General features: G+C 39.5%; 5 protein-coding genes across 9 annotated transcripts in view; 1 reads left to right on the plus strand and 4 right to left on the minus strand.

The window, feature by feature from the left end:
• Positions 1-8,878: 8,878 nt before the first annotated feature.
• On the minus strand, positions 8,879-10,777 carry LOC103702543 (protein SPEAR3). The gene is made up of 5 exons (XM_026802735.2): positions 10,489-10,777; positions 10,246-10,341; positions 9,754-9,821; positions 9,557-9,632; positions 8,879-9,435 (listed from the first exon to the last, which is right to left on the minus strand). Exons 1-5 carry the CDS (start codon positions 10,693-10,695, stop codon positions 9,319-9,321), a joined length of 564 nt encoding a protein of 187 aa, XP_026658536.2. The 5' UTR covers positions 10,696-10,777; the 3' UTR covers positions 8,879-9,318.
• Positions 10,778-29,106: 18,329 nt separating this feature from the next.
• LOC120111727 lies at positions 29,107-30,369 on the minus strand. The gene has a single exon (XM_039129598.1). The coding sequence runs from the start codon at positions 30,367-30,369 to the stop codon at positions 29,107-29,109; it is 1,263 nt and encodes a 420-aa protein (XP_038985526.1).
• Positions 30,370-32,785: 2,416 nt separating this feature from the next.
• On the plus strand, positions 32,786-41,465 carry LOC103702544. 2 transcript variants are annotated; one of them, XM_039129077.1, is made up of 4 exons: positions 32,786-33,146; positions 33,780-34,224; positions 34,635-34,750; positions 40,845-41,465. In XM_039129077.1, exons 1-4 carry the CDS (start codon positions 32,804-32,806, stop codon positions 41,270-41,272), a joined length of 1,332 nt encoding a protein of 443 aa, XP_038985005.1. In that variant the 5' UTR covers positions 32,786-32,803; the 3' UTR covers positions 41,273-41,465. The 2 variants fall into 2 exon arrangements, with proteins under 2 accessions (XP_038985005.1, XP_038985006.1); XM_039129078.1 differs by having other exon boundaries at positions 34,635-34,702.
• A 7,403-nt stretch (positions 41,466-48,868) lies between these two features.
• Positions 48,869-53,644, minus strand: LOC103702546 (auxin-responsive protein IAA17-like). Of its 3 annotated transcripts, none has more exons than XM_039129079.1 (6): positions 53,528-53,644; positions 52,850-53,405; positions 51,412-51,641; positions 50,492-50,633; positions 49,914-49,975; positions 48,869-49,230 (listed from the first exon to the last, which is right to left on the minus strand). In XM_039129079.1, exons 2-6 carry the CDS (start codon positions 53,356-53,358, stop codon positions 49,193-49,195), a joined length of 981 nt encoding a protein of 326 aa, XP_038985007.1. In that variant the 5' UTR covers positions 53,359-53,405; positions 53,528-53,644; the 3' UTR covers positions 48,869-49,192. The 3 variants fall into 3 exon arrangements, with proteins under 3 accessions (XP_038985007.1, XP_008783242.2, XP_008783241.2); XM_008785020.4 differs by lacking the exon at positions 53,528-53,644 and adding an exon at positions 49,685-49,734 and having other exon boundaries at positions 52,850-53,437; XM_008785019.4 differs by lacking the exon at positions 53,528-53,644 and having other exon boundaries at positions 52,850-53,436.
• An 11,147-nt stretch (positions 53,645-64,791) lies between these two features.
• LOC103702547 (NADPH:adrenodoxin oxidoreductase, mitochondrial) overlaps positions 64,792-71,417 on the minus strand; it is an 8,621-nt gene continuing 1,995 nt past the window's right edge. The window contains exons 4-14 of one of the 2 annotated variants that reach the window (XM_008785021.4): positions 70,650-70,763; positions 70,490-70,543; positions 69,680-69,796; positions 68,049-68,158; positions 67,858-67,931; positions 67,615-67,676; positions 66,870-67,065; positions 66,680-66,743; positions 66,472-66,539; positions 66,228-66,373; positions 64,792-65,434 (exon numbers count right to left, since the gene is read on the minus strand). In XM_008785021.4, the coding sequence (XP_008783243.2) occupies positions 65,201-65,434; positions 66,228-66,373; positions 66,472-66,539; positions 66,680-66,743; positions 66,870-67,065; positions 67,615-67,676; positions 67,858-67,931; positions 68,049-68,158; positions 69,680-69,796; positions 70,490-70,543; positions 70,650-70,763 (1,239 nt within the window). In that variant the 3' untranslated portion in view covers positions 64,792-65,200. Of the gene's footprint in view, positions 65,435-66,227; positions 66,374-66,471; positions 66,540-66,679; positions 66,744-66,869; positions 67,066-67,614; positions 67,677-67,857; positions 67,932-68,048; positions 68,159-69,679; positions 69,797-70,489; positions 70,544-70,649; positions 70,778-71,417 lie in introns of both variants that reach the window. The other variant, XM_026802799.2, reaches the window with a different exon arrangement.

Genomic DNA, 71,417 nt, shown 5'->3' on the forward strand with positions numbered 1-71,417 from the left:
TAGTAGGCAGATTACCTAGTCTATATCGGTTGCCCAATAATATAGAAAATTGTAAAAGAGAGAATGGTGGTAGAGAGAAACAATGAGAGGAAGAAGAAGGGTTTTGTATTGTATTTTTTTTTTTTAGATACAAGGAATGGCTCTTTTATAGGCCTTTTGTCATCCAACCATAACGGTTGAATACTTATGGCCTCATTAAGGCCATAATGAAAGATAATGGGAAGTTTTGAAACTTCCAAATGGAATTTGAAAAACTTAAAGATTATAACAACTCTTTTTTAAAAAATTTGGGGGTTACAAATCTTTTTTATTTACACCTCTTTAAAACTTTTCAAAATTTATTCAAATTCCAACAGTAAACCACAAGTTTCAAAACTTTATAAAATCATATACATATATATAGAGAGAAATTTGGGCAGCTTTATACTATGCAATGGGTGCAGGTGTCTTCCGGACTTGAACCTACACTTAGTGTTGACAGTTCTAACCTGAAGGATCATAGTGAACTAAGTCTTGAACTAGACCCTTTGGACCAGATTTTAACATGCCACACACATAGTATTGATATAGACTTGGTGCGGGTTAGCGCTATTTATGGCCATGCGCTGAATCTTGATTCTCATGAGAGTTATTAGAGAACAGCCCAATTCTCACGGTCGCGGCCTCACGACAACTCTCATTTAGGTGAGTCCTCCAAGAATACATGTGACCTGTATCCTGCAGAAGTATGCCTGCCTCGGGCTCATTCAGGGTAATACCCTTCCTTAACGTCACATATCAAAGCACTATTGCCATAGGGATGAGCAGGAGACTCTCTCCTTAAAATTAGTGCTGAAATGAGTCACGCAATATGGATTGTTTCTACCCATTGAACCTTCTTCATGGGATCTCCAATCATAAAGGTTGGGTTACCTCCCTAGGTGACTCCCTTATGGGCTTAAGCCCATCCCCCTCGACAAGTCAATGACAGCTCTCTTAGAAAGAGCTTTGGTCAGCTGATCAGCTATATTTTTCTCAGATTTTACAAATTCCAAAGATACAATATTCTTATTCAATAGGCTTTTAACTGATTTGTACCTCACTTGCAAATGTCTATTCATTTTCTTATTAGTATGTGCCTGCCTTACTAACTCTATTACTGCCTTACTATCACAATGTATGAAAATGGCAGGCATGGGTTTATTAACTAAAGGCATGTCAAGCATCAAGTTCTTAATCCACTCAGCCTCAGAGCAAGTTGTATCTAAAGCTATAAGTTCTGACTCCATAGTACTCCGAGAGATAATAGTTTGTTTCTTAGATCCCCAAGATATTGCTGCTCCACCCAAAAGAAATACATACCCTGAAGTGGACTTTACATCCATATTGTCTGTTATCCAATTCGCATCACTATACCCTTCAACTACATTCGGAAATCCCTTATAACACAATGAGTATTCCATGGTTCCTCTAAGATATTTAAAGACTCTCTCTAAAGCAATCCAATGATCTTTGTTAGGATTATGAGTATATCTACTAAGTCTCCCAACAGCATATGCTATATCAGGCCTAGTTTTATTTGCTATGTATAACAATGATCCAATCATTTGTGAGTACTTCAGTTGAGATACTGGTTCACCATTATTTTTCTTCAAATGCACATTTAGATCATATGGTATTGATATAGATTTACAATCAAAATAATTAAACTTTTTTAACATCCTTTCTATTGTACTGGTTTGATTAAGAGTAATTCCATTAGGTGTTCTTTCCAACTTCATTCCTAAAATTACATAGGCTTCTCCTAAATCCTTCATGTCAAACTTTCTAGAAAGATAAGACTTAACATCATTTACTATCTCCAAATTTGTCCCAAATATTAATATATCATCAACATAAAGACATAAGATCACATGTTCTCCATTACTCTCTTTGTAGTACACACATTTATCATATTCATTAATCTTAAAGTCATATTCTAAGATCACCTTATCAAACTTCTCATGCCATTGCTTAGGAGCTTGTTTTAAACCATACAAGGATTTAACTAACTTACAGACCTTATGTTCTTGACCTTTAACTACAATACCTTCAGGTTGCTCCATATATATCTCTTCATTTATGTCTCCATTTAGAAAGGCAGTCTTAACATCCATTTGATGAATCACTAGATTATGCACTGATGCTAAAGCAACTAAAATTCTAATCGTAGTTATCCTAGATACAGGTGAATATGTATCAAAGTAATCTATTCCTTCCTTTTGTGTAAAACCTTTAGCTACTAGTCTAGCTTTGTACTTGTCTATGGTTCCATCAGGTTTTAACTTCTTCTTGAACACCCATTTACACCCAATAGCTTTATTTCCAGGAGGTAAACTAGTTAACTCCCAAGTGTTATTTTGAATAATAGACTCTATCTCACTTTGTATAGCTTCCTTCCAAAATGGAGCATCTAAAGAAGACATAGCTTCCTTATAGGTAGTAGGATCTCCTTCTGTTAAAAAGGTATAAAATTCGTCTCCAAAATTTTTCTCTATTCTAGACCTTTTACTCCTTCTTAACTCTAATTGTGTTTCTGGTTCCTTAGATGCACTTGTACTAGTGGAAGGTTTATCATTAGTAGATGATTTATCTATTACTTGGTGTGAAATTTTATTTTTATAAGGAAATATATCTTCAAAATAGGTAGCATCTCTAGATTCTATAACTGTGTTGTTTGAAATTTCACTAATCTCAGAGTTTATAACTAAGAATCTATTGGCACTACTATTTTGAGCATACCCTATAAAGACAGCATCTATAGTTTTAGGCCCTATTTTCTTTCGCTTAGGCTCAGGGATTGCTACTTTAGCTAAACACCCCCACACTTTCAAGATTTTAAGATTAGGTGTTCTTTTCTTCCAAATTTCGTAAGGGGTCTTATCATTATCTTTCACAGTTACTCTATTCAATATGAAACATGCAGTAAGAATTGCTTCTCCCCACAAATTCTCAGGTAGCCCAGAACTTATCAACATCGCATTAACCATATCCATTAAAGTTCTATTCTTTCTTTCAGCTACTCCATTAGATTGAGGAGAGTATGGCGGAGTTATTTCATGTACTATTCCATATTCCTCACAGAAGATGCTAAAATTAGTAAGGGTATACTCACCTCCTCTGTCGGATCTGAGTTTCTTAATCTTTCTTTCTAATTGATTCTCTACTTCGGTCTTATAAATCTTGAATTTATTAAACACCTCATCTTTAGTTTTTATTAAGTACACATAGCAAAATTTCGAACAATCGTCTATAAAAGTCACAAAATACTTATTTCCTGCTCTAGTAGGTGGTCTGTTCGAATCACATACATCACTATGTATGAGCTCTAAGAGTTGAGTGTTTCTTTCTACAGACTTATAAGGCCTTTTAGGTTGTTTGGCTTGTACACACACTTCACATTTATGTTTAAAGTTTAGATTGGATTTAGGGACTAAATCTAGATCCATCATTCTTTTAATTTTCTTTAAGTGTACATGTCCCAATCGTTCATGCCATACATTAGAAGATTCAACATTGAAAACACTTGAAGAGATAACTTTAACTTCTGAAAGTACATTTAATTTAAACAACCCCTCACTAATAAATCCTTTCCCAACAAATACATTATTTTTTGAAATTACAACTTTATTGGATTCCATAACAACCTTGTATCCTTGTTGGACTAAGGATGACCCACTAACTAAATTTCTTCTGATTTCTGGAACATGTCGCACTCCTTTCAAAGTTAAGATCTTTCCAGATGTCATCTTCAAATCTATGTCTCCAACTCCAAGCACACGTGCAACAGAGTCATTACCTAATGTTACACTTCCTCCACTTGATTTCTGATAAGTTTTAAAATAACCATGATCAAAACAAATATGTACATTAGCTCCAGAATCTAACCACCAATCTTTATTTCCATAAGTAAAATTAATAGAAGAAGAACTAAAGTTATACCTAAAGGATGGCTCAGCTGAATTCTCTTGATCCATCAACATATAGACTTGAGCCTTTGGATCTCTTTGATAGTGATTTGACTTGGGCTTCGGCTTATACTCCCCAGTCTTCTTGAAGAAGCAATCTTTCGCCATGTGATTAGTTCTCCCACAAACAAAGCATAGCTTTTTCTCACTTCCTTTGCCCTTGAATGTTTTATTATTATTATTATTACGGTATTGGAAGTTTTGGTTTTGGTTAGAACGATTGTGGAACCTATTATTTTTCTTGAAGTTCTTACCCCTATGTTGGAAATTATTTCTCTTGTAAAAATTCTTAGTATTATTTTCAACTAGGTTCACCTTAGGAGTCTTTTCATCCTCTTTCTTAGTATTGGCTCTATGTTTTTCCTCAACTCTAAGAGAGTTTATGACTTGGGTTAAGGTTAACTCTCCTTGTTTATGCCTAAGGGTCCTAGCAAAATCATTCCAAGATGATGGCAGCTTATCTATAAGACAGGAGACTTTAAAATCTTCACTAAATTTGGTTCCCTTTTTCTCAACTCCTCTAAGAAGTTCTTGATACTCATGAATTTGATCTCCCACTAGTTTATTGTCTACCATTTTATAACTATTAAAATTTGAGACAGTAAACCGATCAATGCCAGCATCTATCATCCCATATTCAGCCTCTAAAGCATCCCAAAGTTCTTTTGCACTTGAGGTAGTGGCATGATACACATCATAAAGGTGGTCAGACAAAGCACTAAGTATTCTATTATAGCAGTGGTACTCTACTTGCTCATTAGTCATTTGTGAAGGTAACTCTTGATTAGACCGTGGTTCCTCTATTGCAGATACAAGTCCTAACACAGTCAACCAATATTTAAGTTGTCTTTGCCACCTACGAAAATTTTGTCCACTAAATTTTTCAGGCTTAATACTATTAGCTTCTTCCATATTTGCCATTCTAAATTTTAAACTCTAAGTTTTTAAAGTTTAAAAAAGGGCAGTAGAGTATTCAGCTGTGAGGAAAAATAATAACAATAATGTCACTAATGAATAAATTTAAACAAGATGTTCCTAAGAGTATCTCTTAATAATATACAATGTAACAATAACTTTACTAATAATTGTAAAGGAAAACAACCCTAATGTCACCAATTAAATTTAATACTTATATCTTCACCAAAACTATTTTTTTTAAAATCAGAACAGTAAACTTTTTTTTATATATATTAAATAGTAAACTGTTTTTTTTTTAAAGCAGTAAACTATTTTCTTAATTAAAAACAGTAAACTATTTTTTATATTAAAACAATAAACTGTTTTTTTTTAATTAAAACAGTAAACTGTTTTTTTTTTAACAGTAAATTGTTTTCTTTGATTAAACAGTAAACTGTTTTTTTTTATTAAACAGTAAACTGTTTTTTTTATTTAAAACAGTAAACTGTTTTTTTTTTAATTAAACAGTAAACTGTTTTTTGTTGAAACAGTAAACTGTTTTTTTTGTTGAAACAGTAAACTGTTTTTTTTTTTTTAACAGTAAATTGTTTCCTTTGATTAAACAGTAAACTGTTTTTTTTATTAAACAGTAAACTTTTTTTTTTAATTAAAACAGTAAACTGTTTTTTTTAATTAAACAGTAAACTGTTTTTTTTGTTGAAACAGTAAACTGTTTTTTTTTGTTGAAACAGTAAACTGTTTTTTTTTTTAACAGTAAATTGTTTCCTTTGATTAAACAGTAAACTGTTTTTTTATTAAATAGTAAACTGTTTTTTTTTATTAAAACAGTAAACTGTTTTTTTTTTTTTTGATTAAACAGTAAACTGTTTTTTTTTTTGTTAAAACAGTAAACTGTTTTTTTAATTAAAACAGTAAACTGTTTTTTTTTTTAAATTAAAACAGTAATATGTTTTCTTGATCAAAACAGTAAACTTTTTTTTTTATTAAAACAGTAAAACAGTAAACTGTTTTTTTTAATTAAAACAGTAATCTGTTTTCTTGATCAAAACAGTAAACTTTTTTTTATTAAAACAGTAAAACAGTAAACTGTTTTTTTTTTTTTAAAATTAAACAGTAAACTGTTTTTTTTTTTTATTAAGCAGTAAACTGTTTTTTTATTAAACAGTTTAATATTAAAATTGAGAATCTAAAGCTAAACTATATATATATTATTATTTAAAGTGTATTCAGCAATGATTTCTATCAAAGATGAACAAAAACAGTGTTCAACTATGCATCTTGCAGAATATATAAACATATAGATGAAACAATATAACAACGGTTTTAGAATGTTGATCTATCAAGATGCTTTGTAGATATTTAAATCACATAAAAAGAAAATCTAACAATTATAATAAAATAGTGGTAAGAAAATATCTGGCCTGTGAGGTGTGAGAGGCACGCCAAAAGACGCACTGTCCTAAAACCGTTGTTGCCTCCCCACGTGCAGGTATTGGCGGTCAGCGACGGCTCCAAGATACAACCCAAACGGCTCACAGCGGGCCTAATCTACAGTGCACGTCTGTAGTAGGCAGATTACCTAGTCTATATCGGTTGCCCAATAATATAGAAAATTGTAAAAGAGAGAATGGTGGTAGAGAGAAACAATGAGAGGAAGAAGAAGGGTTTTGTATTGTATTTTTTTTTTTTAGATACAAGGAATGGCTCTTTTATAGGCCTTTTGTCATCCAACCATAACGGTTGAATACTTATGGCCTCATTAAGGCCATAATGAAAGATAATGGGAAGTTTTGAAACTTCCAAATGGAATTTGAAAAACTTAAAGATTATAACAACTCTTTTTTAAAAAATTTGGGGGTTACAAATCTTTTTTATTTACACCTCTTTAAAACTTTTCAAAATTTATTCAAATTCCAACAAGTTCTACGTTATTTAAATTCATAAAATTTGATGAAATGGTCGCTATTTATTATGTTAGACTTGACAACTTTCATATACAAGTTCAAGAAGTATACATGCAGCGTTGATGTTATCATGATTTAATGATGTGAAGTCAAGGAGGGTTATGAAGTATAGCGGATGTCCAAGTGCACCGCATATCAAAACATCCAAATTTGAAGCGCAGAGAAAGAAAGAAAGAAAGGACATGCTAAACATCCAATGCCAAAATTGAGTTATTTTATATTTTGCAATAAACCTTGGTTGTCACGAGCAAAAGGAGCATACTGAAAGAAATCTATAAGATTTCAGGATTTCTACGTATGAGTTGGCAAACATTATTATCTTAAAATAATGCAGATTCTGAAATCTAAAATGAGTCCTATGCGATGATTCTGAGATTTCTCACTATCTTAACATCATCAAGAAGGTAGTACAGTTTAGTGGAGGCCTTGAACAAATTTCACCTTTATCAAGATTGGAAGAGTATATGGGAGAGGTTTACTGATAGTTATTGAAGGGTCAACACCATAAAGAAAACATAAAAAAAATATGTGTATGCATGCGCGTGTGCGCGTGCGCGCGCGCGCGTGTGAGAGAGAGACAGTGTGTGAGTTTCTTTGGAGAGGTTGATGTAATATATTTGTTGTGGGAATAAAGGGTCTCGGACTTAGTCCCATATCGACTGAATAGCGAAAAGATCTGTGCCTTAAATGGAGGGCTCGATTATCCTTTCCTCAGGAGGTGCCTTTTAAAGGATAAAACCATGAGGGGAGTAAGCTGCCCATGACACGCGTCGCGCGATACGTACGCACTTCCCCAAAGTGGACAATACTTTCTGTGGGGACGCAGTCTTCTTTTCCTGTTCTAGTTCGATGGGGGCTAAGGTCTGAGGTCGGGGTTCCCCGACCTCAACAATGGCGCGCCAGATAGGGGCCCTTGACCTCAGTACAGACCTTTCCGCTGAGGGGGCTGATATTGTGGGAATAAAGGTTTCAGATATAGTCCCACATCGACTGAATAACGAAAAGGTCTGTGCATTAAATGGAGGGCTTGATTACCCTTCCCTCAGGAGGCGCCTTTTAAAGGGCAAAACCGTGAGGGGAGTAAGCTGCCTACGACACGCGTCACGCGATACGTACGCACTTCCCCAAAGCGGACAATACCTTCTGTGGGGATGCAGTTTTCTTTTCCTCTTCCAGTTCGGTGGGGGCCAAGGTCTGAGGTCGGGGGAACCCCGACCTCAACAATATTCTAAAAGCGGTATGCAAGCAACATTCCAGCCTTGCTGTTGTCAATGCAAACTTTTCTTGTAGGAGTCACAATGTTCGAGCTAGCTGGGAGGGAAGCCCTAATGTGCATGAGTTCTTTGTATTCTTCACCAAGCCCAAAAAATAACTTGGAGAATTTGATCGTTTTCCATTTCATGCAAACATATATTCCATGTAGTCCTACAAAACTTAAGAACTATCGAGCTCCTTGTAACAAAATAATGCACAATCGAAAACAAACCTCTGCAACATTATCCATCATCGTCATCCAAACCTAGCTTTAATCAAGCTCCTTACCTATTTGCCCACCTTTTCCCCCGCAATTCAGCAATCATTGAACTGTTAACGAAAGGATACAAGTCTGTTCCTTCATTCATGGTGGTTTGCTCGTAAAGAGTCAACTACCATATGATCGTACTTCCCAGCTCACATTATTGAAGAAGATTTTTCTCCCAGCAGAAATTGTTTCCTTTGATCTTATACGATAATGCATATTAAATTGAACCCAATATCCTTCTGCCTCTCTTCATAAGGGTTATGTCCGTGGGAGAAAAAATGAAATTTTCTATATAGACAACATTTTTTTTCCCGAATGAAAGATGGTTTCTCGTCATCAATTCTCTAAGAGAATAAATAAGCATTTAAGCATACTAAAGCGTGTTCGGAAGAACAACTCCTCCAACAAACAGTGAAACAGCGAGTACTGAAATGCACAAATAAAAGGTTAGGAAAGACAGACAAGCTTCTTCTCAAGAGAACAATATATGTATGACGAGAGGCTCGGGTTCAAACTCCTTTATTATTTGGATCACTAAACAAAATGAACTTTGGCTAATTAACCTAGATTACAAGAAGAAGCATGCATCACGGACATGCTAGATTTATTTAAGAACATTTAAATGCTTAAGGAAGCTTCCAGTGCATATTTGCCAAAATGAGAGGCTAAGAAGTTATGCTGGTTGCTATTTTGAGTTCTACGTTACATGACCTGTCGGAAGACAGACTACTCACAAAATATGAGAAGCACTACTCCTTCTGTAATCGAAGAGTTGGAAGTGTAATTAATCATGAAACCTTTAATATTTTGCGAGCTCTCTCTTACATATATTCCTTCATCAGAATACCAGACTCCGAAAATTTAACACACCGCCAGTTTGATACTTACTCATGTCAAATAGGAAACAAACCCATCCGCTTGGAATCACTCATATGGACAATTTAAGCTCCAAATCTAGCTCTTGAGAGTCACCTGAATCAGAGTTCTGACAGATTGAACCCATTGAATGACATTGATCTTGTTGTATATTCTTTTGCACCGAATCCTACAAGCATAAGTTTTTAGCTACAATATCAGAGCTAGTTGATAATATAAATTTTCTAAACATAAAAATGAAAAGAAAAAAAAACAAGAGAGAGACACAGTAGGGTTCTAAATTAATAAACCTCCAATATGGTTTGCGTCAAAAGCGGTAGCGTCACAGCTGGTTTTACGAAATGATGGGGCGGCATCATGTTATTGCTGCTGGATATAAGGATATGATAGGATTCATAAAAACGTTGAAAGATGTATTCTTAATGGCAATATACTCATCGGAAACTATGCTGGGATTATAAGCAAAGAGAAAGCACTCGGTAAGTACCTAGCTGTTGCACCAGAATGGTAATCACCAAATCTAATATCTGTTATGTCACTGCCTCCAAATTTCATCTGTAATCGAATGAACTCGTATCATTAAAACAAGGAAGTGTATATGAAAGTTTCATTATGAGGCTATGGCAACGTTAGAATTTAATTTTGTTTCCTTATCATCTAGTATGCAGAATATTAAGCTTGATATGATATAGGGATTAAAGGTGATTGATGAATATGGAGAGTATAATTTATCTTATATTGAAGCAGAAAACTAGTATTCCACCTAAAGATTTAGGAGCAACATCCCTTGTCTATAGCAGTCCTGGTAGACATGAATTAAGACATGGAAACTATGACTAATTATGACATGGTAAGAAGGCTTCCCGAGCAAAAGGGTGTAAAACATGGAGGTGTCGCATGTCAGACATCCTTGGGTTGCACACACAACCTTTTAGCTTGTTCAGACCATGAATTTCTGTTGGAATCGAGTTTGACATACCATGGTGTTTGGATGAACACCGCAGAGGTAAGATGTAGTAGCAATTGAGGAAGCATGAGGAGATGATGGAGATCCCATGTGTACTCTTGCATCCTCCTGCTTGAAAAAAAAACGCAATAAAGAAATTTGCAACCATCAAGGGATATAAAAAACACAGGACTTCGATAAGAACAGCTTGTAAGTCTGGAAAATAATCATCAAATGTGACACACGCAGACGCATGGACACAGAGTAGAGAGACACCTCGCTGAGATTGGTATGAAATGGAGGATGAAGTGAGGCGCGATAGCCAGCCATCATTTGATTGTGTAATCTGATCTTCTCCAATTGAGCCACCCCAAGGCCTCTCCGCGGCAGCTTTGGCTGGTCTGAATTGCTTTTCTTTCCCCTTCTTGATGACCCTGACCTTCCATTACCCAAGCACATCTCGCCATAGAGGCTGCCGCCCATCTCCTATCCACTCGAAAAGAACGGCCTCCAAGCTGACTAGAGAGAGAGAGAGAGAGAGAGAGGAAGCCGATAAGAAGGAGACACATCCACGGCTCCTTTTTAAGGCGTTTCCTAAAAGTAATTAATGTTTCGCTGGACCGAATTTTGATGAAGATTTAGTGTGATATTCTATGATTTTCTCGTTTGTTCCATCATACATCTTTTTTGGAAAGTCACAAAAGCCATCTAGAATATCTAGATACAGAAGAAATTCATATTTATATTTACTTGGAACATATACAAATAAATATTAAATATTAAAAATATGAATATAAATATAAATAAATATCAGATAGTCAAATTTTGTGACCATAAAATCAAAGGTATCAATTATATAAAATATAAATTAAGTTTGTAATATATTTATATGATCATTGATCGCCACTAAAAGTTCATAAATGATATATAAGAATAAATAAGAGTGCAAATAATAGTTGTCTATTTATATTTATATCTGTTTCTTTAAAATATAGACATGAATATTAATCGGCATAATTTTCTTTTATAAAATAGGAGTTTACCCACCCAAATTATTATTAAAAAAAGCTTTATGTATTGTACAGATGTGTGTACTAGCCTATTGCTGAACGAAATAAGGCCAAAAGAGATGGATAGTCGGATACTCATATTGATATCTATATCCGTATAGATTTGGATACTCAAAAAAAAAAAATATTATGCAATCTACTTCCACCCGTAGAGCTGCCTTGTGTTAAAGACGGTCCAAAAATACTCAAAAGCTTAATTTACTAAGGATTCTAGGTACTAGATTCATGTCAAAAAACTAATGCCCGAATAACTTAGCAAATGGTTTATTATCAAAAAAAGATCCATCATTCTCTCACTAGTAGGGAAAAGAAATCTTAGAGAGATCCTAGCAAATATATCTGTCATCAAGACACTTAAAACGTGGGCTGAATGTATCAATATTTAGTAGTACAATGAAAGTTTCCTTGGAATCTCCACACGGCTTGTCACGTGGGGAATATTTAGGCATATCTTTTCGAGGGGTCAATACAATCTAATTCCTTTATTCATAATTGTAAGCTAGCCTGTGCATGCAAACACCAAGAATGGAAAGCCAAAAAAAAAAGGCAACTTGTAGTGGAACGACGAAGGATTGTTGCATTGGAGCAAGTTAGTCCAAGACTTACGAATCAACTTGGGCTCACGAGTCACGATAGAAATTTAATTGAGAAAACAATACAAGAAACGACAAACAAAATACTCAGCTTTAACCTGATGAACATGGTTTTGATTATTGAGCTTCAATCTGGTATATCAGCCAGGATTAGTTGAAGTTATTTCTCAATAATATTTTGATGATAACATTATACTATCTAATTAGGTTGGGTTAATCAGGAAAGCCATTGTAATATACAAGTTAATTCGTATTGGTTCTAGATCGGTGGCGTCGTCTAATCTTCAATATTTTATCAATGCTAATATGCTTTAAACCCATTTTCCTTGTAAAAAAGACGCTTAAAACCGATCCAGGTTTAATTCCATTTGACCTGGGCCAGCGAAAACTACGGGTCTGACAGAAACCCTGCCCTTTTTTTACTCCTCCTTTCTTTGAGAAAATAATCTCAATCCTAAGTCGCCCCTATAAAATAACTTCAAAAAGGTGGTGAAAGACGCCAGACGTGAGGCTTATTATTTCACCTCCCTTACGTCTCCGTTCAAGGGTCGGTTGTATCATTCTACATGCATGAAGTGCAGACCACTTGACATGATTTGGTTGTCTGTTGCTTGTTGCGAGCCAGTTGACGTTAAATAATAATAATAATAGCAATAATATTTCGGAAAAACAAATCTACTAGCCGTAATGTGAGGGACTGACAGAGCCCGGAAACCTAAAATGACCAGAAAGGTGACTTAGATTCACCGGATTGAAAGATTTGTCGTATCTGCAAAAGATCTACAAGAGATTAATTTGTCAGATTTTGTCCATATGCTGGCTACGTTACTGGGAAGGATGGTAGGATATCGATCCGTTTTCAGTCAATGGGGTGGATATTAACTTAAAGCAAGGGTAAAACTAGTGAGATTCCATTGTATTTTTTAAAAGGCACTGTGATCTAACCTCCCACCTTACCCCCAAAAACAAAGGGAAAACTGTAAGCAATGGTGAAAAAAATTGGAGAAGTTGTGAGGATCTACGTTTGTATTCTCTCAAGGAAGTCCAAATTATGCGTTTGTATTCTCTCAAGGAAGAAGAAGAGATAAGAATTAACTGCACCAAATATTTGAGAAAACATATCTCATAATTCAAATAAAGAACCTTTTCCTATTGAAGGTTGGGTGCAACTATTGTAGCCCAATTTGCTTATTCTTCATATACTGCAAGAAGCTATTTGTAAAACTCCCATTAAGGAAGCTAACTGTGATTGCATTGCCTTGATAATTTTGTGATGATAAGTTTCGATCTTGAAGACATATAGGATATACTAGACTAATATTATTTTCAGTTTTTTCTTTGTTATTCAATTTTTAATTGGTTGGTATCTAGTTTTAAGAATTTTATAGAATACACAAAAAGAAAATTAACAGGACTTGTGATATGGCTCGAATACCACAAATTTGGGTCCGCTGCAAAAAAAATATTTGACCTTTATTAATTGCCTTCTTGCTGAAGAAGGTGTTGTATTATATGAATATCAATAAAAATAAGTACCTAGGAAGAATCTTTGTTGATTTGCAATCTACAATATCGTAGCTAAGTAACAAGATGAAAGACTCAAATATTCATAAATAAAAGAAAATTATTGCTTTATGTTGAAGTTAAGGCTTCATAATATTTTAAATATGCATGATTTAAGGACAACCACCTTCTTTCCCACTTTCAAAGGGAAACATTTTGCAGAAATATTTTATTTTATCTAAGTATCCAAAACTTGCAAGCGTTAAAAAGTGATACAATTTTCAATATTGAAAATATTTAAATTATTATAACTTTTTGATTTACCAAATAGATGATTTTGATGACATGATGCACATTAAAACCTATAAAATTGCCAAATATGTATGTTTTAAGATGTGTAGATCACAATTAATGATGTCGATTTTAAAATATAATGTAATTTCACTCTCTTTTTCAACATCTAGATCTTAACCCAAGATATCATAGGTGTTATGAGAAAAGATCAAACGGTTAAGATAAATTATTGGTGCCTCCTTCAATAGCTAATTAGCTCGGGTTCTCACTACTTTTAAGACAAAGATGCCAAAACTATCGAGCTTTTTCAAATTGATATTCAGGTGATATAGATGTTACGAAAAAAAGATCAAATTTGGACCCATGCGCTTATTGCAAATCATAGCAGTCTCGATCATATGGCAACCAAAGCTATCCCAACATACCTAACTATCTATATTGACAACCATCGAATCTTCGCATATTAAAAAACACGAGAACAGATATTTTGGTAAAAATGTGTTATCTAAGCCATGTCGTGCGCAACTTTTGCACCTTTTACCATGGTTGTGCTTGATGAGTATTTACAACAAATACGCGGGCATGGGATTGTGTTATAATGTCCATACATGGTTGATATATAATATCCATCATGCAGAATACTTATGCTAGCTCGTTGGTGCACACGGTTTACCAATTAGTTTTCCTAAAAAGAATACATATAATATATATTTTTTACATGCATTTTACTCACAAATACTTATTATATAATTTTCTCTTCTAATTTTTATTGAGCACAAGTGTCCAAAAATTTGGGGATGTGGACAGGACAAATTTGATTAGGTCATATATGTACATTATCAAATATCGAGATCCGCACTCAAACCAACCCAACCACGCGAATGTGGTGTTTGATGTAAATTTAACCAACTCTTTATTTCTTAAGTCAGGCACAATCCAAATTAGCTTAAGTCAAGTCAAGCCAAGTTGCATCGCGAATGATGAATATAATTATCAAGCCACCAACATATATTATACAACTCATTTAAATGACAACATGTAATCGTATGCTTTGGGCAACTAAGTATCGAGTTTTGCATTAGCTTGGATTAGACCAGTTGGGTTGCACAAGTTGTAAACCCTAGACCAACTAAACTAGCAAAAATTGGGTTGGCATTTGGAAGCCCAAAACTTACGTTATGACATAAAATTCGATTGGGTTGGTTTAATTCCGAGTGACATATTTATGCACTTAGCACTAAAATATCACTTGGGAGTTCTGACTATTATTTGGACTGAGTTTCAAATATTGATATGATGATGACGACCGAGGTGGTAGCAATAGTAGTGGAGACAATGAAGATAGTGGCTAGTAACTGTGGGATGCTAGTGATGTAGCGGCAGCATGCAAATGATGGCGGTGGCAATAGTGATGATGGGGGCACAGACAACATGGTGCAGCGGTGGAGCCGGTGTCGGAGACTTTAGTGGCAGGAATGGTATGGTAGATATGGTGAGAGTAACAATGGTAATTATTATGGTAGTAGTGCTAGTTGGTGGTGGTGGAGACAATGGAGATGATGGTGATGAAAACAATAGTGGTGGTGGAGATAATGGCCATGATTGTGGTAGAACAGTGATGATAAGGTGGCGATTGATGGTTGTTGTGACAAAGATGAAGACAATGACACTTATGGTTGAGTTGATGGAGGTGGAGCTGATGGTGGTTACAACGATATAAGTTTTTTATTTTTAAAAATAAAAAAATAATAAATACTGTATTAGCATGAGACATGCATTTTATCTTGACTATTCTATTTTTAAAAATAAAAAGAAGGAAAAAAAGTGATGTCAAAGAAGCTCATTGGTTACGTCATTCTGCAAGCTTTATTGGTCGAGGTGGAAGGCATCAGCAAGAGCGGCGGAGGACAAAATCCATGCAAACATCTAACACTTTATTATTTAGCTCCAGCTCATGAAAGTGTACCTACTGTGCCATGACGTAGCCCTTTACGTCAACATGCCAAGTTGCCGCTGAAACCCAACAAACGCATCTTCGCCTCTTTTTTCTTATATAAAATTTGTAAGAGCCTTCACAAGACTTGGTTTCCCCGGCTAGTCAGCATTACTCGCAACCCTAACGTTTTATTCCTTTACATATTTTAGTAATCAGCTTTTTTTTTCTTCTTCTTCTTTTTTTTTTTTTCTCTTTTTGACAATTTATACATCTAGAACCAACAAGCACTCTTATTTCCATGCACACATATAAATCTTTAGTATACTTGCTTGTTGACGATGGGATGGAATACCATATCGCTCGTGAATCATGCTAACTTTGTTTGTATCGTACATAACGGTTTGACTTGAAGGAGTTTTAGGTCTCACTCCTTGCACATTTCACCTATTTACATCCATTTGTACCTATGACTAGTTACATAAACCCATTTACAACTATTTGTACAAGTTTTATTTGCACCAAGGATATGTGTGCGTACTTGCTTACCTGTTTTCAGTTTTGTTCCTCTAACCAAACCATGTCCATTTGGTTCACCAACAACTTATCTTCGGACAGATATTTGTTAAACTTGTACACTAAAATCAAATTAAGACTAGTTCTTTTCAGGTGCTTACTTCTTCCACCGGAAGAAGTTCTATGTATAATTATTTCACATTTCTACACGTAGGATCTTTCTAGTTCCTGCCTCCCTCGTAACATTCCACTAGTTATTCTTGTCTCATTTGCTAGGGTTCATTGTATTAGGTAGCACTCCCTCCCTATGACGTATGCTCGTTTGCTGGGTAGGCTATCAAGCACAGTGCCTTCTAGAGACCAATGCAGCACCAAATTCAATCCCTAATTCTCTGTCAAAGAAAGGAACATTGAAACATAGAATGATTACATATAAAATAAGGTTGGTTTGGTTTTCATGATGAGTATAATAATAAAAATGAAGGAAAGTGGAGGTACGAAGATTTGGGAGGAAACCTAGAATATCGAATGTAGAATGTGTCTCCATGCATCCCCTTGAAAATATTGCTCTCCATGATTTAGTAGCCCCGGTTGGGAGATGATCTCGACTCAATAAACTAACCTTTCACAAACATGTGGAGCGTAAGCAATACAATGTAGGGCTTGTTTGAATACTTGTTTCTTCTTCTTCTTCCTCTTTTTGGTCCACGAGCACGTACACATGCACACCGACATTAGAACCAAAAATTAAGTAGCGCACACAATTCGATTGTTGATAAGTTATCACAATTAGACCGTAACCCGTTTATACTGACATCGATCTGTTGGTATCTGGAGAGAAGTTGTGTTCGAATTTCAAAGAGATTTCCTAAGGATTAGAGATGATTAATCTCATAAAGGAAATCTCTTTTTCTTAAGACAAATTGAAGATTGATTCCATTCATTATCTCATCCATTTAATATAATCTTTTCTTTAAAATTATTTTTTTTAAAAAAGAAGAAGGAATAGGCGAGCGCCATCATTTATCCTAATGTGCACTCGGAAGTCGGAACCTCTTTACTAAAGAGTGGGGTCCCAACTGTTAACTAAGGCTAAGAGACTCTCGCTATAAGGGGTTTGAGAAAGGTCAAATATATGCAGTTTTGCCCCCCACATTATATGGAAGGCCGTTTTCATGTTTTAAACCAACTGCCTCCAAGTTGCAATAGAGAAACCTCAGTAGTGCAACACGACTCAATCTCATGGAAAGTAACTTAAAATTAAGTCGGACTCATTTATTTTGCTTACTTTAGAAATTTTAATTATGTCCTATACAATGCTTTGTTCTATCATGATCTTTTTTAGAAGTGCTTCAGCAAATTCTTAGTTGATGATGAAAGGAAAAGAGCCTTTACGCGCTAGCTCTCAAATATCTTACAATCTGGTGAGATTGCATTTAATAATTTAGCATGGATTAAATAATAATTTAGAAGCAATTTTTGACCAAAGCTTATCAACATTTCTTCTTCGTACGTGCAATATTGCATGCACCCCATACTATAATTCGAGAAACACGCTAAAGGACGGTGGCCCTTGTAACTTATTTGGAGGTGTCGAGTTCAACGCCAAGGGTGTAAGAGATCAATAACAGATATGGGAAACTAGTGACAGAGTCCAGGATTTTGGCGATCATTTCCACCATTAAGACTGTATACAGATCTTGCTCGCGATATTCCCTTCTTGTATATATCTTGGTGGTTGTACCAAGTACTTGATATCAGATCTCGCCTTTGTCACGGTTGAGTGTTAGGTGCCAACTTTCAAGCAATCAAAAAAAAAAAAAAAACATCTCACAAGGACCAAGTGGACGGCAAAGAGAGAACCTGTAAAAGATTTTTTTTTCAAAAAAATATATTTTGGTCTCCATAGTCCTTTTTTTATTATTTTTTGCTTTCTTCGGTGCCAAATACTATGTATAGGTTCAAAATTCAAACCAAATGATGTCATTCTCCAAAGATTCTCAAAATATTGAATAAAATAACTGCAGTTGCTTTCTTACCTCCAAAAGAATGTCCCTGATCTACAGCATAGATGCTCCAACTAGCTATTTGTAGCAACTTTCAAATTCTCATATTCTCGTCAACTTAAGAATTCAAATCTATTTAAATCTAATCATAAGCACCACGATCGGCCCGTGGTTAGCTTTTATGAATTCGTGCTGCAGCGTTTTTAATCCACACACGCTATAAGCCAAGTTCACTTTGATACTATTTATAACAAATCAGGACCTCACCCAGAATAATTAGTCAGAAGGTATTCTTTAGGTTTCTTAGTTTTGTGTAAGTAACCAAAATCTTTTCGGCGAATAACCGATGTGAAACTAAACACATGTCTTTACGAGTTCTTACACTAAAAGCAAGGAAGAAAATATGACAATATATAAAAACAACACCGGATTTCACCATCGAACTGTGAAGGCAAAGGGAAGGGACACGAAATCTTTAGTCAGTATGAAATATTCTAAGTTTATGTGCAAGCATGTGATAGCCCAAGAGCATAGCAATTTGATGAAACAATTCCTATGGATACTGCCATTAATTAGAAAAAGGACTGATAACCAACCACATAGTTCATGTTCACATATTGGGATGCCACAAAATCAACAACTCCTGGTTGTTTGTCAAATGGCGTTGAATGGAGATACATCCCACACTCCTGCTTTAAGGTTCCATAGAATTACTATGTGTTGATTGGTTGAGAGCTAATTAAGGCTGTCTATTTTCAATCTGTGGTCAATCAACCTATCTTTGTTTTTTAGCTTGATGACAAGAGAAACCAAACTATATATATATATATATATATATATATATATATATATATATATATATATATATATATATATATATATATATATATATATATATATATATATTAGGGGTTCCTTCTTCCAAGGTAATTGACCTATCGAATCATTTCCATTTCCGAGGCTTGAGACTAGGTTGTCATTATCCTCCGAATGGGATTTTTCTAATGCTTCCATGGGAGACAAAATCTCGCATAGAAAACGGCACCTTTCTGGCTTGAGATGCAGTTCTGAGAAAATTAGCTTGCCGGAATATTTTATGGGTGTAGCTACCATCAAATTAAGAAGCTTCGCTGGCTTAAAAGCTTGTTGTGATTGCACCTTTCATGCTATTTGAGTGTTCTTTCCTCTTTCCAATTTTTGATGTTTCCTGTGGAAAATTATTGAGAAAATGAATGAATGAATGAGTGCATCAAAAACGTTATCACTCGGCTAGTCATGGCTCATGAACGTGAGAAATATCACCAAATTTCAGAAAGCATTTAATATAGACCATGACGCTCGATCAACTTTTTTTCTTGGTCAAGACATCCTATCACATAATCTCGCAATTATTGGTGTTGTTATACGATGATCAAGAAGTCCACCTATTGTGGTGACAGATAAAGGACATTAATTACGTTGTGAAATTACTACAATACTACAGCATCAGCAGTCTTCCACCATTAAAAGTTCTTTAGCATGGTCAAGATCATCCCATGATAAATTTAACAGCAACCAAGTCAGGTTTCTTTTCTTCGGCACAAGTTTTCTCAAACAGCCTTCATCATTACATCAAACCTAATTAAGCTGCAAAACCCAGCAACAAGAGGATATTAAGAGCTCGTTTGGTTCGCGGAAAGTATTTTCCCTCCTAGGAATATGATTCCTGCAAAGCAGATTCCTAGAAAAAGGATGCCTAGGAAAGTACTTTTGGCATGTTTGGTTGACCATGGGAAAGTGACAAATTTCCAAAGTGCTTATGTTTGGTTGATCATCCACTTTCCTGAGAAAGTTATATATAATTCCTATTATACCCTTAATAAAAATTAGGTCTTTAATGCCTCTTTAATGCTTCTTTAATGCTGAATGATTTTTTTAGAAAAAAATAAAAATAGAGTGATTTCCGCCTCATGGAAAAGTAACTTTCCCATATTTCTCATGGGAAAGACTTTCCCATGAAATGTGGAAATCATATTCCCATGGGAATACAACTTTTCCTTCTCTCTTCTTTGAAAACTCCAACCAAACAAGAGGCATCTCATTACTTTCCTGTTGACCACACTTTCTCTCCTTCTTTTTCCGCGAACCAAACGAGCCCTAAGAGGCATCAACATACACATCACAAGGAATGGTGCCACCAAATGCTATTGAGAAATATTGAATGAAAAGGGAGCCCATGCTTCGCCACACCATTAAGTTATACATTCATATTTAGAAAAAAAATGGAAAATGAAGTTCAAATGTATGATCAGTTCGAGAATGATCGATGACTGCAAACTCCTAAGATGATGTCACATGAAAACTCCCTTGCAATTCTGCAAGGCTGTTCTCTTTATGTTCTCTTTATGATGGCATGAGCTTAGATTCAGACCAGGGGATCTCACTCTTACCTAAGGATGCAAATGGGCCGAGCCATGGGTCAACTCTTGCACTGTTTGGGCTGGGTCTCCAACCTAGACCCATCGATGTTTATTTAATATTTTTAATTAAGATTTTTTTTATGAATATCCTTCCAAATATCAAATTTTACATGAATATCTTTCCAAAATTAATTTTTGCATATATGCCATTGTAAAACACTTGTTTTTCTATTTTATCCTTTTTTTATTTTTATTTTTGCATATGTACCCACGCCATCCAAAATCGTTAAAAAATTAATGATTTCAAATTAAAATGACTAAAATACCCTTAATGGGTGGATGTGCAAAAAGAAATATTTATAAGACGATCACGATGGGGGACAAAAAAGTAGATTTAAAATTTTATTTTATTTTTAATTAAAATAAATATGGTTTTTTATTAATGGTATTAAAAGAATCGTTATATTATGGCATTTATGCAAAAACAGTATTTTATAAAGGTACAGAAATAAATATAAATTTATAGAATGTATTCACGCAAATTTGAATTTTTTAAAAAATATTCATGCAAAAATATCATAGGTTTCTTTCCAACTTTAACCAAAGAGAAGCATAGAACGGGCATCTTGTAAGCATAAAAGATACATCAAGAAAGAAAATCACCTAGTGAGATGCCCATCAACCAAGCTTTTAGATAACTCCTCCATCTAATTTTTGAGGAAACGATCAGGCAAAGGAGCCTGATCACTTTCAGCTGGTCCACCTATTGGTGTTGTTATACGATAATCAAGAAGTCCACCTATTGTGGTGACTGATAAAGGACATTAGGTTGTGAAATTACTACAATACTACAGCATCAGCAGTCTTCCACCATTAAAAATTCTTTAGCATGGTCAAGATCATCCCATGATAAATTTAACAGCAACCAAGTCAGGTTTCTTTTCTTCGGCACAAGTGTTCTCAAACAGCCTTCATCATTACATCAAACCTAATTAAGCTCCAAAACTCAGCAACAAGAGGATATTGAGAGGCATCAACATACACATCACCAGGAATGGTGCCACCAAGTGCTATTGAGAAATATTGAATGAAAAGGGAGCCCATGCTTCGCCACACCATTAAGATATACATTCATATCTTAAAAAAAGCTGAAAATGAAGTTCAAATGTATGATCAGTTCGAGAATGATCGATGACTGCAAACTCCTAAGATGATGTCACATGAAAACTCCCTTGCAATGCTACAAGGCTGTTCTCTTTATGATGGCATGAGCTTAGATTCAGAACGGGGACCTCATTCTCGCCTAAGGATGCAAATGGGCCAGGCCATAGGTCAACTCTTGCACTACTTGGGCTGAGTCTCCAACCCAAGCCCAATATTGACGTTTATTTAATATTTTTAATTAAGATTTTTTTATAAATATCCTCTTAAATATCGAATTTTATATGAATATCGTTCCAAAATTAATTTTTGCATATATACCATCGTAAAATACTTGTTTTGCTATTTTATCCTTTTTTTATTTTTATTTTTGCATATGTACCCATGTCATCTAACGATGTTAAAAAATTAACGATTTCAAATTAAAATGACTAAAATATGATGTGCAAACAAAATATTTATAAGGTAATCACGATGGGGGACAAAAAAGTAATTTTAAAATTTCAATTTATTTTTAATTAAAATAAATATGATTTTTATAAATGGTGTTAAAATTGTTATATTAGGGGCATTTATGCAAAAGCAGTGTTTTATAAGGGTACAGAAATAAATATAAATTTTAAGAAAGTATTCACGCAAATTTAAATTTTTAAAAGAGGATTCATGCAAAAATATCATAGTTTTCTTTACAACTTTAATCAATGAGAACTATAGAACTGGCATCTCGAAAGCGCAAAAAATAAATCAAGAAAGAAAATCACCTAGTGAGATGCCCATCAACCAAGCTTTTAGATAACTCGTCCATCTAATTTTTGAGGAAATGATCAGGCAAAGAAGCCTGATCACTTTCAGCTGGTCCATCAAATTAGCAATTATATGTTGCATACATGAAGCCATATAACTATTATAAAAATCAGGGATATCGTGTATATTAGATTTTGATTTCCACATAACAAGAACAAGATTAAATAAAAATCCAGAAATAAGAAATGTGACATTATGAAACCTGGAAAAGTAAGTAATTTGACCAAGTCTCGTCTGCACTCATTATCATTTATCACTGATGCACTTCCTTCCTTGAATAATTATTACATATCAGCAGAATAAAATCATTCATGGGAATTAGCAATTAACATATTGACAAGTTTGGTAATTTTAATTAACAAGCTTAGTAGGAACATTTGACAAAGTTATCCATAGCATGGATCCAGTGTGCTTAGCCTCATGTATCACCATCCAATTTGTAATACCATTTGCCTCTCTATAAACATATACAACTCCAAAAGATTGCAGAGCTACTCTCAATTTCCAGCAATCCTGTTGAAACAAATGAGAACTAATCTCAAAAGGTACGAACTCAGTTAACTATCCAACAACTGCCGACGAATTATCTTTAGGAATAATTTGAGTTGCCTTGAGAATTCTGATAGCATACCTATGCAATATGAAGCTCTACCATAGGAACTGCGGTATCAACCAATCTAACTCCACCTGCCGCAACCAAATCTTCACTAGTGCTTCTTGTAACAAAACTACCTCCATCCGGTTACCTCCATTCAGAATATTACCATCAAAATTAACCTTGAGAAAACTAGAGGATGGTGGCTCCCAAGTAAGGTAAATCCTCCAAGAACTTTCTAAAAAAGATTAGTTTTTAGTGTGATTCAAAAAATAAATTTATGATAATTTTGTTAGTGTTATTAGAAAGGTTGGAGTTTTTATGCCGGGGAACTTTATAAGAAAGGTTGAAGAAAGAGTTATATAACACCTAAATTTTGAAGAACTTATCTAGTGTGTAACAATTTAGCACCTTATATAAAAAGAGTAGCCAAAAAGTATTATTTAAGTTCTTTGGACTTATATAAGTACTCAAGAGTATCTAGTGTATAATCAATGCAGGACTAAATATATGTCTGTATGGTTCTCATGTAAGCTCTGGCATTCTTGCCAGATTAAGGGTCCAAATCCAATCACAAATACTACAAGTAGCCCATGGTCAGTTCTAATAGATCTACATTGCATTATTTTCTAGATCACATAAGCCATAGGCCGAGTCTGCTCTGATACCACCTGTAACAACTAAGGATTTCATCCAAAAGGACTAGCTGAAAGATATTATTTGAGTTTATTGGTCTTCTATAAATACTTAGGATATACCCAGTGCATAGTCGGTATGAGACTAAACAAATACCTGCATGATCTACACAATGCGATTCAAGAACTTCTTTAGTGTGTTAACTAGATCTTGAACAATTTATAAACCAAAGTTAAAACTTGAAAATCAATAATTTTTTTGTCCACAAAAAGTGAATATAACAAAGATCTTTCTTGTTTTTTTAATTGCATAAGATGTAAAAAGTTGATGCACATGTAAAAAGCTAAGAATAAATAAAATTAGGATTTTTAGCAAAAATATTAACAAATGATTGAAATTGATTTTCCCTTTAATCTTTGCAGAACATGTTCCCAAAACTTAGGGTTTCTTGAAACATAAGATAGTTTAACAAATAATTTAGCAAAATATTATTAAAAAAATGCCAGTACCTGCATTTCTCATAGCCCAACTTAAACACTTCCTAGATTTTGCAAAATTTAGATTTTGATAATACCAAATTGCTTCTAGAGGCCCAATTAGTAACTGCAAAACCAAAAAACTTCCCTCTTTGAAAAATGAAGCAAAGATCTTCAAATGAGTCTGGCGGGCCTAACTATGCAGTTCTAGGAAAAAAAAGTTACGAAATCATCCGGTTTTGGCTGGACTTTGCTAATGTTAACCAAGCTCAGCAACTGATGGTTCCAATTAAAAGATTTTGGCCGAACGTACATCAATAGAATTTCCTGATTTGGCACAACAAGACACCCCAAAACTAGGGTCTAGGGTTTATTTACCGTGGTCGTTCTTTCATTAGCTTGCAATATGTGTGCTTTTTATGTGGGAAAGGAGAATTGAGCACTTTGGAACCCAACATCTATATACGGCAACTCTTTATGCTCCCTTGTGAGCATCCAAAAAGAATTTTCTATGACTTTTGTCTGAATTGCTAAAATTTAGTCAGCAATTTAATTGTAGATATGGAGGGTCGGAGGATAGAAATAAATGCAGATGCATTGTTAGAACGGAAAAGTGACTGCGTCCCAGCGTAAGGTATTATCTGCATAGGTACTAGCCCCTTGGGCGCGTCGTGGGCTACCCTCATGGTTTTGTCCTTTAAAAGGCGCCTTAGCGATAGAGAGTGCTGGAGCAGCTCAGCTAGAGCATCGGTATTGTTCGCCTTGCGAGGGAAGGGGTGACCCCTCGTTATAAGGCATAATCCTTTCCGCTACTCTTACAATGTGGGACTAAAGTTCCGGGTCCCCCATCCGCCCCCAATACTACTCCTCCAGCGGAAAGGATTCTTGCGAAGGAGTTTCAGTAGGGCCCTTCCTCTAGGGCCATCTATTAGAGCAGAAAAGTGTCCTCTAGGGCCATCTATTAGAGCGGAAAAGTGACTGCGTCCCAGTGCAAGGTATTGTCCGTGCCTTAGCGATAGAGAGTGCTAAAACAACTCAACTAGAGCATGAGTATTGTCCGCTTTGGGGGTCCGCATAGGTATTAGCCCCTCACGGCTTTGTCCCTCTCTTAGGAGGGCGCCTTGCGAGGGAAGGGGTGACCCCTCCTTATAAAACACAATACTTTCCGCTACTCTTCCAATGTGGGACTAAAGTTCCGGATCTCCCATTCGCCCCCCAACATGCATATCAAATAACTAAGAGGGAAGGATAATAATGCACATATTATTATCTTTATAATTGATTCAAAAAAACTTCATTAGTTAAATCTCTTCCAATTTAGATATGTAAGAGTAAGAAATGGGGGATAACCATCCAAATACTTTTCTATGCACAGGAAGTTTAGGAAAAAGATATTAGTCGATATAGAAATACAATTTTTTTAATCTTTAGTAATAAAATTGGCAGTTGCATAGCATGTGTATAGCGATTATTCGATGCTAGTGTAAGGGCTTATTCTTTTTTTTTTTTAAAGAGCTGTCTACAGTATTAAATTAATTTTTTTTGCTAAAACCAATATTAAAAAAAATATAACACTCAATTCAAGTCATACATGTTGCTGTTACGAGTATATCAAAAAAAAACTTTTACTGGTACTTAACACTAAAATATAGAATTATATTAAGACTGTATTTTGTATGGATTATAACTTTTGGAGAGATATCTCCTTTATTGTAGGATGGATAGGATATTTCACAGAATAAATTATTTTCGTGGTTGTTCATATTTTATTGCAAGAATAAATTTGCTCAATCAATTTTTGGTGTGATTAAAGAATGGATAAAGATTTTAAATGTAATTGAAAGAAAATCTCATCTATTTTACAGGATAATTCTATTCCACTGACGGAATAGAATTATCTAAAAAGAATTTAATTTTTGGACTTGTCGCAATAAGTTTATGTCACATATGTTTTGGGAACGCCGCCAAGTCGTAACTACTTTATTACCCCTAACTCCTTTTTTTTTTTTTTTTTGGTGAAAACGGCAATTCATATAGCTCTAAATTGAGTACATCCGGCCATATCAAAATAAAGTAAAGAGTGCAACGTAGAAGGAATATCTCCTAACGATGTCCAAATGACCTCTTCGGAGTGCCGAGCGGCAAAAGAGGCGACCCAGTCTGCTGCACTGTTCGCCTCCCGAAAAACATGTGAAACCTGGAAGACGCTCAACTCCTGAGCCAATCTCCGAATCTCACGGATGAGAGGATGATCATCTCCATATCTGTCCACTCCCCGAATCCACTCTATCACCACAGAGGAGTCTCCCTCAAGGCAAATGTGCTCAGCACGCAGTACCCGCCTCGCATAGGATATCCCCTCCCAGGCTGCCCGCAGCTCCGCACCAACTACGGTAAATCCCGGCGCGCGGCAGCCACCAGCTGCTATCAAACTACCGAGATGGTCTCTGATAACAAAGCCAACTCCTCCTGACACCCCATCAGCCGACCTACTACCATCAAAATTCACTTTGAGATGACCAAGGGGTGGGGGTACCCAAGAGACTAGGGCGAACCTGGGCGCTGTGACAGCAGAAAGAGTACCCCAGGTGTCCCTGGCCATCTCAGGAGAGAAAGTAAAAGCAGCAGTAGAAACCTCCCTAGCAAGACGCATGGCTCTGTCCACCACCATCCGCGGGGGAAACCGCCTGCCTTCAAAAATGCCGGCGTTCCTATCCAGCCAGATAGAATGAGCCAAATATGCCCCCCGGATCCCGGCCTCAACCGTGCTAGGCCGCCGCATAGCCACTCTCAACCAATGAATCAAATCCTGTGTCGACTCGACTGAATGGGGTAGCAATGTGGGCGATCGGCTCCAAATGCCCCTAGCTCTGGGGCACTGCAAAAGAACATGATCCATCGTCTCCTCAGTCTCCGTACACTCATCACAACACTGAGTGATCCTCACCCCTCGCCGTGCCAGTAAGCTCCTGGTCGGTAGGCAACCCCACGCTACCTTCCAGATGAAGAGCGCCACACGCGGGTAAATCCGCATCCTCCAGATCCATCCTCCCTCTATCTGTCGTGCTGGCTCTCGGCTCAATAATGTGTGGATATCCCTGGCTCGCACCTGCGATCGCCCTGTCGGCATCCAGACTAATCTATCCGCCCCTCCCTGGGCAAAAATAGGTAGGGCCAGGATCCTCTCTGCCAACTGCTCCCCGAAAGCCTCCATGATCAGCTCCATCCTCCAGCGGTCCCCCTCCGGCTCCATCAAGTCACTGACCCTGAGACCGGCTAACCTCGATGTGTCCACTGTAATCGGAAGTCTACTCATAGGCTGCTCCGTCACCCACCGGTCCTCTAACACATCAATAGATCGACCATCACCAATGGCCCATCTAATCTCCGGGAACACCAACCCTGCTCTAGCACAAATTTCCCTCCATATCGGTGAGTGGCGTCGCCCCGACCGGGCACCCGGCACTGGATCGCCATACTTGGCCCTCATAAGTGAAGACCACATGCCATCAGGCTCCAACACCACTCTAGCAGCGTGTCGTGCAGCTAGAACCTCACGCCTCGCCACCAAAGACTGCACACCCAAACCACCATATCTCGTCGGCTGACATACAACCTTCCAAGCCATAAGATGGATACCCCTTCTGCCTCCAGTCCTTCCCCAAATAAAATCCCTGAAGATCTGCTCAATATTCCTAACTGTAGCTACCGGTATAAGAGAGTTAGATAATAAGTAAATCGGGATCGAGGAAAGAACTGACCGTACCAGTATAATCCTGCCCATCATGGAAAGAGAGTGTATCTGCCACCCCTCCAGCCTATGCCGGATACTGATCTCAAGAGAGGTGCAATCACTGCTGCGCAGACGCTGACCAGAGATAGGGACTCCCAAATACCTTAATGTGCCCTCCTGCTCTCCCACCCCCAGAATCTCCAGTATAGCGGTCTTCACATCTGGTTTGGTCTTCGGGCTAAAACAAATTGCTGATTTAGATAAATTAACCCGTTGACCAGACATAGAGCAATAATCCCGCAAGATCGTCCAAATGATCCATGCTGCCTGTCTAGTCGCACGGACTAACAGAAGACAATCATCGGCAAATAGTAGATGAGAAATCGGGGAGGCATCCGGCACGGGCCTATAAACCTCTAGCTCCTGGGTGGTCACTGCCTGCCGCAAGGTCCTGGAAAGCGCATCTGCACATATAATAAACAGTAATGGGGAGAGGGGACAACCCTGACGCAGCCCACCAGAGGACACAAAGTACCGTGATGGCGTTCCATTTACCAAAATGGCAAAGGAAGGGCCTCTGATACACCCCATGATCCATCTGATCCATGCCTCGGAAAATCCAAACCCCTGCAAGGACTGCTGTACAAAATCCCACCTCATCCTATCGTATGCCCTCTCCATGTCAAGCTTGACCCCCATCAGACTCCTCCTACTCGACGCCCTGCCAAGATCATACATAAACTCCTGGGCAATAAGAACATTATCTGTGATACTCCGTCCTCCCACAAAAGCCCCCTGCTCCGGACTGATCAATCTCGGAAGTATGATCCTCAATCTGACAGCTAGTAACTTCGCCGTCGCTTTGTACAAGGTAGTACAGAGACTGATCGGGCGAAAGTGACTAGGCTCCGAAGCATCCTGACGCTTCGGTATCAGAGTGACTAGGGTCCTCTGCCAATCTGTAGACATCACTGCTGTGTTGAAAAACTGCTGTATGGCCGCCGTCACCCCCTGACCAACAATCATCCAGTACCTCCGGAAGAATAACGGTGGAAAGCCGTCCGGACCCGGCGCCTTGTCCCCCTCAAGGGACCACATCACCTCCCTAATCTCACAATCCAATACCGGCCTAGACAGTGCGACTATATCCTCCTCTGCCACCCGTGCCACTGGCGCTACAATACTCCCTGAGCTCCCAGTACCCATCTGCTCAGACCATCTGGCCCAGAAGAAACCCTCCGCACCCTCCGAATCAAATCTGGATCCTCCACTAACTGCCCATCCTCATCCCTAATTACCCTGATCCTGTTCCGATGCCTCCTGATCACTGCCGACTGGTGGAAAAACCTAGTATTTCGATTCCCCTCCTGGATCCACTGCACCCTCGATTTCTGTCTCCAAAAGATCTCCTGCTGTCTCAAGAGAGAATCATGTAAGGATAGTAGAGATCTAAGCTCCCCCATCTCCTCCTCTACCAAACTCCCTCCCAAGGCCTCCTGAGCCTGTAATCCAGCAATAGCCTCCTCAGACTCCTCAATCCTCCTGAAGATATTCCCTACCTCCTCACGGTTCCACCTTCTCAACCTTCTTTTTGTCAGCTCCAACCGACGAGACACACGATACATAGCATCCCCTCTCACCGGTACATTCCATGCCTCCCTCACAATCTCCCAGGACCGAGGATAACATGTCCAGAACTTCTCAAATCTAAAAGGGGAATGAAAAGAGACAGCTGCATCGGTACTAACCAGTAAGGGGCAGTGGTCGGACGCAATCCTCGGCAAGTGACGGACATGGTAGTCAAAAAAACACTGGGCCCACCCCGCTGTGGCGTAGACTCTGTCCAATCTCTCCCAAACCCGGGTCTGCCCCTGCTGATTATTGCACCATGTGAATGTTGGTCCCGAAAATTCCAAGTCTATCAGTCCATTTGACGCTATAAAATCTTGAAACTCTCTGATTTCCCTCTTATAAGTGAAGGCCCTCCCCCCCATCTTCTCCTGGGGATCCGTGATACAGTTGAAGTCACCTGCCACCAACATGGGATAACCCTGAGTGATAAGCTGAGACGCCTCCGCCCACAACCGCCTCCGCACTCTATAGTCTGTACTGGCATACACAGCTGCTAAAACCCACGGGCTCCGATTATCCTCTGATATCACTAAGATGACCTCCTGTTTACAAACATTGAAAACATCAATTTGGTAGTCACCCTGTACCCAAGTCACTATAATACCTCCCGACAGTCCTTGAGATTCCACTGCATAAAAACCCCATGACCTCGGTATCGCCGCACGGGCCTTCTGAAGGTTTTGCCCAGAGAGCCGGGTCTCGAACAAAACACAAATTTCAGGTTTGTGCAGTTGCACCAACCTGCGGAAAGCCGGGGCAAAGGAGGGCTTACCTGCACCCCGACAATTCCAAAGGAGGGCTCTCATGGTGCACCTGGTGCGTCGGCACAGCCCACCTCCCCCGGGCCGCTGCCGCTTCTAGGTTCCAACTCCATTTCCTTACTACACAGCACAGCTCCTCCCTGCTCCAAGTCACTGTGCATCACACCCTTAGCAGTGGCCAGCAGCTGCTGAACAGTCTGTTGGTGTGACCCCCTCAGCACCTGTGCCATTTGGCACTCAGATTCCACCGACATCAACTTGAATTCTTCCCCATTACCAGCACCGCAGTATGCCTTCTCCTCCAATCCTGGGCCGCAGACCCTGCTTCCCACCAGGGCGTCAAAGGAAAGGGAGCTCCCAGCACCCTTCTTATCGCCTGGTTGGTGTACCAAACGGCACGAGTCGTCTTCCTCCCTTTCCACTGAAACCCCCATGGCCATGGGTCGTACCACACCGGAAAGAGTGACCTCCTCGTGTTCAATGGCTTCCCCGACTCCCACCTGAGACGACGGTCCAGCGACCACTCCCGCCGGTTCACCGGTCACCGCCGCCAGCAATTCCGCCGCTACCGACGCCGCTCGGGCCAGCCCCTGCCTAAAAGGTATGCTCTCCCCCTGCCGTCGGCCCCCTCCTTCCTCCGCATGCCTCATCGTAACCATGTCCGCCGCCACATGGGGTGGCGGCGAACTCTTGCTCCGCCGGCGGCCACCTCCGGCCGAGCGGAACCCATCTCCCCGGGGGGGGAAGATCTCGTCTCGGTGCAGCATTCGGGCCGGTCACAGATGGCGTCCCGGCTGCCGGATTCGGCCCACGCGTTGGCAGCGCCCGGTGGACCTTAGACGGACTCCGGGCCCTTTTGAGCGGACTTGGGCTCGGCCCAGCCCTTCCCAGGTCCACCTGGCCCAACGAGGGCGGCCGAGTCCCCCCACCGAGTCCCCTCACCGAGTCACAGCTGGGTTCACCCTGTTCACCTGATTGACTCAAGCCTCCGTCCATCTCCACGGACGAGCCGCCTTGAGCTAGCTTCTCCGGCGACTTCCGTCTGGCCACCTTGGTTGGCTTTTGCCAACCTTCCAAATCCTGCGGTGAAACGGGCAGCCGCGGCCCCCCATCTCCCTCACTCGGACTCACCGCAGACGTCGCCGGAGCCGAGCCCACACTGGTGCTTGCCCCTGTCTGCATCATCTTCCCTTTCCCCCCTTTCGGAGCTCCGATGCCCTCGTTCCAGCTCATAGAGAGCCAAGGGCCGTAGATCAGAGGATCTCCCGCTTCCCTTGACATCTTCCCAGTATCTGGACATCGAGCATTACTACCAGTTCCAGCCTCCATTCCACCCGTCGCCGGGGAAGAGAACTCACAAGCCGCCTCCTCATGACCGATTCGGCCGCACCTGTAACAGTAGGCAGGTAAGTTCTCGTACACAAACTCCTGCCATATCTTCCTCTCTAATCCCTCCTTAGCTCCCTTCATGAATATTCCCGGCTTTAGAGGAGCTCTTATGTCGAGCTCCACTTTAACCCGTGCAAACCCCCTCTTCCTCCCTTGATCGGTGGCTGCGTCTAAAGCCAAAGGTCTCCCCGCCGTCGCTGCAATCTGGATCAATGTCTCCTTAGCCCAGAAATCCAACGGCAACCGTGGGAGGCGGAGCCAAGCTACCACCCGTCCAGCACCACCAGAGCCGGTGATGAAGTTTGGCTTCCACCGTTCCATCGTGAGAAGCTGTCCGGCCACTAAACATGGCCCCCTCACCAGCATGGCCTCCCGATCCTCCTCACAGGCGAAGCGGACCGCCAGGACGTCGTCGGCCATTGTAACGACCTCGACGTTATAGTCCAGGTTCCCCATCCTTCTCAGCTCACGCCCAACCCACTCCGCCGGAACCTTCCGCCCCACACTTTGCATAAAAACAGAGGTACTCCTCCACTCCTTCCTGGTCATCTCTAACCTCTCCTCCGGGATCTCCAGAACTTCCGTGAAGCAGGTCTTCAGAGCTCCCAGCTCCCGCTCCGAAATCTGGTGGCGTGTCCATCGACCTTGATTCGCCGAGCCCCTAGACACCGCCGCCCATGATACGCCCTTCGAGTCGGCCCCCAGGGGCTGGCGCCCCAACCCCCCGGGCCTCCCCGTCTCCCTCTCCTTAGCCCTACCCGGGCCTCCCCGTCTCCCTCTCCTTAGCCCTACTGTCGACCATCAGAGCCACCCAACACCCGTTTGAGGAAATCTCCCCAAGACCGCATGACTATTGACGCGGCTCTCTCTCACTCCTCTCTCACAAATAATTATTTGATTGCCGCTCAACTCAAAAACACTCTTCCTCCGTCCAGCTGTTACCAACTAATCAACAACGGTGGCGGTGGCCCCCATCCCCTGGTCGTTCCATCCGGTTCGTTGATCCTTCCCTATTTAAGCAACGGTTTATCCTTTCTAACGGTTCACTTCACTCTGGGGCCCAGACGAGGGAACTAAAAAAGAGAGAACGATGGCGAAGGGCCGCCTCTCGTCTCGTAGGTCCCCGGCGGGCGAGGCAGAGGCCGTGGCGGCCCCCGGCGGCGGCGGCGGCGGCGACGACGACGATGTCGACGAGTCTAAGACCAGGAAACGCGCCTCCCTCGCCGCCAGGCTCGCCAGGAACGTGAGCACGCGGCGGTGCCTCATCTCCGCCTTCTTGTTCCTCCTCTTCTTCCACCTCGCCAAATTCATCTCCCACTCCCCGCACCGCTTCTGCGCCTCTCCTTCCTTCGAATCCGTCCCCCGCACAACTTCTTCGGTCGACAGCATCGACGGCCTCGCCTCCGAGTTCGGATTCCTCGGCGTGCCCTGGTGTAAGCCCTTATTTCTTTCCTCCCGATCTTTGCGTGATTACTTGTCTCGGTTTCCGAAGGCATTGATTCTTGATTGATTTAACGTTCTTTTTTTCCCTCTTTCGTGGGTTATCCGACGAGTTCTTGATTTCTTTCTTGTGTTTCATGACCCCATGGTTGATTTGGATTTCCCCTCGCCACCTTCTTAGGATCTTGGATTGGTTCGCGTTTAAGAGAGGTTTTTTTTCCCGAAGTATTCGATGATATTACAAAATATACATACATACGTTTATAACAACTATCTTGCGGAAACTTTCTTTGAGTTTGCTACTTGATCATTGTGACTTCTTTTTCTTGAATCAATAAGTCCTTGTGGTAGTTTTCCCGGAGTTTTCTTTACTTGTTCTACTGTGTACTGGATTTAGTGGGTTTGTGTCTTTTCTTTGATTGTCCATGCTCTTCTAGTTCTACACGTAAGAATCTCATTTGGTGAGCATTCTGTTGGTTGTTCCGAAGGCATCAAAGATTGAATACAATGCACCTGTACATAGTCTGGAATCGTACAAACAAATGGCACTGATATGATCATCAATCCTGCAGCTTGCTCCTTAAATTCTTGTTATGTAGTTCCTTAATTCTTGTTGCTGGCAACAGGTAGATCGAAACATGGAAAGACGGTGGAATGGACTTCAAAGGATCTGCTCAAAGGCTTGGAGGAATTTGTGCCGATATATCAAAATCGTCCAGTCAAGAACAACAAGGATGGGATGGGCTTCGACCACAGCTTTGGGTTATGGTTCATGACACGCTGGCTCAAACCAGATCTGATGATAGAGAGTGGTGCTTTCAAGGGGCACTCCACATGGGTCCTTCGACAGGCAATGCCCAAGAAACCGATCATATCGATATCACCTCACCACCCAGAGAAGTATCTGAGGAAAGGACCAGCCTATGTTGACAAGAACTGCACATATTTTGCTGGGAAGGATTTTGCAGATTTTGGGAGTGTTGATTGGGAATGTGTCATGGAAAAGCATGGGATTTCGGATCTTAGTCGGGTTCTCGTCTTCTTTGATGATCATCAAAATGCGTTGAAAAGGTAACTATCTTTCCTGCTGAAACCTGATTTCATATTCAAGGGATGCAATTGATCCTTACTTACATTTTACAAGTTTTGGTTATTATGCAAGATATTGGCCTAAATTTTTTATCAAATCATGCCTTTCTCCATGGTTTTGATGCTCTGTTTCGTTTTTCTAATTTCTTTGGAGGTTATGCATGCATTACTTTAGGTTCTTCTCCGCTTCTTGTAGATCTTTAGTAGTTTTTTTCCTCATTGTAATTTATCATAGTGCTTTCAAACACATTCTGATTCTTAATATGTCAGTATATTATGTGAAGCATGGGGCCACGAGACATGGGGTTCAAAGGTTCTCTCAGTTTTTTCTATCCTATCCTTTTATATTTCACCCACAAATCTGGGTTTTCATTCTCAGTTCCATTGGACAGATTGGAGCAGGCTCTGGAAGCTGGCTTTCGGCATGTCATATTTGACGACAATTACGACACTGGAACTGGTGACCATTATTCCTTGAGGCAGATTTGTGATCAGCTTCACATAAGAGGTACCTGCTTTTGCTATTTGCTCTTATCCTTTTAACCCTTCATGCGTATTTCTTTTTATGAGTGATCTTTTTCATGACTGTCCACTGAGCAGGTGATCTTGGTCTTTTCATTTTTTATGTCATTGGCTGAGCATTGCTTGTTCTAGTATTTTTCCACTGACTTACTCATAATGTACTATCTTGGATGACTGATAGTTAAAGTTAACTTACAAGAAAGTAACTAAAGAATATAGTTAAACTAAGATATAGGAATCAGGAGAGACCACATTCTCTGGTAGAATAATCTTGCTTGTTGTTATTTGCCCTCCATGTATAAGAAGTGCTGAGGAATCTTGCAAGTATATTTCCAACGTTCCTGATATGTTATGTTAGGATGTACTTTTTTTATAAAAAAAAAGAGATCTATTGATGCTAGCAAAAAGTATGGCGAAGCCATCTCTGATCTTGTTATGGCTAGCAAAAAGTTATTAAGTGGATAATGTACAAAGCCATCTCTAATCTTGTTATGACTAGTACAAAGTTATTAAGTTATAAGTGGATAACGTATGAACATCAGAAGTCTGGAGCATATGGCCTAGTTTTCCTCTAAAAGGACAGCAAGCCGAACAAAACCCAATGATGTTTTTAATGTCTAAGTTCAGCATTAGGAAACAAAAAGGGAAAAGCAAAAGATTGCAAGTACAAAGAACCTGAATTCGAGGTTACTGCTATATGAGAAACTCCTATAACCTTCATTGGGGTCCACATCAATTAATTCTGTAAAAGAACTTTAATGCTATTAATGGATGTAAAAAAATATAAGCCATGTGACTATTTTCTCATTAAAAAATTGAACTAGAAATGAATTGTTGATTCATGAAAAAGGTTCTTTTTTTCCCTTAAAAAATGTACAGTTTCCTTTAACACACATGATTTCAATACGACATATAGGGTCATTCCATATTAAGATTCCTCAATGTCAACTTTACATTTCAATTCTCAACAACATATGCAATAGTCCTTGTAAACCTAAGTTTTCATTTTTAATTCGTAAGAGTCAATATCTGGGCATGGACCTCCTTTTTCCCAATTCTAATCAATTGTTTGTCTTGAACCTCGTCAACTTTGTTCCTTTCATAAACAATATCATACTGCAAAACAGGTTTTGGTTTTGCTACTTGTGTGATTCTTGTAGACTTTTGGTAACATAGATTCTTGCTCTCTTTAGTTACGGTGGACTAAAACTGTTGAATCGTTACCGACCATGATGAAGAACATAGCAATGCTGCTAGATTTTGCCCTAAAGTTTGATCACCTAGTTTCACACTAGAAGCTGCCTTGTATTTGTCCTCTTTATTGAGCTACAACAACCTGCACGGAAGCACATTAATTATGTCTATACTTAGAAAAACACCTTTCTCAGTTTTGTTTTTTCCATTTAAAAAATATTTCTATATTTGTTTGCAATGGGCTCTGCTTTGTGTATATTTCCCTTGAGAAGACATTCCTAGTGGGATACATACCTTGAAAGAAGGATGTTGATGGAGACTGATAGAGCTCTATGAATTGTCTTAAATAGGATTTTCTCTTTTTGGATTTTCTTTTTTCGTGGATATTTTGAGATTTCAGAATTGATCATAAATAGGATTTTCTCCTTTTTTTCCTTTGTTTTTCCCTGGATTCTGTGGTTGATTTGCTACAATGAAAATTTTACCAGTCATGTGGTGTGAAAGTTGAAACTTGTTAAATGAAGTTGAATAGATTAATGAGATTTTTGATAAAATTGGCGATTTCAACAAAGGGAGTGGATGGTTTATTTAAGGGGAAATGATGAAAGCAAGGGACATTATGAGGACTTAATGAGGTCTTTGGCATGAAATCAGATCGAGAGTGATCCAAATAAAAATAGGGAATAGAATTTTCAACTATTTTCCATATATGGGGAATGAGAGGAAGAAATTGCATTGAAGAGATAAAAGGTGGATGGTTAGAACTTTGGTGAGGAAAACATCAATATGAAGATTTGGGAATTCAGATCTGTGTTTCCTAAAAGAGTGACTGTATATCATTACTTGGGAATTTTAATTTTATGTGGAATTTGACAAAATAATTAGGCTTGCAACTTGTTACTTACACATTATGTTTCCTGCGTTTGTAGAAAGCAAAATTTAGAAAATAGTTTAAATGTTTTGGAACATGTTGACTACGAGCTTGACTAGTCAGTGGCACCTGTAAAAGAAGTTCCATTTAACACTTGAGACAGTAAAGAGTCAAAATGATTTAACTCGCAAGATTATCAGACTTCTTGTGGTGCCAGTGGACTAGATTTTCTGGTATTATGTGCAATATGCAAACTTGATTCACCTGATGATATTTGCATAACTTGCTGGTTGTCAAAGGTTCTTGTTCTTCTCAATCTAATTATATAAGCAGCAAGGCTTTGAGACAATTGTATCTGATATCCCTGGTCATCATGGATGTTTCTAATCAAGGTGATGAGATTTAAGGTTGGAAATAGGATGCCTAAATTGCTTATAATCATCGTATACATGTTACACCCTTTTTGAAAATAGTTTTGTGCAAAACTTGTTTTTGTCTCATAGTTTTTGCCTTGATCCTTGTTTAGTTTATCTAGGGTTTGCATGTGTGTTAGCTGCTCATTTGTCAGTGTGGCATTGTCAGGTTGTGATCCAGAGAGGCTTCTTATTTAATATTCTAACCTTTACTTGGGAGATATTTAAGAGTGCATGATTGGGACTACGTGATGGACATCTACTTGCATAGTGATAGCAGTTTGGTTAACCGAGAAGAGTTTACTGCCTTTTTTGTGGAGAGTTACTCAGTCAGTGATAGCCTGTCTACTATTTTGATATACTTTTACCATTGAGGCCACTATCGTGATAGATTTAAAGTTACAAAAAAAATTTATAGCAGTTTCTCATGGAGAGGCAAAACATACAAAGTTATTCGTCTTGTGAAATAGGAGTTTTGCCTCAATTTTGAATGCTGGACGCTAATGATTGGAGAGGGACATTCAGCATTCAAAAAATGCAGATCTCCGCTAAATTTGCTTTCAGCTGAGTCTAGTTAACTTTGAACTAGCTTCCAATAAATCTGAATTAAATCTCAATAAAGTTTTAGCAAATATAAAAGTATACAAAACTACTGGAAATGAATATATTTTAAATTTTTATATTTCCACATAAATTGATGTACCTCCAAACAAGAGAAAATCCATTACGAGAAAAATTAAAGAGAAAATGTAAGGCCAATTTTTTCTTAACAAGCCTAATTCTTCACCAAAAGGTAGTGATTTTTGAGTCGAAAAGAAAAGTAGGCAAGTGGCTCAAGAAAATCTTGTCACGTCTTAACTACTTTCCCAACACCTTTCTTGGCAATTTTCTTACTTTAATTAAACATGAGGAAATACTTAATTTCCTTAGCTTGCCTTGCCTCTTCTTTTCTTTTCTCCTGCTGATTTATCTTTCTTTTCTTTCATTTTCTTGGTATCAGGCAGTGCCTTGCTCATCAAATTATTATAATACTTGCTTCTCTAGGAGTCATGATGACCAAACCATTAAATCTTACAATAAAAAATTGTGTGCATTAATGAGATTTGATGTAGTGCAAGAAAAAAATCGTAGGAGGCATAGGAAATCAAAGAACAAGCAACCTAAGTAGCTTTGTATGAGGAAAAAAAGAAAATATTTAGAAAATACTAGAAATAATGAAACTGTGATATAAAGTCTTGATCTCCAATATGCAAAAAAAAGGGAATTATTATAGACCCATAATGATGCTCCATGATAGCATGCTCATCTTGATGAGAAGCTTGACTCTCAAAAAAGAAGCTCGGACCCACAGGCCTTACTCTACTGCAAACAAAAGCTAGAAAAGTCTAGTGAGGATGAAAGGCATAGCTAGATGTCATCAGACCTTAGTTGCCAAAATTGGGAGCGGATGCTAGAGCGGGTGTAGGGAAGCAGATATTTTAGCAACACTTTTAATATGGAAGTGCTTAAGGTAGGGGTGTGGCTTTGGGAGGATTCCAAAGTGGCTGTGTTACCCTAGCTAGAAGATTCCGGTTATTAAGCATTAGATAGGAGCAAATATATTTATCAATAATATGCTATTCACCAATAAGACTGGGTAGATGCAGATGTCATTCCTAGAGCTGATGGTTGAGCTAGTGGTCAGAGTGGCTGCTGCAGAGATGGGTGTAATAGCAGCTGGTGACATGGGCTTCAGATCCATGCTTGAGTACAAAGTTCATGATAGATGAAGGCAAGCACAAATGATCATGGACCTTACTGACCAATTGACCATGCTTGCAAGCTGAACATCAGTGGTAGGTAGTCGCATGTGTGCTATGATGTGTTGAGACATGAATGCATAAGATGCTGTGGGACTTACATGGTTGTGTGCAGAGCTTATAACTCATAAACACATTGAGCATTAAATCTTTCACATGGCGTTCGAGCTAGTTTGGTTAAAGAGGTATTGGTTCTTGAAGGAGGAAGTAAACAAAAGTTGTAAATGCAACGCAGGTGGCGCAGATGTGCAGTCATTAAGAATGGAGGCTTTAGAAGTCATACAAGCTAAAAATGTCGGGGCCAAGGAGTATTCTTCTCTCTCTGAAACTTGTTTGATCAACCTCCACAATAGTGACTTTCTGGGTGCATGTAATTGCACATGTTAGTTTACAATATTGCCCCTTTTGTTATAAAATGCTTTCGGATAAGTGAAGACAATTAGGCAATTTGTGCATTGTGTCTGAAGACTCTAAACCTTGTTCAACCAACTTGTATACGGGATATATTTGTCTAATGAGATTCTCTCTTTATCAAATTAATGAAAAATTTCAGCACCAGCAGTTCTATGTGCAGACAACACCAAAAAAGTAATAAAAGCAGACTGAGACATACGAATTGATTAATGTTAGACCATTTAGTTCCTGAAACATTACCAAAAAGCATCTGCCACCTCTGCATTATAGAAACTTGAGATGCAAACGGTCTCATCAAGCAACAAAATATCTTGAATTTTGGTCAAATGCAATCTTCAGCCGCTCAAAATAGATACATTGAAGAGTCTCAAAGACCCAGAGAGGCTTCATCACTGTTGGCCAAAGATAGCAAATGTCATCTAGGATCTCATCTGGAAGTAATCAAGAGGTGATCATCTAAAGAGGTTCTCATGATCGTAAGAAAGCCCAAATAGCATTTTGTCTTTTCTAGTTTTCATCTTCCACTGAGTGTTATATAAATTATCCACCAGAATGGGTTCTGGCAAAGTGTAATCATATAAAAGAAGACTACTTTTTGTGCTGTTGAGCAAGTATATATTGTTAGGACTTTAATGTCCTGAGGATCAATCTTCCACGATTCTTCTCTTCCACCATTTTAGCATGTTAATGTCTAAGTATTGTCATGCAAGTATGCAATTATTAAGGTTCTCTCCCAGATCACTACTTCATCTATCTTCAGTTAGGAGAAAGATTCCTCCTTATTCGGCATACAAATCCAGATTCATATCTTCTCTCCTTTTCTTGTACCACCATTTCAACCATTGTTGCGTAGTAGGAGCTTCATCAGTCTGCTTACTGTCTGGATCATACTCCCTCGTAACTAGATAGATGCACCTTGCCTGCAAACTTCCACCAAAATATTGGCATATTGTGCAAAGCCTGTCTCCAGTACTCATAATTTATGGGCACAGATTTCCCACTCTATGAAAATGAGAGATCCGTTTGTCATGTTTTGTGAACATATTTCTCATTAACTTCCATTATCTGTAAACTATGAAAAGTCATACTTTTGGCTAATTGTGCTGATGGAAAAGCTCCAAAGAAATGTGACACCAGTTCCTGAATAAAATCATAAAACAAAGTATATTTTGTAGGAGTCCGGTCTCAAATTTTCTCTGCTTTTGTAAATTATAAAGCTCTAGGCTCTTGTTGTGAACTTGTGATATGTAAATACTCTATCATACTATGCAATATGCAGCAAGGAATGGAATATGCGCAATATCTATATATACCATTAATATTATCTCCACTTGAAGCTTCTTTTGTTATTATGATAACCTATTTCAGCTGCTATTTCCTCTTGTCCAGGTGGGGGGCACTGCTGCTCTAGGTATTGTGATGAAGCAAGGATTAGAGAGAGAAGGAAATTTTTTTGGAAGAAGGCCGTAGACATAGATGATCTATGTGGGACGGGTGATGCATGGTGGGGCATCAGAGGGCACATGCATGATGATTTTAATCGCAGCAGCGAGGCCATATCATATTATGAACATGTTCGGAACAACATGTTTGTGGAGTCGGTATTAGATGTCTATTGGGAGCTCCCACCAGTGGCTGGTCCCTCACTCACTCATCAAACAAGATATGACCCTGCCCGTGCTCCAGATCCAATCATCGAAGATGGCAGGTTTGACTTGTTCCGAAAGCCCGGTCTAACAAGGCTTGAATGTGCTGTATTCAATGGATACACTCAGATGGTCTATCTTCAGATATCCCGACTCTTGACTGTTGAGTAACAGTAGAAAATTTTGTTCCAATCAACTGTACATATCTTCTTTTCTGCTGGATATGCAGGTGCAAGTGGGATCAAAGATTTGTTCAATCTAGATATCTGCCCCTATCTCTTTACTCTTGAGTAACTGTAAAAAAATTTGTTCAAATCAACTGTAGATATATGCTTCCACAATCATTTCCAGATTCCTTACAAAAGGTGAGCAAGTTAACAGGCTTTTGTCTGGTAATTGGATTTCTATCCTCATTTTTTTTTTCCAGCATACTAGTAATTCGTTTTCTATCAGATGCATGGTTGTTGGCTTCTGTGAAATTTGAGGAAGAATTTATTTTTAGTTGGTAATTTGATATTGTTTGATGGTTAAGATTAAAGCAATGATTAAGCTGCATTTATGAGGTCAGACTTTAAGTTTGATTAATTTATTACTGTTTGTTTTGTGTATACTCTAGTGGCGTTTCATGTTACGAGGTGGTGTACCACAATGTATGTTTGAACTTTAAATATTGACATAGCAAGGAAATGAAATTGAGGAGAGTGTTGATATCAGCTAGACTGCAGACTTCTATTTCATTTCCTGTCATTAGCAAATGAACAGTCTTAATGGAAGCAATGACGCCTCTCTGTCTTTGACAAGTAGGGTTGTTTTTCTGCTTGTTATGATATATATACCTTTGATGATCATTCTGTTTATTTGGACATGGTGTGGTCCAAAATGGTGACAGTATAATGGTATCCAACTGTTAAAATGAGATGAAAGGGGTAAATGGTGAACATGAATAGTAGATAGGCAGGATCAGAAAAAAGTTAGGGTAGCACAGAGAGGCATTCTATTCTATATGCCATCAGAGCAGAGAAGATGAACAAAAATATTCACCTGAATGTAATTGGTAGCACCAATTATGGGCTTGGAGCACCAAGGGCAATTTATCGGCATGGTGTTCGATCGTGACAGCAGAATGTTATGTTGTTATATTGGAGATCCCGTTCTTTTTTTTTAAATTTGTTAAGATTGAGGAAATGAGTGAGCTACATTTCTAAGATCATTGTCAAGTTTAGTTGCTGTGCTGCTACTTGTTCCATTTAATATAGTGAGGTTATTTATAGTGAGTGCGTCGCAAATCAGCCTCTTATTTCGTTTTCCTTTTCTTAGAAGATGATCTCCATGGAAGAAAAATCTAAGGAACGAGTGCTTACCATTATACCAAAAGCAATTACTATTAGTGAAGGCACACTACTCTAATACCTCAACCGTCCAGGGGCCCTTGTAGCACGAAGCGCCTCGAGTCGACTCGACCGACACCCAACTGGCCTCCGCCACGTGTGATCCACACGCCAGAGACACCAGGCATCCACGCTGGCAGGCGGCTAGACTGACTCGGCCCTTCAGGCCTCCGCCAACAATTCCCCCCCTCTCCTCAGCGTGATGCCTGGGTCTCGAACTCGAGACCTCATGGCTTTGATACCAATTGTAACAACCCAGGACCTTACCCAAAATGACTAGCCGGAAGGTATTGTTTGGGTTTCTTGATCTTATATAAATACCCAAGATCTACCCAGCGAATAACCGATGAAGCCTCTTATTTGACGGAGCATTGAATTATTTGGTCTGTTGGTGGTGTAAAGTGGTGTCATTTTTATGGTATCCAACCGGTGAAACCGAGGTGCCAACCAGCCTTACCTCAGCTGATTGACATCCCTCTCCCAAACGGCGGATGGGTACGATAAACTTTCTTCTTTGAGCTTGTAAATCCATGGCAGCAGAGAAATAGCCGAAAGAAAATTATTGACGGCTAGATTATAGATGCTAGTGGCCGAGAGGGCTCTGAGAAGGTGGCCCGAAGTAGGCGCAGATGTTTCTTCATGTTGCGAGAGATCGTGAGGTATCTGCCAATTGCTTCAGCTAATATAGATGACTGATAGGTGATAGGCGGAGCATCAATGTGATCAGCGACCCATGGGTGGATGGCTTCTCCTTGAAGCTCTGGCCAACTACGGTTAATGTCGAGGTAGTGGAGGGACTACAGGTATGCGACATCTTCGACCCTGGAGGGGCAACATGGGACAATGCCAGGTTAGGTCAAGTTTTCGGAATACGTCTTGCTAAGAGGGTTCGGTCTCTTCCAGTACCAGGGTGTGCGGGACCAGATATCCGGATTTGGAGCACCTCGTGCAGAACCGGTGTCAGGGTGGGGGATCTCTCCTGTGTTTTCCGACGGGAGCATGAGGCAGGACCAGAGTGTACTTAAATCTAGCACTTGGGCCTTCACCTAAAGGTAGCACTGTTTTTATGGAAGGTGGTCTGGGATCGGCTGCCAATGAGAGCCATATTTAGCGGACGAGGTTTGAGGATTCCTGTGAGGACCCGTGCGGGCGTGTGTTTAGTCCCACATCGGTTATTCGCTGGGTAGATCTTGGGTACTTATACAGGATCAAGGAACCCAAATAATACCTTCCGGCTAGCCACTTTGGGTGAGGTCCTGGGTTGTTACAAATGGTACCCGGCCCATAACCTATGTGGACTAGGGGACACTACAGCACGGATCTATTGGGACTGACCACGGGCCAATCGTGGTGTTTGTGATTAGATTTGAATAGATATGAATCCTTAGCCTGACGAGGACGTCAGGGCTTGAACGGGGGGAATATGTGAGGACCCGTGCGGGGCGTGTGTTTAGTCCCACATCGGTTATTTGCTGGGTAGATCTTGGGTACTTATACATGATCAAGGAACCCAAATAATACCTTCCGGCTAGCCACTTTGGGTGAGGTCCTGAGTTGTTACAATTCCTTTAGAGTGCGAGGTCTGCGGTGTCGACGAGACGGTGGACCATGCGCTATTTGAGTGTTCGTGGGCAAAAGTGACTTGATAGTTGGCAGGGATTCTACGGGAGGCTTGGAGTCAGAGAGAGCGGGTTTTACGAATCATCCGCTGGTGGTCGGGCAACCCACTGACACGCCAGAAGGCTATTAGAGCGACTTACACAGTATATCAGATCTGGCTGGCAAGGAATGTTCGAACTTTTGGTGAGCACAGCATGTCACCGAAGCTCATGGTAAAGAGCGCCTAGGTATAAGCGGCAGAGATTAGTCATGTTTCCTTCTCAGAAGAGCCTTTGACAGTTTGGAATATCTGGGATTCCCATTCTGCTCAGGCAGCACCCCGTACGGTATTTTTTACCTAAGAGCCCACACCCCCAAGCTTTCTCAAGATCAACTTTGATGGGTCTGTTTTGGATAGAGGCATGAGGAAAGATGCGAGTTTTTTCATCGGGGACCCGAACTCCAGGGTAAGCAGTGATGCTAGTTTTAGCATTCTTGCTCGGCAGCAAGTCTAAAGGCGTAAGCCCAATCATGTCCATCTGAATAACGGCAATCCTGGAATACAATAGAAAATCCCTTTTTGTTTTCGGCCAAAATTCCTCTAAACGTATTTAAGTGTAAATGAGATTGAATTATTGTTCTCACGACTCTTACACTATGCTGAGAAGCATCAACATTTATTAATCTTCCAAACGCCTTGCGAGTATTCTTTATTAGATGCCAATGATATACATGTCTGATACCAATGTATTTCTTTCTTTCTTTCAAGTTATCAATGATATACTATTTGATAATCTAATCTTATGATATACGCGTTCTCTGGCTTCTCCCTGCCATGGCCAAGGCGTGCTTCTAGCAGCTCCAAGCTCTCGCTGATAGGTCGAGATTTTGGGTGAGATTATCGTTTGACTCCAGTTTTCCGCTGCGATGCCTCGACGAGTTCGAGACCAGCCACTCATCGGAGAGCACCAGGCGTTGAGACCTAGAAGATTGGTGGGAGACGAGGATTTTGCTTGTCTTCTTTAACGCGAGATTAGGGTTTGGGTTTGGGCTCGCCCGAGCTGACGGGAGGGACAGTGTAGACTTGCCCATGACTGACAGGTGCTGAGAGTGCCAATGGGGAGGTAGCTAGCCTTTATGCTGCTGCGAGTACACTGATGACGGTGGACATCAAATCAAGTGGTGTACGATAATAATAATAATAAAAGGAAAAATAAAAGACTGGGGAAGGCAAGGCAGGCATTGGCAGCGGATCCAAGCAGGATTGCCTCAAAGGAAACGCAAGCCTCGTTCTTGTTTTGTAGCCCTTGTCGTTTTTATTTGAGAATCCACCGTGGCTGGGAACGGGGCTCAGCTTGCAATTTGGTTAGATTTCAGCGTTGCAAATATAGGTTATATAGAAATGATACAAAAACATCTCTGTTCATTATAGCACCCTAACGTACGTCTATCTTGCGTTGCAAATATAGGTTATAGAAACGATACAAAAACACATAAAAGTGAACCCTATTTATGCACCTATCTCTATCTCGAATCAACTTGCCATTTGGTTAGATTTCAGCGAATCATGATGCTATGCTTATCTCTAAAATAATTACCCAACTACATCGGCCATTTTGAAGCCCTCTCTCTCTCATTTATGTTTTCTTTTTGAGATACTATCTTCTGATTTCTCCCTTATTGATTCCAAAAATGGTTTCTTCTTTCTACATAGCAACATATATTACGTTTGCATCAAATAAATGTATGCATTTTTTTATTACAAGAATAAGGATATATTGATTCAATAGAATTCAGAATGGACCGTTTGAGTATGAAAACAAAATAAGTGGCCAACTTTGGCAAATATGAAAACGATGAATGGCTTGTGGATACATATTTTGGGAGAGTAATAACAACAGCTGTTCAGCCTATAAATTATTAAGATTGGTTTTGTCAAACTGTCGCCGGAGTTGTTGAAGATTGTTAGAATTATTTTGTCAGCATTTAAGATAACCACCCTAGGTCTTATTCTCTGTATTAATAACTAAATTTTGCTGATGTATCATAATTGATCCTGTTGAAATATGTTATGTTTTCCTTACACTTTTTTCAGAAAAAGTTTGAAATAATACTGTTTTTGTAAAAGGGAAGAAGTATATTTTTGAATCTCATGAGAACTATCCTCTCTTAAGGCTCCAAGAAAGGAGGTGTAACCCAGCGGACTGCAGTTCTAGGCCGAGTGTACACCCCCAAGCACTTAAATGATCATGCCTCTCACCCCTTCAACCCTGATCAAAGTTATCTAAAGGAGAGGTAGAAGTTGTATATACCACACGGCATGCACCTCGTGCATACGATAAATCACAATTGCTTGTTTTCATAATGGCTTTTGATAGATAATTTTTCAGAAACGACTGAATATCATCTGCAGCATGCACGGCGACCTGGTGCATGCATGCTGTGTAGGATATAATTTCTTAAGTGAGAGGGTTTGTCGGAGCAAATTTTCATGATGCCATTATTGATGCGGACAAAAGAAATAGACAAATGGTGATGGTTGCATGAGAATCAATAATTTGGTCCTATCCGCTCAAGATATCCTAGTTGTGTAGGCCGAAATTTTCAAATAATAATAATAATACACTCAAACCATTCATTCTCTTCTTTTTTTCTTATAAAGAAATGATATACAAATGGCACCACAATGAAACCCTCTACAGGGCTACAACTCTTTAAGGAGGACTCAACCAAATGAGGTGGCTGCGTCAAAAGTGGATTAATTGCTTGAAGAAATCCACAAGGAAAATGTTGGGGCACAAGGCATATGGCTTGGTAGGAGGACAAGTCCCATGGATCCCGGGTTCCAATCTTTGGCTTGGGTTAGAAGACTAGCTGCAGGCAGCCGAACGTATAATTGGGGCTGTCGACATGGCCACAGGGGGGATGTACTTTGTTCGCCCACAGGTCTATCTAAATCAAAACGCCGGGTGTCTCCCCAACCACCTCCAATTCCCACAGAAAGCAGATCTCCCACACGTTCTTCTCACCGATTCCACCATCCATTCTTATTCTTTAGCTTCGTACGCTCTTTCGAATTGATTCCTTTCGTCCCCACCGTTCAGATATATATAAAATATAACCCCCATCATCATGCTAGTTAATTAATTAGCATGGCAGTGTGTGTTCTGTATTTGTAATCTGAAGAAAATGAGAAGCTTCGTCGCACGAACAATTACAACGGCATTCTTCTTAGCAGGAAAATTTTTCATCTTGCTACGTACTAAACTCCTTGACGAGCAACTAGTTTTCGAGCATCATGCAGCAACGTTGCCGAACGCTAATTAGATTATCTCATACTTGCATCATGTGGGGCTTAAAAGATTCAATCGTTGAAGGATGAGCTCGCAGAATCATTACTACATTCATGCATCAACCAGTCGTTCCATGAAAAATTCACAGATGCCTCTGTGTATTATTATCTCCCGCACTTTCCACGTAAAAACTTCCAAGGAAAAGCCGAAGTTAGCCATAAAGTGACTCGAGCTTTCAGGCATAAGACCAGCCGGTGTGGATTTAAAAAATTAAACTAATGGTTGAAGTACAGGCAAGAAGATTGCTATGCACAGCGAACCCACAAAAACAAACAAAAAAAAAACGATATTAATTAACAAAGGAACTGCACCACTGGTTGAAGTTATTTTTTGGCTCGAGGGAAGAAAGAGCAGATCAACATTGGAGCATATGACATCACAGCGAGGGACCACTGAAACGTTGCCATCCATTTAAAAACAATGCCACCCTGACCGACAGGCATCAGCATTATTGCAATTTCGGAGTAATAAATTTCGCCGTTCGAAGTATTTTCAATGAATCAGGACAGAGACCGGAGAGGAGAAAAGAAAAATACGAATCGATGAACAACCAAGTTCCGTGCATTTCAATCAATAAGTTCGATGTCATAATGCCGGTTTCACATGCACACCAACAGGCAGGCATCGTTAGAATAGAAAGGAAGGGGAGAAGCGGAGCATCATTTCTAAGGAGAAAGCCTGATTCCAGGGAAACACAAATCCCCCTCCATTTCCATTGCTCTATACTTGTTTATTCTAGGTGAAATGATGATGGAAAAGGCCTTTGAACCCTTCTGTAGACAATAAATCATAGCCCTCAAAAAGTAATGTTAGGCAGTGAAGGTCCCCACTCTCACCAAGCTTTCACAGAAAAGCTGGCTATAGAGCAGGGTTTACCATGCATGTCCAGTACTGAAAGAAAAAAAAGCCTGCATGGAAGGATCACTACAATTTAAGAGTCTGAAACGTAGGATTTATTCATGAGGGGTTTTTCAGGTGAATAGGGACATGGAATCACCTACCCCAACCACGCCTCCTGGAAGAAGAAGACACTAGCAATCAAACGGAGGAACAATGTACTTCGGGGAGAAACCATGCAGCAGTAACCTGGCTTGTTGACGGGGTCAAGTTCTGGATATCAAAATTATTCTTATGAAGGGCAATGGTCTCGACCTGACCACAAGATCGAAACTCCAGCAAAAAGCAACAGTGCTAATGGCCACCATTCCATCATGGGACACCCCATCAGGTGCCCAAAACCATCAGAGGGGTACACAACAAAAGACACGCATGATCTACAAACCATTCAGAAGCTTTTGACCTTGAGGCTACTACCGTGCCATGGAGGCCTGGTAGATCGTTTGTCCCTGATCACTAGAGGCCATGGACTCAGGTGATTTCCATGCTGGAAAAACATTGAAAACAGAGACAGTATGAACACCATCAAGAGACGAGGGAATTTGTAAATAACATTTGCAAGCAGGGAACAGTGCCCGAAACACAGCAGCTGCAAACAGCAGACCAACCATTTACACAAATAGGAATAACATGACAGGCATACAAAGACTGACGGCACAATCTAACAAAGCTTATGTCCCTGGGGGATCTTACGAGGCTAATAGAAAGTCTTAGTTCATTTGAAGCAGCAAACCACAGGATATAATAGATATATAACAGTTTCCAGATATAACCCTTTAATCTTTTGGTTTTGAGAGGGGCCCTTGCAGCCATCTGATTCACTGGTGCTTTCACTGAGGCTTCTTGGCAAAGGACTAACTACGGTTCTTGCACTTCTCCATGGCCGTTGGAGCTGCAAGAAAACAGATCGACGAATTTCTGTAAGTCTGAGATAAAAAATATAATGAAACTCTATATAATTGTTGCGGCAAGCACATGTCTAATAAAATAAATGGTATGCTTAGGTATTGGGTACGACATCTATTAGAGGCAATATGCAGACAGGGGGTATAAATACTTCGACAGTGCTGAACTTTTACCACCTAACATATTCTTATTCACAAAGATGGTGGTCTTTATAGGCTAGGCCATACAAAGTCTATCTGTCAGTTCAGGGAGAATAAACAAATATTAAGAATAAGAAACAAGATATGTTAAATATACTGCAAGGACTCCGGACGTGGAATGGATGATCAGCCACATAAGAGATGTTTTTGCTTCATAGAGTGAACTATTACTACTCTATTCATGAGAGGTGAACTTCAACAAGATCCATCAAAGTGTCAAACAGAACTATGAGCCTTTACCTGCAACTGTGTGTTGGTGAGGTAGGCAAACAAACGAATGCACTAGGTTACTGTCAAGTTGGACAACATAGCAAGGCAAGGGACAAAATCAGGATCTCAACAATGAAAGAATAAATAATGTTGTATTAAGTTAATTGATCAAAACATTTCAGGTTCCCAGACTTGGGTATCTTAAAAGTCAAAATATTAACAAGTCATGCCACAGTTTCTTTTGCTAACTTGTACTTACCAAGTCCAATTGCATCTGAACCCTTCATGATCCTTAGCCTCCTGCAAGAGTCAGTGAACATCCTGCAATCAAAGAACATCAATTACCGTACCAAAAAATAAAAACAACGCGAATTGCCAGTTGTCAAGTAGCATTCCAGCTATGCAATATGCCAAAAGTGGAACGATAACAAAATTTACCGTCCACGACACAAATGATGATGCCAAAACAAAATGAATAACAAAAAAAACAATTTGAGCTAGGCAAAGGTACTGCCTGCAAAAAGATAATTGATAAATAATGGTTTACAATAAACTTAGAGTTTGTTTGTTTGCAAATAACTTGCAGATGAAATGAAGTCAAACTTCTGTGAACCACGGGAGGATTGGAATGTAGGGACTAGGTAATTGGTATAAATGTGCCTAAATTAGCATCCATTAAATGTTATTTCTAGTCTGTTGATTGTTACCAATAGTGCAATCTCATATACATTTATACCATATTAAGGGTTCATATAAGCCTATTATGCATCTTTGGGTTCTTTCCTTCTTGACTACATCCACAACATTCACATTAGAATTACTGGATAGTGAACTTACTCCCATGGAACATCACCAACAAGCATCCAATCTCCATCTTTGTCTTCATAAGTGAGCACAAATTCAGATCCATTCAGAAGATCCATCAACCGGCTCTCAGATAATCCATCTCTGCCTGGTATTCCGTGAGAACCACATTGGCCTGAAATGCCACAGATCACAAAAACAAGTAAACTCCTCATGCTAGCACAGCATTAGAAGCTATGAAAATATCAACTAAACGGGGGATTGCAGAGAAAAAAAATGCTTTTGGTTCGCATGATACTTCTTCACTACTAATTTCGAACAGAAAAGCATATTGTCATGTATGTTCTTGTGAAATATTTTTTCTGATATTTCTAATAATAGGAGAAGTTGAAAAACATTCCAAATAAAAGCCAGAGTTTGCCAACTTGATCTCCATTTCTGAAATAACCAAATAAAACTAATGCAACATAGGTGCACTCTGCCATAATATTTCTTTCCAGTGTTCAAAAATTATGGAAGGATGTGTTTCTAAACTCCTGTAAGACCGTAAGATAGGCAATTCTAATAAGATTATAGAAGTAGTCCCCTTCTACTAGTTCTGATAAAACCAGCAAAATTTTCAAAGAAAAAGGGAAAAAAAATAACATAGAAACTACAGTATTGTCAAAAGTACTCTAAAGATTCTTCTAGGCATATTAAAGTAATAAGATATGCATCCAGTGCAGCAAATATGTTTTCAACCACCATGCATCAAAATCTATCGTTCAGCCCAGGCTGTAAAAGAAATAAATTAATTGTGTTTCTGAAGAGAAGGGCTTTCCTCAATTATGCCAAGCACAGAACATATGTCAAAACCATGGATATAATTCGATGAAGAAAACAAAAGAATAGCATTCAAATCAACTTCATCTAGAAAAAAATCAACATGAGATGGGGAAAAGGCCTGAGGCTACCAATTGTAAAGCAGCTGAACATCTTCTCAAGTGCTGAAGACAGCTCCTTATAGTTGTTGTACGTTTTCAGGTCAACTTTCCTGAGGTACGGGGCTCCATCCATGCTAACCTTGACATACAGACAACCAAATCCATGTTTCCCTTCAGCATCTTCTTTGTTCTTCAATGGGTTAGTAGCCATCGTGTTCTTCCGATAACTACGGATTGGTGGCCAACCTACCACCTGTGCCCTGTTACATAATTACATGTATGATCATGATTAGGATTCCTTTCAAATTTATGCAAAAACTAGTCTATTTATGATTGCATCACCAATGTGAAAATTCTGCCTCGGTTACATGAACTCCAAGCTAACTAGCTAACAGAAGGATATTACTGGCGTGGAGAAGATGACTGAACAATCCAGGAAACTCTAGCCAAAAATTAGAAAGAAACATTCCTTAGCTTATAGAACAATGAAATATCACTAAGAACAGAGAAAGGCACTAAGATGACCGATCCCTGGATTTCATAAACAGACAAAAAGCAATATCACAAAATCCATAATTTATAAACAAGTATAGAGCAATTGAAAAGGGATATCTTGTTTCATGATCGGACCCTGGATTCCGCAAGCAAAATAAAAGGTACATCCCATCCCACAAAATGTATAAACCGTAAACTGGTACAAAGCATTGGAGAAAAGGAAAATTATGTATTTTTCTTTTTCTCCTCTCCTCATGGGAGTACCATGGAGATTGGACTATGAGAAAATAAGATACAGTTCAAACCAGACTCAGACAATCAAAAACAAACAACTAAAAAACATAAATGGGAAACATCAGAGCACTGACAAATGATAAACTATCTAAGCTCTATGTACCAAGAAGGGGAAAAAAAAAAAACCATGATCAGTAAAACACCACAAAGAAGAGAAGAGGTGTAACACCAGATAACAAACTCGAAACCATCAAAAGCTTCAGTAAAGCAACAAAATTGCATCAATACCAAACTTACTCCAGGAAGTCACATTCTGGTCTCATTCCTTCAGCCATGCAGAAATCAATCAAAAAGAACAAGAAAATTCTAAAATTGCAAGAAAACCCTCTTTTCGCCCAATAATATCATCAAACTTTCTCTTCTTTTAGGAAAGATAAATGCAGCATAAAAAATATTATGAGACTCGGATAAAGCAACCAAAAACACAGACACCATTATAAGTTCGCTTTTGACTCAAGCGGCCAAACTAAAAACTTCTCTCCTTTGTCCAAAGCAACAGCAGTTAAGAACAAAACAGAACTACTCTCTTGAAACAAGAAAAAGGAGGAAGAAAATTGTGGGAAACTGTAAGCATCCAAACAAAGACGTAGAGTTGCCAAAAAGATGGGGAAAAAAATAAAAATCAAAATCATAACTTTCTCCTCAGAAATTCTCCAAAAAGACACTTTGACGCACTTACTTGGCAGCGGGCGCGATCCCACGGTCGCTCCCACCTGAAGCCTGGGCCGGGGCAGGGGCCTTCTTCTCCTGCCCGGCGGCCTTCGCCACGGCATCCTTCCCGGCACTCCCCTGGCCCGAATGCTGCCCTCCGGCGCCGCCTTCCCCTCTGGGCGAGAACGAGACCCCGCCTTTCCCCAATTCCCCCTCCGATCCAGCCCCTCCAGCGAAGCCCCACTCGCCGGCACGCCCATCGATCGCGTCCGAGAACCCCCTCTTGGCGCCGGACACGAAGCTCTTCGGGAGAAGCCCGAGCGTGAGACCAACCTTCTCCTTCCGGTCGGGAGACTCGGAGCCTGGGAGCCCGAGCCTGAGCTCGGTCTCCTTGAGGTTCAGCGCCTGCCGGCGGCGGTCGTCGGCGTCCTCAGCGACGGTGGCGGAGGAGGAGGCGGACGACGAGAACTTGTCGGAGCTTTCCATGGTGGAGATCTCCGATAGACCTATGTAGTCATGCTCCAGAGGCGGTGACATTAACCCCTCTCTCTATGAAACCCCAGCTAACATTAAGAAGCGACTCCCTGAGAGATGAAGAGAAGAAGAGAAATAGGGAAGAAGAGAAATAGGGAAGAAGAGAGGAATAAAAAAAAAATCCAAAGGGAGAAAAAAAGCTCTAGGACAAAAAAAAAAAAAAGAGAGAGACCTTTGGGTTGGGCTTTGACGAAGAGAAGCCTCTCTCTTTTCTTTATTTTTTAAAATAGCAAACAGTAACAACAACAAAGGCTTCACCTTCACCTCACTCTCTCCAAACCTTTGTTTCTTTCCAAGTTTTGCAGATAATGAAGGATATTTAGTTTTGAAGAGGAGAAAAAAGAGTGGACCGCTGGAGTTGAAAAGAGAATAAAATAGAAAGGTCAAGAGAGAGAAAATGGGAAAAAAGAAGAATTACTTTTTTATGCGATAAAGGCCGAACTCGACGCCGACAGGTGACACAGAGAGTACCGGCACTGTCCCGGATAACGTATCCCAAATTTGTTTATTTTATATACATTTCCTTCTTTCTTTTTAAAGTTTAGTGGGGGATAACATGCGCTGTAAGCTTGCACGGGGCGAGGGGGGGGAGAGAGAGAGAGAGAGAGAGAGAGGTGATGAAAAAGGTTGTAAAGGATGGAATATCTGTGGAGGAAGCAGGGAAGAGGAGGAGATCTGAGACCCAACCTCAGGGGCGGCCCAAAACATTTGGGGGCCTAAGGCGAACTCATAAAAAGAAGCCTTTTTTTTTTTAAATGATGAAATTTTTTTAATAAGTATAAAATACTTTAAAATTTTATTTAAAAATAACTCGTCTAGCTTTTTGAGATGCAAAATTACTAATCAAATTTTTATACTAACCACCTTCTATCATATTTTTCACCATTTGATAACTTACGAATGTAATGTATTATAAAGAAGTGTCTATTATTTTCATCTTTAGAAAAATGAATATCATAATCTCTAATTAGACCTTTTTCCACTATTAAGTCTCTCAACTTTGTATCAATATTTTTTCATTGAGCAGGATCATATAAATTTGTAAGAATAGAACTAGTTTCACAATATTTTTCCTTGTTTATTCTATCTCCATTCGATTCTTCATTGTGCTCTTCACTAGATATTGTTTCAGTAGATGTTTGAATACTACTATGAATTTGGTTGTCAATTTCATTTTGTTTCGTTCTTTTTATTTCATTTTCTAACTCTATTTCGGGTGCATGCTCTGTTGTTAATTCTTGAGTTGAATTTGATATGGTTTTTTCTTTGTTTGTGACAACAAATCTATCTAGAGCTCCTTTTTGAGATTGAATGAGTTTATCAATTTTTCTTTTCTTTTTGAGTTTTTCATACCCACATTCATATTTTCTATTAGACATTTTAATCTAAAAATAATATTATCAAATAAAACAATTAAAAAAACACCACAAACAAATTAAGATATAAAAAAGTTGAAAATGATAAAATTTGATTGTGTCAAAAAAAAAACAAACTCAGATCCCGACAAGTAGTGCCGAACTTGACGGGGAGGGCCGAATAGTGCCGAACTTGACGGAGAGAACTGAGAAGAGGCCGAACCGCCGAAATCACAACCAACCTACAATTAGACAAAAAAAAATAATTGTAGTGTCTCTAACTTGAATAAATCAAAGTTAATTGGATCCAAAAATTAATCAGTTAGCCATATATTCTCTTGATTTTTTTCATTATTGTATAACATTAAATGCAATAAGCCAATAACAACAATATGGCATATGAAAGAAACCTTATTTATATATAATTGTTCGGTGATCACATATTCACAGAACTATTAGATAATAAAACAACAACCAACAAATACTTCCATGTGAAATAATTAGTGAATAGTGATTAGTCAATATACAACATTAAAAATTTAAAACTCACCACTGCGGTCTGCGGCCTGGGATTTGATTTTGGCCTTTGCCCTTTGGGATTTGGGATTTGGGAATAGGGATGCCAACGGAGGACGGGAGGAGCCGACGAGGCGACGAGGCCGGAGCCGACGAGGCGACGAGGCCGGAGCCGACGAGGCGACAGAGCCCGGAGGTCGGAGGCTCGGAGTTAGAGCCTAGAGACTAGAGTTTAGAGGAGCCGGGGGCCGGAGCCCGGAGCCCGGAGGAGCCGGAGGAGTCGGAGCCCGAAGCCGAGGACGGAGGCCGGAGCCGGAGGCCGGAGCCCGGAGGAGCCGAGGACGGCGAGCAGAGTTGGAGAGGAGATCCGGACTCCGGAGTCCGAAGCAGGGGCGGTCGAGCCTCAAGCCGTCGACGGTCGAGCCTCCCGGCTGCCGGCAGAGAAGGGAACTAGGGAAGGGCCGAAGAACTGAAGTGAAGAAGCACTGAGGGGAGATCGGGAGAGCCGGAGAGGAGAACCGAAGGTACGCTCTGTTTTTTTTTTTTTTTTGCTTTGAAGGGTTCTGCCGACTGCTGTTTAGCAAAAAAAAAACACTCCTCTTGATCTTTATTTTGGCTGTTATTCTTTCTGGAGAAGGGGGGGAGTCGGAGAGAAGGGGGAGGACCATTGCCTGTCTCAGCTGTCATAGGCTCGTAGCCATGCCCATCCAGCCGTAGCCTGTCACAGCAGGCAGCAGCGTAGCCGTCGCCTCGTCGGGAAGATGGGGATTGCGGATGCACTGTAGCAGGCCGCCGTCGCCCGTCACCCTGCTACTGCCAGCTTTCGGATGTGAAAGCTCAAAAAAAAAAAAAAAGACTCTTCACGAGTCCACAGGCAGAGCAGGGCGGGGCGGGGGGCCTTCCATGAGCCGGGGGCCTTAGGCGACCGCCTCGGTCGCCTAAGGCTCGAGCCGGCACTGCCCAACCTAATATTCAATGGGATTTGTCTTGCTGAGTTATCCGGGTTGGGATACGGCAATGGATTATATGCCACAAGATATTTTTTTGGGGGGGTTATTAACTTATTATATGTCAAACACTACTTGTTTACGTCAGAGTAACTTCTTGACAAACATATTCATAAGAAGTAAAAGTACTTGGAGGTAGGATGTTCAGGAAGGAAACAAAACTTTTAAATCACAAACTTTTGGTATTGAATAGGTTGAAACCAGCCTTCACGACTTCCACTTCAATCACTATCACAATCTATTATTTTCAGAAGGCATGCGTTTCAAGATATAATTACAAGCAGAGAAAATGCATATACTATGTTAAATTTTTTTATATGATGTCACTTTATTATTAAACAATCAAAACGTGACCAGGATAAATATTAGAATAATTATTATATTTTTTCATGGGATGAACAGCATCTTTATTATATTTCCTCTTTTCTACATTATGTATTTAAGTTTTTCATAGTGGTAAAGCTATTTTTACAACTTTACGCTTGATGTCCTTAGTCAAGAAATATGAAACGAGTTAGATGTCTGCTAAAACAAAAATATACTTTTTTATTTTTTTAGTTACTTTGCATATATCTTGGTATTTTCGAAAATTATGGAGCGATAGTTTGGATATGACAATGAGGATAAAAGAATTATCTCTATGTATACATTAAAACTCTGATAAGAGAGAATATCATACTAAAGGTTTACAATATTTGTGAGAGGCCATTGTATATATATATATATATAAATGTTACATCTATAGAGCTACTTTCTAATAGTAATACGCGCGTCATGAGTTAAAATCTATTCATTTTGATGTAAATTTAGAAAACTACTTTGAGCTCGATTAATAAAAAATTTTGATATAAAATTATAATAATATGTTTAGAAAATCATATAATTTATGATTCATGTTTTTTATTTTTTATAAATTTCATAAAATGAAAAGAATAAGAAGCAATTGCCATAATACAATGGCACCATGCTTGTTCATTGATGCACGTTCTAGTGAAAGCCGACAAGAAATTCGACTAAAGAGGAATACTAGAGAAGCTTGGGTTATATATATATATATATATATATATATATATGGCTTGTTCTCTTTCAATGCTAAAAAGTTACTTTATTCTGATCCCCAATATATATGGCAAGGGGAAAGGAAAAGCTAGCCTCATTTAAACAGCCCACTCCAATCAAAAATTTAATTTCATATCAAGCTATAAAAGGAGAAAGTACTATAAAATTAAATCTCTCACGTGAAGGTATAAAAATTGAAATTTAGCACTATGAAAAAGGAAAATTATTTATCTTTTAATAAGAGAATAAAGAGATTTTTTTATATTATATTATTGTTTCTCCCACCTCCTTTATTTCAATCATGCCTTCACCACTGGTCATTTAGGACATTCCCGATAAGGTTATAAAAACGCAAAGGATGGCGAAATTAAAGACCCGATGGTCCAAAAATTGTACATTGGCACCATAAATTTTTTTTCTTTTTTCCAATTTATTTTTTAATAGTAGAAATCAAAACATTTTTTTTTAATATCATGTTTTTGTTCCCTCCTCCACCGGTCATTTGGAACGCTACCGGACAGCGGAACCACCAAATCAAACGGCTCCTGATCCCCGCACCAAGTACTCCATCCACAAATCGCCACGTCGCCCTTTCTCTCCAAAATATCCACTGTTCCTGTCCTTGAGTGGGACCACGAAACGGACGACCCTGATCCCGCGTCATGCGTCCGGGCTGTTCGGGAGACAAACCCAGGCCACCTGGTATCGTGACCGCCACGCCACCGGCTACGGCCTGTCGCCGCCGCGACAGCGACCGGCCGGACGGCAGCCAGCCACCGGCACCTGTCGCCCTATACTACCGACATAGACTGCGACCGGCCCGTTTTCTCACCTTTTTTTTTCCCCAAAAGAGTTTAAAGAAAAATTCTACGTATTCGTTAATAAATGCGGTCTCCATTGGCGAGCTGGGGGAATGTGCACGTGCGACCCACGTGTGGGAGTCAAGGGGTTCGCGGGAGTCGCCCGCGGCCACGGCAATCGCGTCGCCTGGCCGGACTGGAGGCGGACGGCAGTGGGTCCCCCGCTGGGTTAAAGACGCGGTGCATTTGGTCTGATAAAATCCGTGGGCCCCGCGGCGTCCGCCTGCTAGCTGGCGGCACTACTGCGGCAGCAAAGCCCCTGAGCCTTCTCTTTTTTCCTGGGGAGAAGAGACCTGAAACTTAATAAAACCCAATTGCGCACCCTATATTCTCATGGGTCCAAGGATCCGCAAGCGGCGAGAACGGGTCGATCATATTTGAAGGGTTAGAGATGCACGCGGGAAAACCAAATGGTGCTTAAAAGCTTAATTGAAGCCTAGTTGGGCTAAGGGAATATTGATTTAATTTAAGTAACATGCGAACCAGCTATATTTGTCATTTTAGTATGGTTTCGATCGCACGGAGCCCGGGCACCACCACGCCGTGAAATCATAGATTCCATGAGCCTTTTGAATTGGAGTGGATTGTATATTTTATAATTCCTTGGATCTGAGCATTTTGATGAAGGGTGCATAACACGAGAGATGTCATAAAAAAAAGCTCCGCTTTACACCCAACATAACCTCGATTAAAGCTAAGGAATGTCGCTTAGCTCTAGTACATATATCCAATCAAGCGGCTGAGATGTACGGGACGCAACGATCGGAAGGGTGCAGCATCAGAATGGGCCAGGGGCATGTACTTTATGATCTTGGCTGGCGACATTGGAAGTTGCTAAGTCCGTCCTCCTTAGAGGAAAAAAATAAAAGAAAAGTCTTGTGGTCAATTGTCAAGCGCCAAAACAGCTCTTTTGGGTCTGTCAATCCAATTGGATATTTGGTGCCCGTCTTTAAAATAAAACTTGCATGTGATATGATATGACGTCCTGTTTAGATGTCCGAAAATGCGTCCTAAATTCTACCAGTCAGAACGCAAACTTAAGAGAGAAAAAAAAAAAAAAAGTTGATTCGGAAGAAAAGTTCGATGAAAATGAGCCTGAGAAAATAGAGGTTATGCATTTCCACTTGAAACTTGATTTATGATAGTCTCTTTTCAAGATTAAAAAAATCAAATTATTCATAAATAAAAAATTTTCTACCTCTTCGGATCTTCCGACCGTCACAAGGATCACTTGTTCTTGACACCCATCACCATGAATAGATAATTCCAAGGAATCATTACCAGGGCCTCTAAGCAACCTTGCGATATAAAATATATAAAATGAGTTTTTAATAAGCAAAATTTATAGTAAAACCATTAACAAACAAGATGATGAAAAGAGTTTTTGAATCTTTTTCTTTTAAAATACATTGAGAATGTTTAGGTATCGTGCAAACAACTAGACAGCCTTATAAACATTGATAACAAGTGCAATATCCAAAACTGAACTGCTGAAGTACAGTGAAAAAAAAAAAAAAGTTGTTATTGATCCAAGCATCCCAGGGACATCAAGATCAGCATAAAATGAGCATAGCTAGTTCATTTAGTTTGTGCATAGACATCTTCTCCAAATCTTTGAAAAGATAGGATTTGAACATGGATTTCGGATTAAAAAAGAAAAAACTCCATCAACTCTTTCATGCAAGTTAATAGAATGGTAAAACCTAACTTACAGTAAAGTACGTGAATAAATTTTTGACTTGCATGCGATCTGACACAGCGAGGTTGGTTCGACAAACCCGAGCGTACAGCACAGCTCGAACACGTGACAGTGCTAATCTCCAAGTACTTATTTATCCATTTCCACTTTACTTCGCGCCGAGGGGGGAGACAAAGTACGAGTGTGAGTTAAGTAGGTGCCTCCACTAGGCTGCGCGCAAAACCCCAAGCTTGGCTGCTTGGGTGGGATGACGCCTCGACAGCTCGATGAAAAGGGGGCGTTACGGAGGGGGAGGTGGCCGCGGGGCCCAGCAGGCCCATCACGGAAGAACGGTGGGCCCCAGTGCGGCGTTATGGCGGGTGGGCCCGGCCGCGCTCCCCCGTGCTCGTCTTTTGTTCCCGGGTGATGCTCCGTGGGCCCACCCCTGCCCCCCAACCCACCATACACCGGGCCCCACCCGATAGCCCTCCGCATCTCGGCCTCTCTCTTTCTGCAACGAATCTGCCATCCCGCAACGCCCCCACATGGGTGGAGGAGGGTGGTGGAAGCTACTTGTTGTCATATGCCCATGGATTTCTTAAAAATTACGGGGCATGCCATCCATGATTCGCCGCGGGGTCGAATTATTGAGCCCGCAGAATCGTACGAGCTGAGCTGGCGGATCCTGACCGGTGGCGTTTGCTGGGAGGGTATTTTCGTCATTTCGCGAAGTCTGCATGACATCCACGTGAGTCGAGATCCCGTCACCGCCCGGTCAGTTCCCGGATGGATAGCATTATTTTATTTTATTTCATGGGATGGGAGTCCAAACCACCTGCCCCTGTTAACGTTTATTTGGTTGACCAGGGAGCCCAGACTCATGGCTGATTAGTTCTGTTTCGTTGTTTTCAGTCTCTGACTCTCTTCGTTTTCCGGTCTCGGCTTCCCGTTTCAGAGTTTCAGTTCAATGCACCAAAAAAAAGAACCAGAGGGAGGCATGATATCTATAGAAACATGCCATTATTGACTTAGTATAGAAGCACCATTTAAGAGGTGATCCAGCGGAATCCAAAGGAACGGCAAGTTGATTTTCAATGCTCAAATTGTTGCTGACAATTTTAAGATGCTTTAAAACTAATGAGGCTTATAAGCCAACTTGGTATATAAAAAAAAAGTTGAGTAGAGAAATGGCCGTGATGTAAAGGACAGACATGTAGCACAATGCAGCACGGGGTATTCACTCGATGGATGATTTTTCGATCCAACGTACGGGATGGTGAGTTATACTATTTGTTTGGCGATCCGAGAAGTGGACCAACTTGGCTAGTGAGACTTAGGTGGAAGGGGCCTTCTTGTAGGTGGTCCTGCAGAACAAAACTGATGAGCAGTCCACCTCGAGTCTCCCTCTGTTTTCGTTTGGAGTCAAATTGGAGCCCATGCCGTAGTAGCAGTGGGCGCTCTCTTGGGACCAAGAGCAGAGGGATCTTTATTTCTTCCTCGTGGTCGACGATATAAAGGCGGGCCAAAGACTCTGTTTTTGTAGTAGTGTTCATTATCAGTACATATACATTGAACCGAAGGGGCAGGGCTGTGCGGTCGTGTCTCCCTCGGCTTCCAACAGCCGATTGTACATTTTTTTGGCATTCAGTTCGCTTTCGCCTTCACACTCCAGCCCCAGTAGACATAAAGGGCGCTGCAGCTCCCATAGGAGAGAAGGAAAAGTTGTTGTCATTTACGCAAACTCCTCAAAGACGCAGCGAGATCCAACTTCTACTTAGCTTCCTGCCTGCCAATTATGCTCTACATGAGTCATGGTGATAATTAGCACTTAAGATAAACTTGGAAAAAGAACGAGACATGTAAACTTTATAGGTACCAGTTAACACTAAAATATGTATATGAGTAAGTATATACCGGTATTCTGCAAGTATAGTTGTACTAAGATGAGGGACTCACCAACTTTTTGACGGCATCGCAGACAATCATTTGCCTACGGAGGACTGCATCATGTTCTTGTTCTTTTGTTACAGGTTGCTACTGTTAATAAACTCTACAGGGCTGAATAATGCAAAGAAGGCCCGATTTGTCGCCACTCACCAGCTAATGTACCGTCACACTGGAAGCTAACATTGGGAATACAGCAGCCGTCAGCCTGTTTCTGAATAAGAATACGAAAGCTTGTCAAATTTCTGACACCGTGCCGGAAGTTGGGATGTCTCGACTTCCGGCGGTGCCCACGGGGAATTTTGGCGACCCCAGTTGGCAGCAGCACTAGCAGCTGCGATCGGCTCACAGCACACGGCCTTTACCGCAGCTGGGGAGGGCCTACTGTTGGGAGAGTTGGTTTATTTCAAGGATCATCATCCATTATAGGGGTCATAATGACAGCCAGTATTCTATTCCTAAATTTATCCAAAACTGAAAAGCGAGTGAGTGAGAGTGAGAGTGAGAGAGAGAGAGAGGAAAAAAAAAAGTTTGATCCACATTAGTTGGGTGGGATCGAATAAGGACCGCACGTAGGCATGGACATGGTTATATATCTCCAAAGAGGTGGAAGCACCATCATACCACATGGCTTGCAGAGGAATGCGAAGTGGCAGACCTCCATGCATGGTGTTCCTATGAATGGCCTGCCAGCATTGATTAGAATTTAGAAGCAAAGCAGCAGAGCACCGAGAGACTACTTGACCCCCGAATCTATAATTGGGTTTGAAGTACTTTTCTTTCCTCTCGGTTGCGGCCAACTCACATCTGCTTCCATAACAGGCGTGTTGCACCGTGGTTGGGATTTCAGCTGGCCGGCAAAGCTTCTGTAGATGTCCTGGATGGAATGAGGGGATGGTAAATGAGGCGCCACCGCAGCTTCCATGAAACCCGAGTCATGAGACGCTCTCAGTGCTCGGCGTTCCGGTTTGTGACGGTGGGGCATGCATGTAGGTCCGCCAGACGAGGAAAAGATGCCGACTTCCAACGGGTACCCTCCAAAGAAGCTCCAGAGCTGCGCAGCCCACTACTGCAGGCGAGTGGTTGCGTTGGGGCTTTCAAAGTTTGATAGCAGCATCTGGTAGAAACGCTGACTCTGAGAGCGCTTCCAATGGCAACACTGGAGAGACAAATTTAGAGGGCACCTTCCTGTCGCCGCCCGTGAGTCATAGCTGCTCCGTGCTCTCTGGCGGCAGTCATTGCCGGATTCTCTTCATGAGCTGTAAAGGAGCTAAGAGAGGGGTGAGACAAGATCTGTGGGTTGCAGTGCCATCTAATTAATGAAACAAGATCTCTATTGAGACTTTCACAGGAATGTAGTGGCACAGTTGGATACAAGAAAGAGGCCTGTTGGCAAGAAACACAAAGCTCTATCGCAGTAAATATAGGAGGATACGTTCACCTCCATTTTTATCTCAGCTCTCTTTTTTCTCAGAAAAGATCGATCCATGTTATAAAAATAGCAACAACCAATGCAATAACTGTGACGAGCAGAAGTGCGTAGCTAAAATCTTCTGTAAGCGAATCACATAGGTTCTTGACAGGGCACTCATGGTGAAAAAAATATCAACTCCATGACAGAGAACAGGTGTGGTGGATTCCAATTTGGCGGGGTTTGCTACTATGCCTCGCAGGCCTATCACTTGGAGAGTGTGTGTAATGTAGGCCTGTAAACAATTAGTTCATCAACATGATGCAACTTCTGTTGGCTAGTATACAGCTCGTAAATACAAAAGACTGCTGCAACTTCTGTAACATAACTCCAATAAAAAGAAAAATAGTTTTTCTTTCTTCTTTCTTTTTTTTTTTATAATAGAAGAACAAGATTCAGTTCAATAGGCAGGTTCAAGTATCTTATGAAGGGACAAGGCTGTTTGCATTATCAAGACAACTTCCATCCTTACCTCCCTTATTAAAATATTTGCATAAGAAAAAAAAATTTAATATAGGTTAATACAGGGCCACGCTAATAAAAAAAAATATTATGGATGATGTAGGTTGTTACGTGATCCCTAAAATTATGCTAATACTCCTACTTTGAATCATGCCAACCATTTACATGATTATTGTTATTATTATTTCAATTGCGCTCAATCTCCAAGTAATGGTGGTGAGTTATCCTTGAAAGCTAATACATGAGTGGACACAACAACTTGCTATTGTGAGAGAATTCCATATTCCTGCTTTTCATATCACAAAATTCATCCAAAGCCAATCTTCCAATGATCCATTTCTGAAGAACATATCCATTAAGATATATGCCAATGTAACAAAAAATCATGTCATCCCTTCAAAGCTGTGGCTTATCTAATTTTTATCTCATTTCTTGCTTGCATCAAGATGTGCCGTCCACTGCCATAATGTGCCGTAAAATACTTGTCATAGCTTGCTTTCTGTGTTACCGTGTATCGTGTAAGCAATCCATTCTTCAATACAAGTAGGCATAGTTATACCCTATTAGGGACTAAACTTCTGTTAATCAAAGGTCTCCAAAATGTATTATTTTGTTCAAGTAGGTTCTTGTCTTTTTTTTCTCCTCCATTTTTTGGAAAAAAAACACCACAAGGCTGAGTACTAAATTGAGAAATTAGGATCTAAAATACCTAAAAAACACAACATCCCTGTAGAAAAAAAAAACATCCACATTTCTGGCCTGATTATTCATTCCCCATCTAGTTAGTGATGACAAATCCTATCCAGAAAAAGGACCAGGAACTGAGTGGCATATGAACAGCTCACTCTGAGCACTCTCAGCCCATAAAATGCATCAAAATTTTCATAATGTGATCTATTTCATATTTTCTTTGAGGAAAATAAAATGCATCCAAATTTTCACAGTGTGATCTATTTCATATTAGCTTGCAAATTCCCTTATGATACCATGCCATTACATCTGTTTTCCCACTGGATTGTTCCCTAATAATTTTCACAAAAAAAAAAAAAACTAATCTTGACTATCATCTAATGAAAAGCACTCATGCAATCTGAGGAATTTAGGATTAAATTAAGGTCAAATGAACAAGCATTCAATATTCTATTAATTCTACAAGAATCAATCTCTAGTATGTTGAGGTCACCTGATAAATGAAGCAAATATCGATGAAGCTTGAGTAAATAGCCTTTACGTTCGGCTTATTTGCCCAACTCATGTAACCTCTCGTCCAGGGATGACTCCCTACTGTGTAGGCCATCAAACCAAAAAATTGAGGAGGAGGGGGGGGGGGGGGGGGGGGGGGATCAAAAAAACTTTAACAAACGGCCTACTATAAAAATTTGATTCTTTTTTCCAGCATTGTGCTGAGGCCCATGTGTTTCAGCCAGTATTCTGCAGCATGTGCTTCGTTTCGAAAACCTTGAAAAAAAATCGATTCGATATCTCTCTTCCCATCATCCATCCACAGCCGGAAGCAGCTCTTCCCATGTTGTGATCTTCTTTCTCGGTTTGTTTCTCAGTTTACCCTCCATCCTTTCTTTCGAGTCTATCTTTTCCCATCCACTGAACGGCACAAATCTGACATTCTTATGTTCTAGAGCCTGGAGGAGCCCCCGTCTGCCTGGTTTGGGCGAGCCTGAAGCCGGCGTCAATAACCCATTCTTGAAATCTTCCAAGATACTTGCAACCTACCATGTTAGCACCAGATATCAGTTATGCCGGGTCAAAATGTTGGACCACAACTGGAAAACCCAGCAAAATCTCCCCACCAATTCAATTTTCAGAAGCAAACATTAAGTCCTTGATCTTAGGAGATTGGGTAAAAAAGAATAAATGGATTAGGAATTGAATCTGCTCCTTATGAGATAAAAGACTAATCAGAAGTACTATAAAATTTCCTTTTTTTTTAGCATGCTTCGAATGTTCAAAAAGGAATCTGCGGATTCTTCTTGGTAGTAGAAATAATAGAAAAGGTGGTAGTAATTATTATGTACATGCCAATATACCAATACGCATATCACATCTTTTATTGTAATTTTACTTGTGGCAACAAAAGTCAAATCGTACTATATAATAATTCCTATTCTCCATCCAAATAATAAATGAAAAATTTAAGCACAATACTTCTCTATAGGTCTCTACCCAAGAGAAAGACCCAAATCATTCTGTGTGTAACAATTTCTGCTCTGGGATTTGCATGTACACATATTTTGTTATAATTTTGTTTTGCCTCCCATTTGTATGATGTTTCCAGTAATGGAGCTTATAGTATGACCATGACACTTTCTATTATGGATTGTGTCAGTCAATCTAGGTCAGTTTTCATTATGAAAAGCTGCAAACTTACTGCTCCCAAGAATTTCCCACGCACAAAATTCCATGTGTATATTTTTAACTTGTAGAAATTCTAGTCTTTCTGAATGTTGCTACTATGTACTTCTGGTGACCCACGAGTGATTGAATCATATCAGTATTACTTACAGTTTCTTCAGCACAGTATAGATTTGTAGCAATGATCCCTGTTGGTCCTCTTTTCAACCAACCAGCAACATACAAGCCTTGCTCAACAATTGCATGCCCTGCCTGATCCCAGCTTAGAACCCTGCCTTTCATGTTAGGAACTACACCTGTTAAAAGCCATTAATGAAACAATCACTTCAGTTAGATAGCTTAATGTAGGATATAATATTGACTGGGTTCGGTAGCGTTTAAATTTGCAGCTGACCCCTATATTCATCAAAAGGTAATCCATCAACTGGTACTGACTTGTAACCAATGCTTTTCAACACCAGCCTAAACACATTAAGAATGTTAAGTTAGCTAAAAACCTGAAGTTAGCCAAAAGAAACACAGGCACTGAGAGCCAAAATTACAAAAGCTGATGTGGTAGTAGCATGCTTAAAATGACAGCACACAGAATGGGAAATACCCACCCACATTTGAGATCTTCAAACTGTCCCGTTCCTACTGCCACCTGTTTGCCAGAAGCACCATTTTCTGCATCACCAAAAATTGTTAAAGAAACTGAGCTCAGCAGCCAATTTAAAGAGTGTAACAAATTCTCACCAAAAATAAGCATAACAAAATATTAAAAGCTCCACGTATTAGTTCTGCAGATCCAACCTTTCAAACATGTCTTCTCAAGGCGCACACGGCTAACAGTGTCACCACTCTCTGAAGGCAAAAATCTGTCAGGTTTTCTGAAGAACATGAAGTGGAGTTCTCGCTGGCCAACAATATCATGTTGTTGATGGGAAGTTGCTGCTTTGGAGAGTAACTCATAAACTCTTCGTTGTATTCTACTTTTCTTTAATTCTTCCTAGAATTAGCAAAAACAATTCGAAGTAGTGTGAAAAAAAATCAAAGTAGAGGAGAAAATTAAAAGCAAGTTCATGTAATACTGTGTTTAGTAGTGATTGGTAATGGAAGGGAAGCATTGGTATTGTAAAATTGACAATTTCAACAACTAGATGGAAGATCTTAAGGAATGTATGTTACGAATAAGATGGAAAACTGGCAACATTGACAGCAAATATTGTAGAAAAATACTAGAATGGAGCAATGAAAATGATTTAGCAATCAAGGTTGAAAATTCTTTTTCATGATATTCTGGTTTAGATGGAAGAGTTAATAAGCCGGACATTTATGGAATAAGTAAAACTGGAAAAGTGAAATTAAATCTGACAGATAAAGCCATTTGGGAGTACAAGAATGGTATCACCAAATACAAACAAATGTGTTGGTTGACAGGCTGGCATATCTGATTGAGCAATAAAACATCACTACATATGTTGTGAAATGAAAAATCAACTGAAATCTCACTCAAATACAACATTTGTTTCATTGTCCTAGGATAACATAAACGAACCTCATCAGCCGGCGATGTCGCTAGGTCAGCTTTCTGGATGTGAATATGCAGATCTTTGACACCTGAATAAATCAGACAATAACATTCATGTAGGTGGAAAAAAATACTTAAAGGAAACTCCTGGCAGTATCAATACATAACTTCAATAAGAATACATGCTTTCAGGATGTGTTATTGAATCACGAAAAAGAGGATTCAAATTATACTTTTTCATGATAGTAAGTCCTGCAGGTTGAGTCATACCAAGAATTTCACGAAGTTCCTTTGCAGTGCAAGCTGCCTGCACTGGGCCTCTTCTCCCAACCAAGTACACCTTCCTTTAGCCAGAACAAACAGAATCAAAATACCATCAAAATGACGTGCTTTAGAAGCAAAGCAGAACTAAGAATTAACAAAACTAATTTAATCATTGTTAGCTAGTTTAAACAACAAACCTTATGGTGCTCTCACGAAGGGAAGTTAAAGCATGCTCAGCGATATCTGTTGTTTCCAGTTCGTTTATAGGTCGCAAAAGAATACGAGCAACATCAAGAGCTACATTACCCTGAAGGTGACTTTATTTGGAAACTGTTGTAACTTCATTATAATGGTAACATTGGTTAAGGAAAAGAAAGCTAGATGCTGAAATTAGAAAAGTAAAAAACTATCTTTCTAGTGAATACTTATTAAGACCTTTTCTATTCACTACAACAATAAAAATAGCTGCATTACCCTGAAGGTGACTTTACTTGGAAACTGTTGTAACTTCATTATAATGGTAACATTGGTTAAGGAAAAAAAAGCTAGATGCTGAAATTAGAAAAGTGAAAAACTATCTTTCTAGTGAATATTTATTAAGACCTTTTCTATTCACTACAACAATAAAAATAGCTGCATTACCCTGAAGGTGACTTTATTTGGAAACTATTGTAACTTCATTATAATGGTAACATTGGTTAAGGAAAAGAAAGCTAGATGCTGAAATTAGAAAAGTAAAAAACTATCTTTCTAGTGAATATTTATTAAGACCTTTTCTATTCACTACAACAATAAAAATCAACTTTCAGTTGATGGTTAATTAACAAAATACTTTACAACAGTCCACTAGGAAGGACATATTTAGGTTAGTCAAATTTCACGGTTTCCTACCCAGATTACCCTATGAATAGGTTCAGAAGCTTATATATAACTCTATGACAAAATGTGGTAGTAAATACGAACATAGAAAGTCAAAGAAAGTTGACTTCATGTGCTTCATTTTGTTCACCGCAAGGCATAATCAACCAGAAAATTAAGTACTATGATCTATGAAGCTGTTTGACAGTTCAGTAGTTTACATAGTAGGTGTAATGATAAGAAGGTATCCTGTAAGTCATAGGTATCAGAGTAACGGTAAACCACGGACTCGGAGTTCAAAAGTCCTATTAAATACGTGCCATATGAGATTCCTTCTATATGGAAAAAAAATGATGCAAAATAAGGTAGTTCTTCCAAAACACATACAAATACATGAGATCTAGGAAACAGGGATAAGACATTAGCAGCCTCCATACTGTAGTGTCCGAACCACTGTCGTGGACTCATGGCAAACTTTTTCATCAGCACACATACAGGTAAAATACATAAAAGGATTTACTTTGATAAATAGCCTGGTTTAACGGATGAAAGCTGTCCATGGTTGACATAGTCACTTACAAACAAAGCAGCAAATTGATATATAGGAGAAAAAAATCATCTGCTCCAAGTTAGTGGCAGGTCAAGAATTGCAGCATGATTTTTTTCTTTCAGTGATCTGAATTACACCCAATTACATAAAGGCGAAGTTTTTAAGTGGCTTGAATATAAGCGGAAATGCATCAAATTAAGCAACATCATTATATAATAATATAGATTTGATACTATATGTTGAAAATAAAGCGTGAGAAACTAAGAATATAATCAAGCAAAAGAAGTACAGCTTCAATATTCTCGTAAAAAGAAATAAGTATGGAAAAATATGACATCCTCTTGAAACTAGCATTGCAACCAATGTTATCAAGTCTATATATGTTCAGTGGATCCTTCCAAATATATCTTATGAACATACCTGACCGAGGACTACAGCTGTATCTGTGCTTTTCAAGTCAGGTGCCATGTTAGAGCAGTCCGGATGCCCATTATACCACCATACGAACTCTCTAGCTGAGTATATCCCTCCCAAATCCTACATAGAAGGAAGAAGGCACAGAATAGATAAGAAACAGATTTTCCTATACCTGATGAAACACGAGAAAAGAATCTAAAAGGTAACCACTGGTTCTCCAAGACTGCCCAAGCAATCATAATTGAAGAATTTAAAATTTCTAATGCACTGGTGCAATAGCCTCAACCGCAAAGATAATGATCCTAAAACCGGATTAAGGGTAAAAGATTAAAAAACTCGAGCAATAACTCCAGTTTGACCCGTTTTAATTTTGTAAGCTGGGCTACTGGATGTTTCTTTTATCCCTTTCCCCTCTTCAAGGTTGAGATTTTAATTTTCTGCCTCTAGGTTGTGAACAGCTCAACTCTTGATTTGAATATAACTTTCCAAAATAATACAGAAATTAATTCCCAAATAGCTAGTAATAATAAATCCAGTAACAAAAAAAATTGACCTTAAGTCTGGTCTCAGTAAGTTTAAAATTTTGGGCTGCTCTCCATCCAGCATTTAGTAGACAAATTCTTATATTTTCAGAGTCTGTGTATGTTTGTCGTGATGGTCTTGATTCCAAACAAAAGAAAGCTAAGATAACAACTCAACCTTAAGTTAATATATAAATTGTTATTAGATGTAAGCAATCTGAGGACATCTACATATCAACATTTAAAAAGTCTATCACAAGAAACAGCAATGGAAGTAACTGAGACAACTTACTTCTCCTGGCACACCAAGATATCTGTCACTTTCAGCACCATAAGCAAGCACGGTCTGCTCGTGAATACATACATCAGTCAAACTAAAGACTCAAAAAAAAAATCAAACAATAAAGTTATAAGGAGGTTGGAGTGCTCATGCTTGCAGTTTGGAAGCTTACCACATCATACATCTCACGAAGATCAGAGAGAGAAACAGTAGTTCCAAGTTTTACATTTCCAAAGAATGAGCACCTCTCATTTGCAGCAACGCGAGAGAATTGGTTTACTACTATCTGTTTCCAAGTTTCTGGTAAGTCAGATTACTAAGAAACATTCAGAAATAAGCATACAACAATTGAACACAATTTACCAAAAATATGCACAAGCAGAATCAGCAAGCTTTATCCTAATCATTTGGCTTGATAATCAATTCTGTGCTAGAAATAAATTATTATGATACAAAAGACAGTTTTAAGCCTTTCAAAGAATGTATTGTCTACCTATTTCACATTAGCAACCATTTCCCTATATATATTAAGAAAGGCTGTAAAGTAAGATGCATAGGTTGAGACCTTAAAGTAAACCAGATGGCATTACATGTACGTGAGTCTCTGAATAAGCGCGTCTCTATATGCATTCAAAGATATATGACTGTATGTGTAAAAACAGGCAACCTTTTGGTGAAAAAATTGCAGCCTAGGTGTTAACCAACCACCTAACAGTACAGCCCTAAAATCAGGCAATCACCATACAGCAATGGTCTAGGCAACCCAGCATTCTGAGGCCTGTCAATCACCTAACCCACATGACCACCCAGAACAACAATGATAAGAGCAACAATTTGCAAATCTGGTGGTCCAACTTGCCTCTTTAGATTGAGTCAAACACTAGTTCAGAACTCTCCCTTAGTTCCAACATTTTCTAAATTTGACTGTGCGTCCCCTCTC

Source organism: Phoenix dactylifera, chromosome 8 (genome assembly GCF_009389715.1).
Source record: "Phoenix dactylifera cultivar Barhee BC4 chromosome 8, palm_55x_up_171113_PBpolish2nd_filt_p, whole genome shotgun sequence".
Taxonomy (NCBI): domain Eukaryota; kingdom Viridiplantae; phylum Streptophyta; class Magnoliopsida; order Arecales; family Arecaceae; genus Phoenix; species Phoenix dactylifera.

Excerpts from the sequence above, each read along its gene's own strand:
- LOC103702544 (XM_039129077.1), top strand. The coding sequence starts at position 32,804 with ATGGCGAAGGGCCGCCTCTCGTCTCGTAGGTCCCCGGCGGGCGAGGCA. Across the intron at positions 33,147-33,779 it reads ATTCCTCGGCGTGCCCTGGT|GTAGATCGAAACATGGAAAG; the intron begins GTAAGCCCTTAT and ends TGCTGGCAACAG. Across the intron at positions 34,225-34,634 it reads CATCAAAATGCGTTGAAAAG|ATTGGAGCAGGCTCTGGAAG; the intron begins GTAACTATCTTT and ends TCCATTGGACAG.
- LOC120111727 (XM_039129598.1), bottom strand. The coding sequence starts at position 30,369 with ATGAGAGCCCTCCTTTGGAATTGTCGGGGTGCAGGTAAGCCCTCCTTT.
- LOC103702546 (XM_039129079.1), bottom strand. The coding sequence starts at position 53,358 with ATGTCACCGCCTCTGGAGCATGACTACATAGGTCTATCGGAGATCTCC. Across the intron at positions 50,634-51,411 it reads GTTCAGCTGCTTTACAATTG|GCCAATGTGGTTCTCACGGA; the intron begins GTAGCCTCAGGC and ends GTGGCATTTCAG. Across the intron at positions 49,976-50,491 it reads GTTGGTGATGTTCCATGGGA|GATGTTCACTGACTCTTGCA; the intron begins GTAAGTTCACTA and ends CTTTGATTGCAG.
- LOC103702543 (XM_026802735.2), bottom strand. The coding sequence starts at position 10,695 with ATGGGCGGCAGCCTCTATGGCGAGATGTGCTTGGGTAATGGAAGGTCA. Across the intron at positions 10,342-10,488 it reads TTCATACCAATCTCAGCGAG|GAGGATGCAAGAGTACACAT; the intron begins GTGTCTCTCTAC and ends TTTTTCAAGCAG. Across the intron at positions 9,436-9,556 it reads TGACGCAAACCATATTGGAG|GATTCGGTGCAAAAGAATAT; the intron begins GTTTATTAATTT and ends TTATGCTTGTAG.